Source organism: Phyllostomus discolor, chromosome 9 (genome assembly GCF_004126475.2).
Source record: "Phyllostomus discolor isolate MPI-MPIP mPhyDis1 chromosome 9, mPhyDis1.pri.v3, whole genome shotgun sequence".
Lineage (NCBI taxonomy): Eukaryota > Metazoa > Chordata > Mammalia > Chiroptera > Phyllostomidae > Phyllostomus > Phyllostomus discolor.
In genome coordinates, this window is record NC_040911.2 from 89,401,707 (window position 1) to 89,467,303 (window position 65,597).

The window sequence follows — 65,597 nt, forward strand, 5'->3', positions numbered from 1 at the left end:
GAGGAGATGGTGCGGTGCACACACACTGTGCAGTACTGCTCAGCCATAAGGAAGGATGAAGTGCTGCCATCTGCAGCAACATGGATGGAGCCTGAGAATATCGTGCAAAGCAAAATCGGTCAGTCAGAAAAGCTAACAACCACATGATTTCATCCATATGTGGCTGTGAAACCGAAACTCACAGACACAGATAACAGTATGGTCGTTACCAGAGGGGGGTTGGGGGAGTAGTAAAGGGTAAAGGGGGCCAAATATATGGTGATGGAGGATGGTTTGACCTTGGGTGGTGGGCACACAATGTAATATACAGGTCCATGTGTCATAGAAATGCATCCTGGAGACCTGTGTGATCTTGTTAACCAATGCCTCCCCAATAAATGTATTATTTAAAAAAAGACTTTGACCCATGGTTCTCTCCAAATAACTAATTGACTAACTAACTAAAGCATTGAGCTAAGGAAGAGAGAGAGAGAAAGGAAGGCAGGCAGGCAGGCAGACATGTGAGGACCCCTTGGTGGGGCCTGGGCCCAGGGCCTCCCTATGTCGGTTCCAGGCAGCATCAGCATCAGCATCAGCATCAGCATCAGCATCAGCGATGCCCCTGGGAGCCCAGACTGCTCAGCTCCCTCCCTCAGACCCAGTCAAGCCTTTTTTGGTCAAACTCAGCTCGTGCCCAATCCTGGATCTCCTTCCAGAGCTAGTCCTGGGGCCCCTTCTGCCATGGAAACATATTAACAGTCAGGGTGATTAAGCCTTTTTTCTTACAATGAAGAAAGCAAAAGCAAACACCCCACCCACGCGACTGCCCCTGTGACCCCGCATTTGCAGGAAGGTTGCCCAAGTCCATGGGGAAAGGCGGAGACAAGACCAGCTGGGAACTGCCCCCACCTCCCCCGCCAGAGGGCGTGATGATGCATTGAGGGCTGGAGGGTGGAGAGGCCTCCTGCCCTGGACCCCCAGAGCAGAGCACCTCAGAGCAGATGGTTGAAATGGGGCCCCTGAAAGAGGCCAGGAGCACCCCAGAGTCACGCGATCATGAGCAGATTTCAGAGTGAAGGGATCCTTGAGAGCAGACTTGCTGAGATCCTGAGGGGGGATGTGCGAGAGACCAGCCTCCGCCAGATTAACCACAGCTTCCTGATCCGGCTTGCTCCAGACTTCCAGGGTCACCGGGTCACCTGACTGTATCTGACACTGTCCCCAGCAATGTGAGGAGAAACCAGGGCTCTGAGAAGGGGAGGGGCTTGCCTGGGGTCTGCCAGGAAACCAGGGGCCAAGCTGGGACTGGAACCCTGGGCCCTGCCTCCTTCCACTGAGGCAGCCTTAGGGTCCAGAATCCCTTGTTTAAATGGGTCTAATTATTAATCATAACGCCACCTCCCACTCACGGCATTTCATGGGCTTTGCATCTCTTCACCCAGCCACACCACCGGCACCCACGTTTTCCAGAGGAGGACGTGTGAGTGTACCAGGAGTGCATGGTTGAGCTGGGACGAGCCCCTAAGCCTGGCCCTCCCTCTCAGGTGCACATTTAGCAGGAGAAAAGTGGCCCTCCCTGAGGGTGCTGGGGCTGCTGGGGTATTCCCAGTCCCTACTCAGGGGCCCTGGCGCCTTTCTGTCCCAGGAGCCCTGGCCCATGTCCACAGGAGTTCCTTGGCCGCGTGGAAGCCCCATCTGGGCCCATCGGAGAGAGGCATTGCTTTCCCAGCATCCTGGCAGTTAGAGTTAGGGTACATTCTCCCCATTTAATAGATGGGCACACCGAGGCCCAGCGAGGAAACCAGGTTACCCCAACTCCCAGAGGAGATGAGGGTGGGGAGTACAAGCTGCAGCTGCACCCCGGCTGACGTACTGCCCACGCTCCTTGCGCAGGGGGGTGGGATGAGTAGTGGAGAAAGAGGAGTGAGCCAGCGCCTTTCCCCTGCAGACCTCAGCTGACCAGAAAGTCCCCGTGACTCATCCCCCATCCCCTGGGCCCTGAGGCTGCTCTGGCCTCAGCCCCCTCCCCAGCCTTGTTCCTCCACAGTGAGGAGGGCTCCAGACCTGCCCATCCCTTCCCCCCACACCAGGAAGACACTGTTCTCCAGTGAAAGGCACCAGCTGGGCAGGGTGACCATGGAATTTATTGCCCAAACCAAAACAGTTTGGGGACCTTTTAATACTCATGTGGGGACACTGGGCATTCGCCGAGACAGCCCATCACCAAATGGGGATGTCTGGTCACCCTACTGATTAAACAACAACCCTGTTGCTTAATTCAAGTTATCAGAGGCACAAGTGTCAGACACTGAGCCAGCAGCCACAGACCAAGGCCAAGGAGTTCTGGGGCAGTTGGACGAGTATTTTTGAGGACCCCCTCAAACCATGGGGCACCCCCAGGGATTCAAACCGATGCGTAGAGGTTCGGAGCACATACTCTGAAATGACACTACCTGGGTTCACATCCTGGTTCTACCTCCTATGGCTGTGTGAGCTCAGGCCTGTTACCTACCCTCTCTGACCCTCAGTTTTCTCATTCGTAAATCCTACTGACCCCCGTAGGACTACTGTGAGGATGAAATGCAGTAGCTCAGGCAAATCACCCACAACCATGCTGGCACAGAACACATGCTCAGTAAATAAGAGGTCACTGTTATTTTGTGTTCCTTTTGTTGTTATTAATTAATGATGCCACGTGCTGAGAGGGGCAGACCTGAAGACCTCACATACAGCCCTGCCCTCGGGTTGTACATAGGCCTGTGGGAATAAGGGCCAGGTTAAGGGAGTGAGTGCTGGGTTTGACGGAAGAGAGAGTCCACTGAAATTTGGCTTTTTATCTTTATGACCAACTTCCGTGTTCTCTTTGAGATGCCAAATACCAAATACTTTGCCCTCCAAAGTTCCTTTTGGGATCCTTGAGCTCATAATTCATCCGCCTAGTGTTTTGTCCCAGCTGCAAGGAACATGAGTCCCTAGAGCTTGCTGAAGCCTGAGAGGAGGAAACAGGGCGAGGCGGAGCGGTGCCCGGTGGAACCAATGGTGAGCAGGGCAGGCTGACCTGATGTGGGGGGCTGGGGCGGGGCGGATGCTGCCTCTGGGCCTCTTGAGTCTGGCTCTGCGCCCATCGGCTCCCGTCCTTCCCTACAGAGGACTACTTTTGTGCTTTCTACGGACTTTGCACTGGACTTTACACACGCTCAGCTCTAGAGCTGCCTAGCAACCCTGATTTTCAGACCCAAATCCTGAGAAAAGAATCTTACTGGTGCCCTGGGTCCATGTCCATGTCTTCATCCAACAGGCCTGCGGCATAGCATAAGCAGAGAAATGACGGGTGGGGGCCTTGGCCATTCACTCTTAGAGGAGGGAGAAGGCTTTCCAGGAGGAGGGCACACAGCGTGGGCAAAAGCTGAGAGGCGGGAAATCTGAGGCTTCGTGTGGCGAACCCTGAGTGGCTAAGTTGATGTCAGCCCTCCCGTGGCTGCTTCAGGGGTGGCTCCCGAAGCCACGCCCCTGCCACGATGGCCAGGGGTGCAGGGGTAGCCCACAAGGGGAGGCGCAAGCGAATCAGAAGAACCCGAGCGCAGACCCCTTTTCTCTCCCAGCCCAGGCGTGAGTGTCTGCGCCTAGGAGGGGCTGGGGGCAGGGGAGCAGGGAGGATGAAATCAAGAAATAACAGCCTCTACGGGAGCGATAATGACATTTTAACTTGAAAATTGCAGGAAGACCGGGCTGTGGAGGCCTATGCAAATTTCCATGCAGATGAGATGTAAATGAGCCCGCCTGCTCTCGCCGGGCACACCTGGATGTGGCTCAGTGAGAAATCCTAACGGGCCCTGCAAGGCTGTGTGATTGATTATCAAAGCCAGCCGGGATGACAACTGCACGCCCCTCCTGGGAGCGGGGGAGAGATGCGTCTGTCTCCAGAGCACCCTCTGATGGGAGATCCCAAGGCACGGCTCTATCTAGTTCAGGAATGGCAAGTTTGGGGCACCTCTATTAGCTCCATCCTTGCTGGCTGCCAAGGCAGACATGATTAATCAATCAGAATTTTTTCTTACTGAGTCAAGCAGGTGCTCTAGGCAGTTTCTACATATCAATCAAAGTTGGCATTCATTCATTCATTCATCCATCCATCCATCCATCCATCCATCCATTCATCTAACGAATTTTGCTGAGTTTCTTCCCTGTGCCAAGGATGCATTGAACCGGCAGGTTCAATCCCTGCTCTTGAGAAACTTGCATTAGTAGGCCATATAAGCATTAAAGTGCCACAAAATGGCAACTGAGATCAATGCCATTGAAGTACGTGGTTTTTGTAAATGGGAACTTTGACTCATTCAGAGTGGCCAGGAAAGGCTGACCCGGTTACTGGTATCAGAAGGATAAGGAAGGAAAAGGGGGGAGGGGGAGAGGACATTCCCGGCCTTGAGACAATGAAGAGCTTGCAAGCAGGCATTGGCAGTGCTACGTCCAAATTCCCCGTGATAATTTTTTGTTTCTTTGTATCCGTTCTCTGGCTGAAAAAAAAAACTTTAATGGCAGAGTTCAGGTCCTACACAATTCACTCATTTAAAGCTTCCAGTTCAGTATTTTTTAAATGTATTCACAGATACTGGTAACCACCACAGTCACTTCTGACACATTTTCATGACCTGGGAAAGAAATTCTTTACCCTCGGGGTATACATACCCTCCCACCCCACACCCTCAGCTCCGAGCAACTGCTAACCTGCTTTCCGTCTCCACGGTTTGCCTGTCCTGGACATTTTATATGAATGAAATCATACAGTATGCAATCTGTCATGACTGGCTTCCCTCTCTTAGCCTAAAGTGTGCCTGGTTCATCCATGTCGTGTATGTATCAGGACTTTAAAAAAATGTTTTATTGTGGTAAAATATACATAATATAAAATTTTCCATTTTAACTCTTTTTTTTAAGATTGCTATTCTTTTTTTATTTTATTTTAAATATTTTATTTATTTACTTTTAGAGAAGAAAGGGAGAGAGATAAAGATAGATAGAGAGAAACATCAATGTGCGGTTGCTGGGGTTATGGCCAGCAACCCAGGCATGTACCCTGGCTGGGAATCGAACCTGGGACACTTTGGTTCCCAGCCCGAGCTCAATGCACTGAGCTATGCCAGCCAGGGCTGCATTTTAACTATTCTTAACTGTATAATTCAATGGCATTAATTGCACTCACAATGTGTAGCCATCCTCACTATTGCCTCACTTTTTCATCACCCCACAGAGGAACTGTCCCCACTGAACAACGATCCCCATTCTGCCCTCCTCCCAGGTCCTGAGAACCTCTGACCAGTTCTATGTCTCTGTGGATTTGCCTTCTGGATATTTCACATGACAGAATCTTGCACTACTGATGCCTTTAATCTGTCTTAATTCACTTAGCATCATGTGTTCAAGAATCATTCATAGCTGTAGCACGCATCAGAATGTCATTCCTTTTTGTGGAACATTACTCCATAAAAAGGACTAATATTACATAAAATAGATACTATTCTGTTTTATGTAAATACCACATTTAGTTATCCATTTATCTGCTTTTCATACCATTTTATTTATTTATTCATTTATTTACTTTTAGAGAGGGGGAAGGGAGGGAGAAAAAGAAGGAGAGAAACATCGATGTGGGAGAGAGACATCCATTGGTTGCCTTTTGCATGTCCTCACCTGGGGACCTGGCCCACAACCCAGGCATGTTCCCTCACTGGGAATCGAACTGGCAACCCTGCAGTTCACAGGTAGGTGCTCAGTCTGCTGAGCCACACCAGCCAGGGCTAGTCATCCATTCGTCTGCTGACAGACACTTGGGTTACTGCTACCTTGTAGCTATTGTGGATAACGCTTCTATGAGCGTTGGTACGCAATGCTCCCTGTTCGCACTTCTTTGGGGTTCCCTCTACGTCAACCTCAAACAGTTACACTTTTTTACATTCCCACCAACAATGTACAAGTGTTCTACCTTCTCTATGTCATTACCGACATCTGTTATCTTCTGCTTTTTTTGATTACAGCCACCCTCGTAGGTGGGAGGTGGTTTCTCACGGTGGTTTAATTTACATTTTCCTGATGAGTAATTACATGGAGCAGGTTTTCATGTGCTTGCTGGCCATTTGTATATCTTCTCTGGAGAAATGTCTATTCTCATTCTTTGCCATTTTTTAATAGGGTGTTTCTCTTTTTGTTGTTGCGTTGTAGGAGTTCCTTATATATTTTAGATGTTGAACCTTAATTGTGTATATGGTTTGCAAATACTGTCTTCCATCCTGTAGGCTGTCTTTTCACTTTCCTGATGAATGTCGTCTGAGGATCAACTGTTCTTCATGTTGATGAAGTTAATTGGTCAATTTGTACTCTGGTGGCTTGTGCTTTTGGTGTCACACTGCGTATTTTACATTTTGCAAAGGTCCCTCTGGTTTCCGTTGGGGGGACAGGATGGAGGGGCCCAGGTGGCTGCAGGAAGACCATCGAGGGTACTGTGGTCGCTGCCCAAGGGGAGTGGATGGAGGCTGGGAGGACATGGGGAAGGTGGAGGGGGAGAGAAATGCAGATTAGAGAGAGATGGGGTGGGGTGCGGGCGTCGGCTTAGAGGCTCAGGGGGAATTCGGGGAGAATTTGCAGGTTTCCGGCCTGGGCGCCGGGACGGATGGTTGGTGGACAGAGGGGGAGGCAGGACGAGGAGGGCAGGCTCGGGGTTCCGCGTGCACGAGGAACACCAGTTGGCCATCCCCGGTCTGGCCCACACTCTCCGTCTCACAGATGGGGAAAGCGAGGTCTCAGGAAGCACAGGGGCTCCCCGTGACCCAGATCACCCAACACACCCAGGGCTGAGGGCGGTGGCACTGCGGGAGCCTGGCCACTCAGCTGGAGCACTTACTCTCCATGGAGCCATGTGCTCTGGCCTCAGAGAGCTATTTTTCAGCTGAGAGAGGGTGGGGTTTCAGGCCAGATGAGTTTGTCCCGGGCTGGCAGCCAGGTCACAGCCCCCAGAGGACAGAACAGCTCTGTTTCCCGAGGGCAGCCTGTGCCTTGACCCCGGCCAGCTGCCCTGTCTGGGTCTGGTGTGGGCAGCTTGAGGGTAGAAGGGTGTGGGGTGCCCACCTCGGAGTGGCTGATGGGACAGAGGCTCCTCCCCTCTGCTGGGTTTAGCGTGAATTAGGTCCAGGTCCAGGTCCAGGTCCAGATTCTGAGGTTTCCTCTCTTCGAGCCCTTTCTTGCCACGTGACCTTGGGCGAGTCTCCTCCCTTCTCCAGTCTTCAGCCTTGTCATCTTTAAAACGAGGACATCCCGGACTATGACTTTTGTGCCTCTCAAAGCTGTAGTGAGTCCCAGGTGAGCAAATGGACGGACAAAAAAAAGTGCTTTGAAAACTGTAAAGTGCTTCAACTTCTATTTGGGTCCAGTCTTGCTTGTGCCCCACGCCACTGCCCAGTGGACTCCCAAGGCCACCCCTCTGGAGAACAAAAGAGGCCTGGTGTGGCGTTCGGGGACCCGGCGCTCCTATTAACCTGGCCCAGCAGGCTTGACCAACCCATTGGACAGAGGGGGAAACTGAGGCACAGCCATCTGCTCAGAGTCACCAGGTTATTAAGCCTGGATTCAAAGGCAGGGCTCTCTGAGTCCAAAGATGAGAAAGGTCCTTAATCTGTCCAATGTCCCCATCGAACAGATCGAGTCAGTTGAGAGCCAGGGAGGGGAAGCAACGTGCCTGCGACCACACAGGGGGTCGGCCACCAGGCAGAAGAAGCGGTACGGGAGGTCCCTGCCTCCCGGGCCGTGCTGCTCCCACCACCCTTGCCCACCAGCTTGGAGACTTACACGGGGGCTCCCATCGCAGTGGGATGTTCGCCGTCACTGGCAGGCTTGGGGTTCCTTGTCACCCCATCTTCTTCCTGCCAGAACAGGCTGCAGACTTTCTCAAAAATTCCATGGAACTTTCTAAAAAAATCCACAGGCGCTGCACCTCCGCATCCTCAGGGCAGCCTCTTCCGGCTGAGGCTTCGCTGACACAGAGCTGTGTTGACACTAGTGGGGAATCCTGGAGGCGGAGGCCACCCCCTGCCCCCACCGTGCGTAGGTTAGGGCAAAACTCAATAAATCAGGTCTCCGTGGCTTTCAAGCGACACCTGGGGATCCGCAGAACAAATGGGGATATCTACACGATTCGAAGAGGGACAGATTCTTTGGGAATTTATTGGTGGCCTCTGGGAAAAATTTCTTCCCTGATTTGCCAGGTAATGGAAGCAGAGGCTAGCTGGGCTGGTACCCAGTTATAATACTAGATACCATTTAATGATCACTTACTATGTTCCAGGCACCTTTCCAAGGGCTTTCCATGTATTAACTCCTTCACTACTTACAACAAGCCTCTGAGGTCTGATTATTCTCGTTTTCCGGCGAGGGAAGCAAGGCACAGAGAGGTAGCATAACTGGGCCAAGGAGTCACAGTGTGTGAGTGGTGGGAGCCCGCTCCATCCAACTCCAGAGCCAGGTGAGTGACCACTGGACCACACTGCCACGTGTGCTACAGGAGACTGGACATGCATGCTGCCCAGAGGACCGAGCCCAGGCCATCCAAGGCCCCTGGGTGCAGGGCGGTGGCCGGCACAGCAGGACTGCTGAGGGGACAAAGCTTACGGCCACCGCAGACCAGCACTCAGCCCAGGCTTGTCCAAGGGTGAGTTAGCGGCCTCCACACTGTCAGGTCCCAGCTCGGCCACTGGCTGTGGGTCCCTGCGCAAGGCACCGCCAAACCTCCCTGAGTCTCAGTCTGTTCCTTATTAAAACGGGGAAAAACCAGCGCTGGCTTCATGGGACTGTTGTGAGGAATTCAGTGAGTGCTGTGAAGCTGTTCAAGGGCTTGGCAGCAAGCTAGGCACAAAGACAATACAGATAAATGTCAGCTATTAGTGTTATTATTATTCATTACTTTTGTGATGATTCACTATGATGTTTCATTTTTGCACTCTCTCTCCCCCAGGGGATGCAGTGAGTAGACAAGTTGTTCTTTTTTGGAGACGGAGGGATGCACAAGATGGCTTTGGGAACCCCTCCCTCTCAAGGATTCTTGCATCACCCATCCCCCTCCTTGTCGTCCTCCCCCCGCCCCCCCCCCCCGCCCTCCCCCTGCTCATTCATGGCAGTAGCTATAGTCTCTCTGAAGTCAGTTTCCATCTTTGAACCCCAGGTGCCCTGGCTCCCTGCCTGTGGTCCCCACTGGCTGGATGCTGTTGCTATAGCAACAGCATTTTAAGAGCCTTTGGCCCCCCTCTGAGGCGACAGGCGTGGATGGAGATGGGCTGATCCAATGTCTCCTGCATTCCCAGACCTGTCTGGATGGAAGGCAGGAGAGAGAAATGTAAGAATCAGAGCTGGTTGGGGGTGGGGGGCTAGCTCAGCCCCCAGCCCCCCGAGTTTCCAGAGAGCAGCCCCCTCTGCCCTGTGTCACGTGGCAAAGAGCCCAGCAGTTGGCCACAAATGCAGATTCCAGCCTCTGATGGCCCCAAGGGTCTGATTTTAATGATCTGGGGCGGGATCCCCTAGCAAGCTGCCTTAGGTCCACTCTGCTACTGGTTCTGAGGCAGACAGGCCCCAAACCACACTGGACGACGAAATCTTGAGTCTTGGAAGATTCCAGAAGTCACTCTGGGCCCTGAGGTTTGTGTGGGTCTCCCTGCTGAGGAAGCTCCTGAGAAGCCCAGTGTGTCCTCCTGGGCCTGCTCCAGTCCTGCCCCCCTGCCCTTCCACGGCCTCCCGTGGGGGAGGACGTGTGCCCCACCCGCCTCCGCGCCAGGAAAATTCCAGGGCTGGGCTGCCGGAAGGCCCTGTTGGTCATGCCTCCTGGGACAGAGGCCGGCCCACGCTCCCTCAGGGCAACAATGCCACTCAGGGGAGGGCTGTGGGGGCGAGGGGCGGGGCTGGGGCTAGGGTAGTGAATGACCGTCTACTACTCCAGATCCGAGGTGTGAAGGCCTCTGCCCTTCGTCCCCAGTCCGCCAGCGCCACCTGCTGGAGGGGATCTTGCTCCTGCCCCTGTCCCCCCTCACCACCAGCAGAACCCGTGACTCTGGGCTAGGTGTGGGGGATGCCTAAAGAAAGGTGAAGCCTGGGGGTGGGGTGGGGGCTGAGAGTAGAGCCTGAGGAGACGTGGTGGGAGGGGAGAAGACAGAGAACTTTGGGGGTTGAGGGCTGTCTCTGGAGTGTGAGGACCAGACTGTGGGGAACCGTGAATCTGAGACGGGTGCGTGGCCCACGATGGGTGGGGTTGCCGAAGGGAGAGTAGAGACGCGGAGAGGCTCCCTTCTCCTCCCACTCCCCCTCCAGCCCCTGCCCTTCCCGGGACACTAACTGGTCTCCAGCAGGGGACTGGTTCTCTTTGCCCAAGGCCAATGGCACCAGGAATGGCATTCAGTTATTTGCTTGACAACACCCCCTTTATTCCTTTCCCAGACTCACCCCCTGCTCCTCCCCCAGTGGTTCCTGGGATTACTGTCGAATACACGTGCACTCGGACCCTTGTCTCGGGTCTGTTTCAATGGGGCTCTATGGCCAGAAGCCCCCCCCCCCCCAATCCCCTGCTCACAGTTCTGTCTGAGGGCAGTAATGCCCCTTGTGTCCCAAGGGGAAGCTTTGTACCCCTGAACCCCAGCTGGGCGTGTGGCCTGCTGAAGGCTGAGACCTCTGGACGGGTCTGTACTGGGGGGGAGGGAGCCAACCCCACACTTCCTGCACCCTGTCCTGACCGCCTGAGGGTCGTGTCTTCCCCGAGTTTCTTGGTGCCCGTTCTTGTGCCCTGAGCACAAGCCCTGCCCACGGAGTGCTCGGGGCACACATCCTGATGGGCTCGGTCCCTTTGCCCCAGCCCAGCACCCCCTGGAGCCTGGTGCAGCGGTGGGGGTTCCCAGCTAGAGCGAGGCAGGGGGGCTTGTCTGGGGTGAGTCCTCCAGAGACGTCTGTGAGTCTGTCCCCTCAGAGGAGGAGCTGCCGCCGGTGGCATGCAGGATCCCACTCTGCCTGGGAAGCCGCTGCCAGGAGAAGGGCAGGGCGAGAAAACGCTCAGGGCCAGGGTCCGGGGGCTTGTAGGGGCCCTTGCCTTCATCAGCCTCTCCGGCCTGGCCAGCATCCTGGGGCACAGGGCCTGCCTGGAGAGTTCTGTTCTGCCCCTCGCCGGGGGCCCAAGGAGGCCAACGGGATTTCGGCGAATGACCCAGGCCCAGGGAGTCCTGGGAGGGCAGGTCCTGCCTTCCCTTGGAAGTGGCTTTTCCGTTCACACCCTGGCCCTTGGCGGCTGTCCCCCATAGATCCAGGTGTGCCAGGTGGGCCGTGGGACCCAGCGGGCACGGGCAGTGGGCCAGGGCCTTCTTCAGGAGGGCCTGGATCTCCCCGTGTCTCGCCCGGGCCTCCTCCCACAGGCCGCGGCCCAGGCCTTCCCGGCTCAGGGAGGCCGCCTGCAGCCCCATGGCCGCGAGCTTCTCCGCAGGGAACTCGGACGACAGTCGCTGCAGGTAGCGGTGGAGGCGGCGCTGGTCCCCAGGGCTGGCCTTGTGGGCCTTGTCCAGCTTGAGCTGCGTCATCAGGTCCTGACAGTCCATGTGGAACCAGGTCATCTGGGAGACAGGAGGAGGAGGTGGGGTTCGAGCTAGGAGAGGCGCCCGGGCGCTCCGTGAGGACACGACGGACTGCATTAACAACTTGCCCCCAGCCTGTGAGGGCTGTGGTTTTCTCTGGGGATGGTGATGACAGTGGTTTCCCTCTCTTCCCCCAGGTATGCACACCTGCCACCGGGAAATGGCCCCCAGCATCCTGGGCACCTCGGGTGTGATCTAACACACCTGAGCCAGCAGGGCCTTCTGCCTAACTGGGGCTCACGTCTCCTGTGAAACGGGAGGCTGGACAAGATGATCACACAAAGTTTCTGAGAGCCGAATATTCGGATCCTCGGACTGCGGAACCCTGTCTGAGGAGCACTGAGGGCGGAGTCTGCCTCAGGTTCACTGAGCACCTGGGCTCCACGTGTCTCATGTCCGCTCACACTCAGCTGCACCAGCAGCCCATTTGACAGAGGAAGAAACCGAGGCTCAGGGGAGTGAAATCACGTGAGCAGGTCACACTTCAGGTCGGGGACGAGCTGGGATTTGAACTCAGAGAGCGTCTGCCAAGCATCTCCTTGTGCAGGAGAACCCGGCGCAGGCAGGGCCAGGCCCTTGTTGTCACCGGAGAGACCATCAGCCAGCTCAGGCCCCGCCGTCCCCTCACGCCAGCCCCTCCGCCCCGTGTTGGGGCTCTGCCTGTCCCCACTTCACCCCCAAAATGTCTGCAGGCTGCAAAGGAGCCAACACGTTCCTGGCGGCTTGTGAAAAACATAATCTTTCTCTCCATTAATTTAGAAGCCGACAGCGAGCTGTTAGGCTGTGGGGATTGGAGAACCATTTTCTCCGAAGAAACCATCTTTCCGTGGATTAAGGGAACTTGTCTTTAGATAAATGGCTTCATATTCGCGGGAGCACACGGAGCTCATGGCCGGGAAAGGGCCCCATAAATCTCCGTGAGCGGCGCGGTCGTGTTATTATTATTTAGTGCCGCGGCTGCTGCCTGCCCGCTCTGCACCCAGGGCTGGCCCCGCACTGGGCTGTCCCGTCTGCCTGTCTGTCTGGGACTCCATCTTTGAGGCTGAGCTGGACAGAGTTGGGTAACGCCTTGGAAGTCATCTTGCCCCAACAACCCTTGTTGTGCGGGTTAAAATTTGGGGCCAGAGAGGAGAGGGGGCTTGCCCGGGTCGGACAACGAGAGACGGCCGACCATAGTGGGGCTCAGGGTCAGGGTGGCCACTGCCCGTACGATTCCTGGTTCTGGGTCAGATCCACATCCCCATGTGCACCCATAGCCTCCCTCCCTCCCTCCCTCCAGCTGCCCCAGTGGGCTGGCCCCAGTGGGCTGGCCACAGTGTCCACCTAGCCCCTCTGGGCGCTGGCCTTGTGCCAAGCACTGCGGACAGGACCAGGACCCAGTCAGACCTGCTGCTGCCTCGGGGCTCACCTCACAGGTGACAGACAGGAGACAAGCAGGTGATGAAGCAGCAGGACACTTTCAGATCCCAGGGGCCCCGTGAAGCAATACCCACGGGGCGGTGGCAGAGCAAGGGGGGCTAGGTGGTCAGGAAGGGTCCCTGTGAGGAAGGGACATGCGAGCTGAGCACTGAAGAAAGACAAGAGGCCAGTCGGTTGCAGGGAAGAGATTCCCAGCTGAGGGAACAGCGAGTGCAAAGCCTCAGACCTGAGCAACTTTGGTTTCTCCAGGGAAGGTCAATAGGGCTGAAATCAGCTAAAACTGATGAGCAAGGGAGAAGCTTCTAGATACCCTTAATCCATGAGGCTACTAATAATAATACTAATATTGGTGTTAAAAATCATAATTCCAAATTTCAGCAAAGCCCAGGGTGGGGGTTACTTACATTTCATTCTCTCGGCAATTTAATTCTACCTGGTGAGTCTGGCCCTAGAGTCGAATCCCCTGGGTTGGAATCTCAGCTCTGCCACTTCCTGGCTGTGTGACCCTGGGTGAGTTCTTTGACCTCTCTGTGCTTCCTTATGCACCGAACGGGCATAATCCTAGTATCTGCCTCATAGGGTTAGTGTGCCAGGAGAACGAGGTGTAAAATGACTGGAACAAGGCACATAATCAGAACCACCGAAGCATTGGTTATTATTGTCATCGTCATCATCATCATCATCATCGACGAGGAGCGTCGGCCTAGAGCGGGGAGACTGTCTTTGAGGCCACACAACCCACGCGGCCGGCGGACGCTGCCTGGCTCTCTGACTTCTGTGCGGGTGGGAGTGGGGGAAGCCTTTGCTGTCAGGGCCCACGTCTGCCTCCCTTGCTCGCTCCCAGGGGACAGAGTGGCCTCCCAGCACCCCTGGCGTGAGTGACCGGAGTCCCTCCTACTGCCCTCTGAAGCATACCGAGTTTCCTGGCCCCGATGTCCCCTGCAGGATGGGCTGGCCTGACAGCTGGGAGGCTGGGGCCAGGCCCTTCTCATGCTCTGTCTTCAGGGGTGAGGGGCAGCTGAGGGCACTGGGTCTGGGCCAGAGATGTCGGGGTCTGGTTCCTGCTGGGTCACGGCTCTCCCAGGCTGCTCCCTTGGCCCCCTAGGCCTCAGTTTCCCCATCAGAAAATGAGAAGTTTAGGAGAGATTTAGGAGAGACGGGGGTGTTTAAGTAAAATCCTGCCTAACCGTCAGCCTTCTGGGGGACCTTGAGCCAGGCACTTTCCCCTTGGGGCCTCAGTGTGCTCGTCTGTAAAATGGAAACAACGCTGGCACCCCTCCCTCATACAGATACGGTGCAAATCCAACCGGGCAAGGTGTGTGAAGCGCTTATAGGAGGCTCTGCCACGGAGCACATGGCCGATACATAGGCCACCCTCATAATTATCATCTACTCTTCATCATCATCGAGCTGGCTCGGACATGGCCAGCTGGTCGCCATTCCCCACCTCCCTGCCCTCCTTTGGAGGAGGACATGGGGCACGTCACAGGGCATGAATGTGTCTGCATTCAAACTCCAGCTCTTCTTTTCTCCGGCTGTGTGGCCTCGGGCAAGGCCCTTCCCCTCTCTGGGCCTCAGTTTCCTCATCTGTAAAATGGTCTGATCGGCCTTGCCACATTGCATTGCCAAGAGATGATAGATGCAAAGAAATGGCGTTCCTCTTGCCTCCCACCCCCATACTCCGTGCTTGCCCCCCACCCCCACTCCACCACCGCAGCCCTCCCCTCTCCCTTACCCTCCTGGCCAGACTCCGGGTTCCTGGCTAGGACCGAGGCCTCTGTTCTGAGCATGCCACCCTCAGCCAACTGTCCCTCCTGGCCCCGCTCTCGCCACCTGTGCTGGCAAGGGGAGCCATGGGGAAGGGCACTACGATGGTGCCATGAGCTCGCTGTGTGACCTTGGCTCAGTGACAGCCCTTCTCTGATGCTGTTTCTCCAAACCTGAATCAAAGGGGCGAGCCAAGATCGAGGTTGCCTAGAGATCTGTGTGTGGAGAGAAGGCCTATGGCTTTGATTAAAATCTCAGAAATTGGCCCTGGCTTGTGTGGCTCAGTGGATTGAGCACTGGCCTGTGAACCAAAGGGTCACTGGTTCGATTCCCAGTCAGGACAGATGCCTGGGTTGTGGGCCAGGTCCCCAGGAGGGGGTGCGTGAGAGGCAACCACACATTAATGTTTTTCTCTCTTTCTCCCTCCCTTCCCCTCTGTCTAAAAATAAATTATAGTAAAAAAAATCTTAGAAATCCCAATGTTTAAGAAGCAGGCCATATCTGAGGGTCACCGGGAGGATGGCTGGTGTAGTGGGTCAAGCTGGGGTCAGGGATCAGCTGGACCTGGATTTAGGAGGGTGACTCAACCTCTCCAACTATCTTTACTTCCCTCTGGAAAATGGAAGTAATACTTTCCCCTACCCCCAGGACCGTGGAAGGAATCACGTGCAGAGCCCAGCGCTGTGTCTGGCCCGCTCCCTGCCTCCCAGCTGGCGGGGAGGGCTCACCTTCTTGCAGAAGCGGTGCAGCTGGAGCAGTGTCTCCAGGTCTGTGCGCTGCCGCTCGGCTGCCATGTAGAAGTGGGTCAGCTTGGCCTGGAAGGTCCGCTGCGTGGCGGCGAAGGCTGCCAGCTCTGGGAATTCTGTCCCGCCTGCCTCGCCGGCCCCTCCGGCGGCGGCTTCCACCTGCGCCGCCTGCTTGGACAGCTCCAGGCCTCGCCGGTACTGGGCCTGAGCGGGGAGGGAGAGGCGCCCGCTCAGCTCCCCTTAGCTGAGGCCTCCCCCAGTCAGAAGTCTCCCACTGCCCCGCTGCTGACTTATGAGACTTCCTGAGCCTCAGTTTCCTCATCTACACAACGGGGACCCACGCCTCTGCAGGGGCAGTGTATTTCACCTAGCTGGGCCCCTGCTTAGTGTCCTCTTCTTCTGGAAAACGTCCCCGACCCCAAAGTCTTATGTCCCCACTGTTTTCCCTTTCTGTCTGTTTTCCTCCTGTCTCCATCCCCCACTGTCCTGGGGAGAATCCTGAGGGATTCTGAGATAGGTTGTCTTTGGATTTGGTGGTCCCTGAAGACTTCCTGGAGGAGGCAGCGTCTAAGCTGAACCCATTATGATCCAAGCTGGCCTCCTCACTGTTTCCGGAAGTTTTCTTGTGCTTTCCCACCCCCACACCCTTGTCCTGGCCGGGCTGCCCCCTCCACCGCCCTCTCCCTGTGCTCCAGTCCTGCTCCTCAGACTTGGGGACGCACCGCAGCCTGCAGGAAGAAGTCCTCGAATTCGACGTGGGCTTTCTCCACTGTCTCCAAGCTTCCGTCCTTGGGGGTCAGCGCTTGCAGGCTCCGGCTTCCTTCCTGCTCCATCCAGTTGCTGACCTGGGACAGGGGAGGGAGGTTTGGACACGAGGGGCTGCTGGGGAGACGTCTCTTGGCCAGCTCCCCCGCCTCTCTGGAGGCTGAGGGCTCCTTGTCCCGAGCCTCTCAGTTGCTGGGCCTGCACTCACTGGCCTGGACGGGAACCCTCCGAGCTCTGGGAAGAAGAGACAGCTTTGGGGGGTGGGCGGGGGGCGATGTGCACTGTCATGGTCTTCAACTATTCAAAGGGGAGAGGACTTCCGAGTGGGACCCCAGAGGACACCTGGCCTGGCCAGCACCCTGCACAGAGCAGGGCACACATGTCTGAATGAAGTCATGGGGTGGCAAATTTCAGCTTACCCTAACCACTCAGTGTCACCCAATCATTAAAGGGGCTGCCTCAGGAGTAATGAGCTCCCCATCCCTGGGGGAGTGCAAACAGTGCTGGAGAAAAGGCTGCCTGCCGTTGAGGAAGGTACATGGGCCGGCTATGAGCTTACTGTGTGAACTGGGTGAGGCACTTGCCCTTTCTGGGCCTCAGTGTACTCAGTGGCAAAATGGGAGAGACATGAGGATTCAGTCGGGGACAGAGCAGGTAAAGTGGCTCTGGACCTCACAAGCAGAAGTTTCCTTATTCTGGGGCATCTTAAAGAATGTGTGTTCACTTACTCTATTGTTGCAAAGCCAGAGCAGCAGGCACTAACATTAGCCCCCATTTAACAGAGGGGGAAACTGAGGCACTGAGTAGTAAAGTAACTTGTCTAGGATCACACTGCCAGTAAGTGCCAGGCCAGGACTGGAACCCAGAGGGCACACTCTGCTCCACGGCCCCGAGCTCAAAGGGGTGCATTGTTTAAGCGCCTGAGGTCAGATAAAGTGGTGACAGATGTGGGCTCCAAGATCAGACCCCCCAGGTGCGTGACCACAGGCGGGTGACGGGGTGCCTCCCAGCATCGAGAAACATGCTAGCCCCTCCCCCACAGCAATGGTAAGTGGCAGCGTTAGAAAGCAATGATGCAGGCAAAGGCTCTGGACCAGGGCTTGGTATACAGCTGGTGGACAGTAAGTGCAGTTTTTGGGGTTAGGTCTTCACAATTAAGCTCTTGTTGAGAGTCACGTCATGTGCCACACCCCAGTGATGTCTGCCTAGCCCTCGAAGAACAGCCAGAGCCTCAGGTCCTTATACCAGAGCGAGTGCCCGGCTGCGGCAGGGCCTGGAGCAGGGCCTTCCCTGCGGAGGACGGCCAGGCAGCAGTCCCCACATCTCCCAGGCCAGCCTCCCCTTTCACCTGGTGGATGGCAGCTTCCAGGTGGCCCAGGCGGACTCGGAGCTCCAGCCTCCCCAGGAGGTGATTAGATGCGGTGACCAGGACATGCAGCTGCTCATCCAAGAGGCTATAGAGGGCAGTGGCTTCAGCCAGATGGCTCCTGGGAGGGAGAGGAAGGTGAGAGAAGGCCGAGATGCAGCTCCTCCCCAGCACTGCTGCCTGGCACAGGCCTGCCCCCACAACTCCCAGCGATCCCTGGGCCCTGACCTGGGTATTCTAGCTGCCAACTTGCTGTGTGATGGTGGGCAGGTCCCTAAGCTCTCTGGGTGGCAGAGAGCCTTGGTCTTCCAGGGGACTGGAAGGACCAGCAGACACAGCGGGACTTACCTAAGAAGGTATGAACTAAGCTGGACAGATCTGGGTTCAAATCCCAGCCCTGCTGCCTTCTTGTCCTGGGACCTTGTGCAAATTTCTCAGCTTTTCTGTGTCTCTGTTCTGTCATCTCTCCAAAGTGGAAATAACAGCACCCACTTCAGACTGCTCGCAAGGATTAAATCATCTAACGCCTTGGCTCTCAACCCTGGCTACACTTTAGAACCCGCCCTGAGAGCTTTAAAAGTCTCAATGCCCAGGCCCACGCCCAGCCAACTGAGTCAGGTCTGAGGGCAGCCTGGACACTCGTGCTTCCTAAACCTCCTCAGGACACGCTGGGGTGGGGGAGGGCCGCCAGGGCTGAGAGCCGGTCCTCTCGCACTGAAAACAACACGGGCTCGCTGGGCACTCAGGTCTGGCGGCGCTTGTTACTTCTATTGCAGTGATAGTGAGTAGCTGTAACACTCCCCCACCCCTGCCTCCATTTCGCAGATGGGAAAACTGAGGTCCAGAGAGAGCAAGGGACTCTCAGGCATGGCAGTTTGAACTGGAGCCCAGTCCGAGGCTTCTTCTGAGGATGGGTTTTTAAAACAGTCAAAGCCGGCAACGCATGAATGAAGGATCGTGGATGGGATCTAGAGGTGGTAACACTTAGGTAAAGGGAGGGATTGTGGGGCTTTCCTGACACCCCTTAAATCCCATCCTACCGTCCTCTGCCCTGGGTGGGGGCCAGGGAGGGAGTCTTGCTTCAGAAGGAAAAGGGAAAGAAGAGGGGGAAGGAAAGCCTGCTTGTCTGGAGGGAGTCCTGTGCTGGGCCTCCCCATCCAGCTGCCGCTCCCCACCAGTCACTTCCTTCCAGGTGAGAGGGCCCAGGGTGCGTGACCAGGATGGAAAATGCCAGCTTGCCTGACGGTGGGAGGGTGGGGAGGAAGGGCCGGTAAGGCGGGAGCTGCCAGGCCCATCAGCAGAACAAACACCCAGAGTGGATCACGTGGGACCACAGCGCCCCCTGGTGGAGAGTCCAGTGGCCAAATGGACTAGAGGGGCCTGGCGCCCAGCCAGTGAGGTGGGGACATTCTGGGAATCACAGAGCCAGCTGCACCAGGCCATGTGAGGAGCAGGGAGACAACTCCACACCCGGTACCAGGGCCCACTGCTGGCCCAGTGCTCATACCAGCATGACTCAGCCTGTGGGCACAGCACAGGGCACTGTGTTCAAGCTTCCGGGCCAGGCTGCCTGGGTTCAAGTCCTGGCCCCACCACATCCCAGCTGTGTGACCCCAGGGCAGGTCAACCTCTCTCTGAGCCTTGGCTCCTCCATTGTAAAAGGCGGATACGGCTAGGTGGGTGGTAGTGTCCTCACGGGCGGGAATTAAACAAGTTACTATTTGTAAAGCCCCTAAAACAAATGAAAGTCATCCTAAGTGCTGTTTCAGAGTTGGTTAAATAAATAAATTGTTGGAAGCTCATGCACACTTTGGAACTGTGTGCTCCAGCAGAGATAAAATATTTCCAATGGCTGCTTTAATGAACAATTTCCCCTCCCACCCCTACATTGAAGGAAATCGGTACTTTCCGGGAATATCTATTATTTACTCTGTGGCTCTGAGGTCTTCCTGGCCAGGCTCATCAGCTCAGTGTCTGGGTCAGAGAAGCACTTGGTCGGTGAGTGTGGCCAGAGTCAGGCAGGGCTGTCCCTCCACCCCAGCCTGAAGATGACCGGGGCTGAAGGAGGGCAGCAGAGAAGGGACACGACGTGGGCCCTGCAGATGCCCCCATCCTGGGCATCTGCAGGGCCCATCTTATGGGTCCCCAGCTCCAAACTCTAAGGAACAGCATGGGGTGGGGGAGGAAAAGACTGGGTGTCCGTACCTGACATCCGGGTTGAAGTCCAGCCTGCTGGCCTCCTGCCGCAGCCTGGCCAGGGTGGCTCCGCCGTCCCGCTGGAGGCCCAGCAGCCCTGGGTCCCTCAGCACGGCCTCCATCAGCTCCTTGGACTTGTTCAGACATCTGGAGGCCTCCTGCCAGTGTGGGAAGGTGGCCTGAGACCCAATCCCCACTCTCCCCCTACAACCTTCCAGGGCTCCCCACAGCCAGATCGTGTCCGGGTCCCCCAGTTTGGCATTCAAGAGCCTACAGAAGGTCCATCCTTTCTATATCTAAAACATTTCCTCAAGCCACTCCTCTCATCGCCATGGCAATCTCAGTGGTCCCAGTGCCCTCCTCCTCTCTAGCCGGGACACCCATCCTGGCCTCCTCACTGGTCTTCCTGCTATACTCTGGCTCCCCCTGCAGTCTGTTCTCTGCATGGCAGCAGGAAGGGTCCCAAAGTGCAAACTACCCTCTGCTTAAAACTCTCCAGTAGCTTCCCTGCCCACTCAGAAGGAATTCCCAACCCAGTTCCTCTTTAATACAGCCCCTGCTGTATCCAGAAGACCTTCTAGTTTTCTCCTCACCCTTCTCCCCCAGCTCATTCTGTTCCATGCTGGCCTCCATGCTGTTCCAGAACATACCAAGCATACTCCCACCTCAGGGCCATTGCACTTGCTGGCCCTTCCCCTCCCTGGAGCCCAGTCCCCCTCCTATTCCCATGCAGGCTCCTGCTCATGCTTCAGGCCTGAATTTAAGCACCGTCTCTTCAGTGAGCGGCATTTGGCACATTTCGTGGCATTTGGCACAATTTGTAACTACAGGTCCATTTCTTTGTTCACTTTTTAAAAAAATAACTTTTTAAAAAATATTTTATTTATTTTTGGAGAGGGAAGGGAGGGAGATATATATAGAGAGACATCAATGTGCAGTTGCTGGGGGCCATGGCCTGCAACCCGGGCATGTGCCCTGACTGGGAATCGAACCTGCAACGTTTTGGTTTGCAGCCCATGCTCAATCCACTGAGCTATGCCAGCCAGGGCTTCTTTGTTCACTTTTTAACAACAACCTCTACCACTGTACCACAAACCCCATGAGGGCAGGGACAAGTCGGCTTGCCCCAGGCTGGGTCCCTGGGTGCACGCAGTGAGTACCCGATAAACATTAGTCAAGTGAGTAAACGAAAAACAGGGGTGATCATGCCCACCTGACTGTCCCCCTCACTGAGCCCTTGGTCTGTGGAATTTGGGGTGTGGTGTGACTTTCCCACCCCATGCTCCTTGCTCACCTGTGCCCCTCCAGGGGGGTCACCCTTCTCAAACTCCTTGATGGACGCCTGTAGCAGGCAGGAGGCCCGGCGGAGGTCGGCCAGGAAAGGCTCCGCCTTCTGCGGAACAGAGACGGGAGAGGGGGTGTCAGCCTGGGCCAGTGCGGAGGGCGCCTTCCCCACCCAGAAGGACACAGCAGGGGCTTCGGGGGCGGGGTTCGTGGTTCTCAAGCTGCAGCTGCCTCAGAAGCACCTGGAGAGCTGGTTAACATCCACGCTGCTGAGCCCCACTCCTGTGTTTCTGACTTAGCTCCTCTGGGGCGGGGCTCGAGAATGTGAATTTGTACCAAGTTCCCAGGTGATGCTGACACTGCTGGACCAGGGACCCCACTTTGAGAACCACTGCTGCTGGGGATGAGAGAGGCAGAAGGAAGGCCTGAGCTATCCCCGGGCCAGTGGGGGTGCCTTGGGGGAGGGGAAGGGCGGGGAAGAAAGAGGAGAGGGGGAGGCATGACGCTGCAGCCCAGCTCCCTCCACCACTTACTCGCTGTGAGGCCTTGGGCAAGTTATTTAACCTCTTTGTGCTTCCGCTTCTTCCTCTGTAAAATGGGGTCACAGTAGCTCTGGCCTTACAGGCTGGCGTGAGGCCCAAAGAGTGTTAGTCTTCATCATTACCAGTTTTATATTCTGGGTCTCTAGGTAAGACTTCATTTAAAGGGAAGGTTTTAAAACAGAAATGTGGTTCGAGAGTCAGTGGATTGATTGGAGAAGGGGGCTGGGGCCCAGAGGACGAGAAGAGATTCTCAGTGCCCTTCGGTGCCACCTGAATTTTGAACGCACGGCCTATTTTTAAAACAGACGTGATTCTAAAAAGAAGAGAACCAGGCTGTAGACTGTTAGTACAGACCGGTGGTTCTCAGTGGGGGGTAGCGTTGCCCCCTAGGGCACATGGGCAATGTCCGGAGATGTTTTGGTGGTCCTGGTCAGAGTGGGCAGAGCCCAGAGGGGCTGCTAATCCTGCTACAACGCACAAGGCAGCTCCCGACAACGGCAAACGATCCAGCCCGACCTGTGGATGGTGCTGAGGAGGAGCAGCCCTGGTCGAGAGGAAGCCCCGGCAGGCCCTGGCGGCACGGTTTCCATGCGGTTTATGCTGATAATCCCGAGCACCATTGTGCGAGCCGCCCCACCCCTGGGTGCTCACCGGTTACCTTGGCTGTGAAACGCCCCCTCGAAGGGTGGCGGTGAGTGGTGAGGAGGGACGAGCACATGCAGGAAAGGAGCCCAGCGCTGGCAGTTTTCGAACGTCCCCTCTTACAAGAGGAGACATGCCTGCCGCCCCCACCAGACCCTGAGCTCCTGAGCTGTGTGGGTGCACGGAGCAGATGTCTGCATTTATTTTCCTTTCAGCTAACATCGACACAGCTCCCAGCACATGCCAGATACTCTTGTAAGCTCTTTACCCCCATTAACTCAACTACTGCTCACAACAGCCCCCTGAGGAGGTGCTATAAGTACACCCCCCTCCCATTTTATAGAGGAGGAAAAGGGCTCAGAGACGGTACATAACTTACCCAAGGTCACACAGCAGAGCTGGGATTGGAACCCAGGCGGTCAGACCCCAGAGCCTGAGCTCCCAATCACTCCTCTCTGCCCCTTCATTATAAACGTTTGCTGAGGGACTAGCTTTGAACCTGACAGTGTGGATGGATCTGTGGGGCAGGATGGCGAAGGGAGGAAGAGAAGGAGTGAGGAGGGCGCGGGGCCGAAGGCTGTGATGGCAGACACCTGGAAGAATTGCACCCACTCGCTGTGGCAGTAGGGGAAGGAGCCGTCCAGGGCTGTGGGCAGCTGGCTGGGGTCCACGTGGTGGCTGAGGGCCTTGAAGGAGGTCAGCACCTCTACCTGCAGACAAAGAAGCGAGTCAGGAGAACTGGGCACAGACAATTGACAAGTCCATGTCCAGACCTCAGCCTCAGCACCAGTCCACCTCCCACAGGTGAGTCTGGCCCTGGCCTCAGGAGTTGCTTTCTGGGCAACGGGTCTTCTCTGGGAATCCTGGGGAGTCCAAATGCGGAGCCAGACCCAGGCGAGGAATAGCAAAGAAACAGCGTCTGTACTGCCACTCCCCAGCCTGTGCCCAAGGCAGACATCACGAATCAATCACAGCACGTGCGCCCTCTGAGCTTGGCTCTTTCCCAGCCCAGCTCTCAGGCAATCACATAAACTGATTGAAGCGGGCCCTTGTCATGTAATTTCTTTATAATCCTTGTCCCATTCTCTGGTGTCCCATTCTCATGGTGTTGTTTCTCCCTTGAAGCTGTTGAGAAAGGTCACCAAATCCTAACAGTTTCCCCCCTAAGACATGGAGGAGGGGCTAGGTGACTGCCTCTCCTAGGCAGAGAATTTTGAGGTTTATGCTACAAACAGCTCCAGACACCTAAGCTTGGGACTGGGTGGATTTGTGGTTTGGGGGGACCCGCTAGTTATCCCTGGTACTCAAAGTGTGGTCCACAGACCAGCAAGTTCAGCATCACTGGGAGCATGTTAGAAATGCAGGGTCCCAGGCACCCTTGGAACTTGCACTTTGACAAGATCCCCTCATGACTCGTAAGCACCGTAAAGCTTGAAAAGCCTGTCTCTAGCTCACAGTGTGCCTCGTCCCTAACAGGGGGAAGAAGCCCTCTAAAATCACTCCCTGAAACCGGGCAGAGCACAGGGGTTCACACTTAGGATTGTTGCATAAGACACCAGTTCGAGGAAGCAGCCGACTCTTTCCTGCACAGTCCCAAGTCAGCGCTGCGTCTGAGCCAGAGATGCTGAGAGAAACTAGCGAGAGAAACACAGGAAGATCAGGAGGAAAAGGCCCCTCTGGCTCGGGCTTGCTCTGGGGCCTTGGGCCTCAGTTTCCCCTTCTGAAAAGAAAGGGGGGGCGGGGTTGGCTAGACGAAGCTTTTCACAAAGGTTTCATGCCATGTGTCGCTGTTGACCATGCTGCAGTGCCCACTGGGTGTTGCTGGGATTGCCAGAGAGAAGTCATTCTGTGACTCGGGGCAGGGCCGCAGGGTTGGGGCATCCGCGCCTTGCAATTACTGACCTTCGCTACATCGTTTCAGGGCCTCTCCTCACCTGGGACTTCTGCAGCTCATCACCCCAGCTCAGCAAAATCCCAACAACTCCTCCCTGCCCCGGCCGACACTGCCTGCCCCTCACCTGGATGTCAGGTAATGTCTCCAGCGGAAGAGCAGCCTCCTTCTCCCCCAGGAAGAGGATGGCATGGATGGAGGCTGGGTCCAGAGCCTGTAAGTAAAAATCATTTCAGAGTGTCTCTGCCCAGGCCTTCACTAAGCCACTGGGCCTCCCCACTAAGGTGCAAGCGACAGGGCTGGGGAGGGCGGCTCCCCGAGGTTGGGGTGGTGTGGTAGGGGTGGGGGGTGAGCCATTGGACATCAAGAGAGCAGCGAGCCCAAGCTGTGTTGCAAACGTCCTAAATGACCTGCCCCCTCTGGGCCTCAGTTTCCCCATCTGTACCATGAGGAGGAGGAGACCAGACCGTGAGGTAAGCATAAGCCAAACTTCCAGTTCCTCTGCTGCGAGTTCCAGCTGGTTAGGAATCTCTTCCCACCCCCAGTCTCAATTCCTGAGGCTCATGTGACCTAGGTCTAAGCCAATCAGCGTGTTGCGTTCCCCTGGTTACAGAGATTGGATGATGGATGGACACCTCAGCCAAGAGGGGTTAAGGAGACACAAAGAAACTTTTGCTGAAACTTCTGGGGGGAAAAATCTCTCACTCCTTCCTACTAGACTTGATTGAAAGGCCATGTGAATTTGGAGCTGTTGGGAACCAGAATGCCACCAAGACAGGGGCCTGGGTGAAAGGGCACCCTCCCAGGAGAACAGGGGCAGAAATGGAGCGAGAAGAACCAGATCTCGGTGACAATATTTGAGCCCTCGAATCAAGCCGTACCTGCAGTTGGATATAACCCCTGGACTGTGGAGTCAGTCACATGAACCAGTGAGCCTTTCTCTTTAAGCCCGTTTCAGCTGGGGCTTCTGCTCGCTGCAACTAGGCGTCCCTGCCTGGGGGCCTGGACCCAGCCCTGAGCCCCCTGGGCTCCGTGAATATCAGTGGCCCCTGGTTCTTGCTAGGCTGATGCTGCCCATCTCCCACTCACCTGGGTGGCCTTCAGGGCCTTGACCAGAGCAGGATGTAACGGTTGCTTCCTGGCATCAATCAGGACTGCCAGTCCCTTGGTTTTATCTTCTGGCCTGCGGGTGGTAAGCAGAACTGGCAGTGTTGCTGCATAAGCCAGGCCCTCTAGGGGAAAGGAGCTAGTGGGAGGTGCGGGAAACTGGCCGCTAGAAGCCTTGATTAACTAGTGGACTCTTCATCCTGCAAGACCAAGATCCAGTGTCCCTCCCTCCAGGAAGCCCTCCCTGATTCTTCTCCAGAGTCTATTGCTCTCTCTTCAGTGCTCCCACTGTACCTCACACAGCTCTCTCTTACACCCTAATAATCAGGATACAGCTGCAGTGGGTAAGTCATCCAGCATTCACCCACTCCTTTTGGGTGTGCAGGACTCTCATTGGTTGAAGAATCCAACTTCCTCCATATGACCATGCCCCTCACCCCGCCCCCCACCACAAGGGCTAGTTTCTGATTGGTTGAGGCCGGGATCTAATTTCTATAGCCAATGATTGGTTTAGATAGGGGCCCTGCTGACATATTTCTGGTCAATGAGACATGAGAAGTTTGTTGGGGGACTCCTGGGAAGGAAGTCTCTCCTTTAAAAAGTTCTTACAAAGAGCTGTAAGGCAGACACATTGAATGATACATTTCTTTATCAGATAAGACATTTTGAATTGGAATTTGTTACTTGCAGCCAAAACACCCTAACTGGCTCACATCGCACTCTTCAGCGATCACCTTAGATTTCTCACACTGGCCAACTGTCAGAACTTGTTAAAATACTGACCCTTCACACCTACCCACCCCCCACTGCCACCCCCAGACATCTGGCCGTAAGGGATGGGGCCAGGGAGTCTGTGGGCTTCCAGGAGCCCTTGGCCATTCTGACAGTCAGGCAGGCTGGGACCATACACCCACTGCCTTCACGCCCGACAGCGAGCCAGCTCACAGACAAGGCCAGAGGCGGCCGGCGTGGGGTAGGGCTGCGGCACTGCCGACGTGTCTGGCCACCGGCACCAGGTGTTTCATTTCACTGGAGTCCATTCCCCTCTGTAACTGGGGATGGTACCAGTTTCCGCCTCCTGGGACTGGACCGACGGACTCATTACTGGAAAGCACTCAGTGACCACGCAGAGTAGAAGGGACGCAAGTGTCTGCTATTATTATTATTATTATTGTTATTATCCTCTGAGGGGAAACTGAGGCACAGAGCGGCGACGGGGCAATGAGAAGGGGCTCTTGGAGCTGACAGCAGGGCTCTGCTTGCCCCCTACCTCATGTATGGGGCTGGCTATGCCCCTGCTGGGAGAGCAGTGTGTCCTGGGCTCCGGGCTGAGAGGTTGGAGGGATGGAGCGGCTGGCCAGCCCCGCCTCTTACCTGGGGACAGTGCACAGGTAGCAAAGCAGCTTGGTGACTTCTGAGGCCCTGCACCATGGAGCCTCCCAGGCCCCCTGGGTGGCTGACAGCAGAAGCAGGGGCCGCCCCACCCTGTCCCGACCACCTGGAGGAGAGAGGACACACATGCTCGGTGAGAATTTTGGTGCAAGATCAGGCCTTTGCCCACCCGGGTCCTTCTGCCTGAAATGCCCTTTCTCCCCACCCTCACCCTCCCTGTTAACTCTGAGCTCTGATTCATCCGTCAAGACCCCATTCAAAAGCCGCTTCCTCAGAGAAGCCATCCCTGACTTCCTCCTCTGTGCAGAGGCAGCCGCGCTCTCCTCTGGACTCCCTCCGTCCTGCGCGCCGTGCGAGGTAAAGCTCGAGGAATGGGCTCTGGGGACACACAGACACTGTCCTCCCATGGCCCCGTGTGGCCCCGTGGTCACAAGGGGTTTTCTACACTGAGTTGTAATAACTGGCTGAATGTTCTCCGCCACTCGACTTCCTGTGAGCAGAGAACACATCTGACTTGTTTCCTGCTGAGTCCGCAGCACTGAGCTCGGGGCCTGGGGCACAGCAGGTGTTCGATAAGTATTCATTGCAACGGTGAATGAATATTAAGCATAAATGATAATGCCCCCTGTGTCGGGTGCTGTTAATACCTCACCCAGACCCCCTCATCAGGCCAGTACACCCATCCCCTGCAGCCATAGGCATTGGCTGTAAATGGCTCACAGATGCCCTCTTCTCTGAAGAATTGCTCTCGGCTGAGCCGGATCTTGGGCTCACCCTGCATCCCAACCCAGGGTCAGCCTGGGCTGTGGCCAACAGACCCAGGCACCATAAGGCAGAACTAGATCTGTGGGATCAAGCCACACCCCTGCTTAGCTCCTCCCCGACCCTGCCCTGCTTCCCTCACCTGCCTTCTCCTGAGAGCAACCTCCAATCAAATAAATCGCTGTCACAAGGATCCCTGTCTCTAGCTCAGTTTCTAGGGAACCCAACCTAAGATATTCATCTTGCCTTCCTCGCTGAAGGTAGAATGTACATACAAAGGTATGCATGTTTTTGGATGGTTTGATGGATGGGTGGGTGAGTGGGTAGGTGGATGAATGGATGGATGGATGAATGGGTGGATGAATGGACATTGGATGGGTGGGTGGGTGAGTGGGTAGGTGGATGAATGGATGGATGGATGGATGAATGGACATTGGATGGATAGATGGATGAGTGGGTGGGTGAGTGGGTAGGTGGATGGATGGATGGATGGATGAATGGATGGATGAATGGACATTGGATGGGTAGATGGATGGGTGGGTGGGTGGGTGAGTGGGTAGGTGGGTGAATGGATGGATGGATGGATGAATGGACATTGGATGGGTAGATGGATGGGTGGGTGGGTGAGTGGGTAGGTGGATGGATGGATGGATGGATGTTTGGATGGATACCTAGAATTTGCTTTTATATAGACTAGGTTTACAGTTGCAAGTACATGAAACAGAGTCTGTTCTTGTATTATTAATTAACTACTGTATTATTTTGCATATGAACAACTGTAACCTAGAATACTTCTGCCCAATCCTGTATAATCCGACTTGTTCCTTGGAAAAACGAGAAACCTAAGTGTCAGGAAGGCTCGGTCCTGAACACAAGCATCCAGAACTTTCCCTGTCTCCTCCCACACTCACCAGCTTCTGAGAATGCTCAGGGGCCCCACCCCCACCTCAGGTTCCCTGCCCCTCCACCTGCCCCTATAACCCCGAGGACCTGGCAGGCACGCTATCCTGGAGTGGACCATCTCCAGGCTCAGAGCCCCAATCCCGAGCTCGGGCCCTGGCGGCTCCTCCTCCACAGTGGGGCCTCTCTCTGGAGGACCTGTAGAAGCTTCTGGGAAATCAGCCCTTTCCCCAGTCAGTGGGCCTGAGTCAGCGGCTGGGCCAGATGTTTTGGTCTGAGTTGTTCCAGCTGGAAAAAGCAACAACAAAGGGTGTTAAGCAGAAGATGAATTTTTCGGGGCTGGGGGCCGGGGAATGTCCTTCTGACTAATAATAATAATAGCGTACAACTACTGATCTCCGACTGCATGCCAGGCATTGTGCTAAGGTCCGTACTTCTGGCGTCTCTCTGAACCTCAGAACCACTCTGTGAGGCTGGGGAGGCCTCCATTGCTCAGAGAGGGAGACCTGAACTTGGAGAGGTTAAGTCCTTGACCAAGGTCACCCAGCCAGTGTGTGGTGAACCTGGGCTGTGGACTCAAGCCACCGTGACACAGTCACAGCGCCTTGCTCAGTTCCAGAGCCAAACAATGTTAAGCCTCTGGACATGCCACTCCGTGCTCTGAACTCACTCTCCGTGCTGAGCGTGAGCAGCCCAGATGGGTCTTTGTCCCAGACAGCCTGCACCACCCTGTCGCTTGACCCCACCCAGAGAACAGCTCCCCCATCCAGCCGAGCAAGCGGGCACCTTACCTTTCCCCGAGCACTTGGCCTGGCTGGGCTTGTGAGAGTAGAGTGAACACAGGACCTTCCAGGGCCCGTCATGCTGGAGCAAGGCTTTCTCTGGGGGTGCGGGGGCTTGCCTCTGCCCCTTCAAGAATGAGAACTTGAGGCCAAGAGTGGGGGATCTGGAAGAGGGGGTGCTTCGACCCGGACCAGTCACGGGCTTGGGAGATCTCCGGTTTCCCTGTTTGGTCCTCTCTCCCGCTTTGGTTTCAAGGGCCGGAGCCGCAGGAGGAGAAGCTGGGCACAGCCGGGGAGAGGAGGTCTGTTTTGGTCCAGGCCTGGGCGGGACCACATTCTCTGCATTTCCCAGAGGTTCCCCTGTCTTGGAGGCAGCTGGCTCTTCTGAGACACCTGTCCTGAGGCCAGCGGCACAGTGCAGTGGATTCTCAAGGGTGTCGAGGTAGGGCTCTGGGGGCTGGTGTTCTGAGCTGTGGGAGGGGGCTTTATGGTTGACCTTCCTCCTCAAGCCCAAAACACCGGACTCCTCCTCCGTGCCCGCTGGCTTTGCACAAGCACATTTCCCCAGGGAAGGCCCCCCACTGGCCCCCGGGAGAGGCAGCACCCTTTGAGAGAAAGGGATTTCTTTAGTCCCAGGCAGACCCTCCAGTGCCCCGACAGGACACCCATGGGACGCGTCCACCTCCTCACTCAGAGACTCTCCTCTGCTCTCTTGGGAAAAGCCCAGGAGAGCCACATAATCTCCCTCTAAGTCCTGGCTGGCCACATCGTCCACCCTGAAGGCCACCTCCCCAGGCCTGGCTTGCTCCACCTTGATGAGTCCTGGGTATTTAATCCCACATGCCCTGCCCTTATCCTTGGCCAAGCTCTGGCCAGGAAGCACCTGGCTTCCCGGGGACCTGGCCTGGTGCAGCCCTTGTGGGCTGCTCAAATCGAGCGCCTCCAGTTGAAGGGACCCACAGGCCGGGGAGAGGACAGTTGCTGCTTGGGGTTTGTCATCCACAAACTCCGGGCTGGTTATCTTGGCCCAGGGCAGAGGGCTGATCCCCTGCTCTGAAGCTACCAGGCAGTTGTGCAGCGGACTTCCCTCAAAGTCACTGTTGAAGGCCTCCAGCCACTCTTGGGTGAAAAGTGTCGGGTAGGATGACACGGGAACAGGCTTCGTGTCCACTGTGCGGAGGTCCAAGGTGAGGCACTTGACCCTGATGCAGACGGACTGCTCCTCCTGGGGCTCCACCTGAAGGTAGAAGTCGCCCTGGCGCAGCAAGAGGGGGTTGAGGGGGGCCAGGTGGACCACGACCTTGTCCTGCAGGCACAGCGGCCAGCCCTGGTGCAGGAAGAGGCAGTGTGAGTAGGGGGCCTGCGGAGAGACGGGGAGGGTGTCAGAGAGTCCGAAAGCCCCACCGGGGGGTCCGCTCCCTCCCGGCTCCAAGAAGGAACGGTGAACAGGCCAGGGCTCAGGTGAGGAAGAGAGGTGCCCAGGCCCCTCTGTCAGGGGCCTGCACATCTCACAGCCCAGAGAGTGAGCACCTCGGCCACACTCCACCTTTGGTGTCCCTTGCCTCACCCTGGTCCCGGCCCTGACCTTAAACACACTTGCTGGCCCGCTGGCCCGCTGGCCCAAGGGGGGCGAGCTCGAGTTCCAGGCGCTGGTTAGCAAGCACCTTTCCCAGGAGGATCGTTCTGCTGACACATGCTCCATTCTCCTCCCTGTCTGTCCGTCCAGACTCCCCTCACCCCGGCTCCAGCCTGAGCCCTCCACTTTGGGGGGACATGGGTCCCACAGTCTGGGTGGCAGATGCCTGCAAATCGCTCAGCTCCTTTGAGCTTCCTTATTTTCTATCTGCAAATGGGAATGATGACACGGATTTGCGTTGTTGGGCTGGTACGAGAAGTACGGGCAATGGCATGCACCTTGATATGACACCTGTGTGTAAAAGACGTGGGTTCTATAAACACTAATTCCTTTGACAACACTTACTCTGTGGAAAAGTGTGGGGACTTTCGACTGAAAAAATAAACAGGCCATTTACTGCTTTTACATCATTCCCTAACTTCTGAGCAGAGAAGTTACAAAGTGAAGTATAAACAAGCCTGAGGGAAAGTCAGGGACTCTGACCTTGAATTCGGTTCTGGGCTTGAATGCATATTATTTGTGTGTTTGTTTGTTTATTAATTGTTTATTTGCCATTAGTGGTAACAACATAGCAGGAGAAGCAAAATATTTAAAAAATTGTTTTAACGGTACATGCCAGCAAATTCTGGGTACAAGTAGACACAGCAAGTCACCCCGGAGCAGGCCTGAACCCCGTGATGGGACCCAGTGATCCGGCTTAGCCAGCCCCTTCAGAGGGCTGCGCGGGACCAGTGTTCAACAGCGACGCCATGTGGCCACAACAGAAAGAACACTCCGCCGGACTGACAACAGGTTATTCTCCACCTGGCTTTTGGAAGTCTGATTCCTGTAGATGGAGTAAATCCTGGATAATCTTGGGTAATTTGGATGTGTTTGTGGGAGGCACTGCTTCCTGCTAATTAAGCAGGTGTCTCCTGGAATTATTAGTTGGGGAAATAATGAGATTTGACCGTACTTCTACCCCAACTTGATAAACTAGTTCATATCAGTTACACTGTAGACCTGGCTGTCCAGCCTGGATAAGAACTTGGGGTTTCCGTGGCCCTGAAACCATACAGTTAACTCCACCCTACCACTTACCCACTTCTTGGAGGTGACACTAATGCACCTATAATTACAATGAAAGCAAAGTTGCCTATAATTAAAAATAAAGAAACGGGAAGGTTGCGACCCTTGTCCCTGGGAGAGATGGGGAAGGGGAAGGTGCAAATGCAGTTTTAATGGCCAAACAAAGGAACTGGGCGGCTGTGGAGCGTGTCGGGGAGAAGAAGGAGGCTGAGGGCGGATGTGCGTGAAATCACGCAGTGTGGATACGTGGAGTTTGGCTGCAAATGTTTCACAGGGGCTTCCTTCCGTAGAATGACAACGCATGCGCGTGGAGCTACTTCTACATGCCAGGCACTGTGCTAAGCATGTTAAATGAATGATCTCGGTTTCCTTCCAGTTCCAACCATCTCTAATGCTGGCGCTTAAGCCTGGACTTTTAGCTGCCACAGTGCATTTCTTTCTACCACTGAAATGATGCACATGGTCCGCATCCTTGCATTTTGCTGTGATATGTCATGTCCCTGACAGGCATCGGCAATTCAGGAAAGACTGGTGGGGCCTAAGACCCTCTCAGTGATTCTTGAGGCTGGGTGGCAGGAGGATGGGCATTAATTATTACAGCATGGCAGGGCACAGGTGGCAACCCGGTGAAGGGTGTGGGCAAGTTCCAGCAGGGGGTATCTGAGGATTGGGTCTCCAAAGGCCTCTCCCTACCCTTTTCTTGAAACAATCTCTGCCCTCTGACCACAGAAGTAAGCATGTGACCCGAGGCTGGCCAATCCTGGTACCCTACTCCTCTGGCTGCTGTGATTGGCCCAGGGATGGGCATAGGACCCAAGCCTGCCCAGTCAGGATCCTTCCTTGCAGTGTTTCTATCTGCAGCTGATGGGGAAGAGTTATTAGCTTCCTCTTCAGAGTAGGATTTGATCCCAGAACTGCCTTGGGCTCCACCTTGTGGGAACACGTAGCCCGTAAGCATGATGCTGGCAAGCAAGGACAGACAGAGACAGAGACACACAGGATCCTTAAGGGAAAGTGAATAAATTTGGGCCTGAGGCCAGACCACCCTGTCCCCTTCCGAGTAAGGACCCACCATTTACAGTTAATGAGTCTTGCCTAAAACACTTTTATTTTCACTTTGCGTCAGAAGACACCCCCCTGAGGTCTGGGTTTGAAGGGGTCTGGGAAGAAAGGCCTCAAGGGCACCGGGGAACGTCTGGAACATTCTCTAGCCCGGTGATGCCCACAGTGCCAGCCCCAGGGCAGGCTCCTGGAGCCAGGGAGCCCACAAGGACGCCCCTCATCCAGGCCTTCCTCCCCGTTAGTGAATGTGCAGATGTGAAAGACTCTTCCTAGTTGTCAGAGAGTAAAGGGCCGCGTGACCTTCCCACTCCATGTGGAGGGCATCCCTTCCGACTTACACAGGCTGCTTCACGCACTTGCTCGCACAGGCGCTTGGCCGGGATCAGGAAATCCAGGAGGAAGCTCAGCCCATCGCCCTGGAAGTCAGAGTCCAGGAGACGGAACACCTGCCCCAGGACAGTGGGCGCTGTGGCCTCGAAAGGCGGGTAGAGGCCTGCCAGGGCGTTCTGAATGGCTGTGTCCAGGGATGCGGGGTCCTGTGGGGGACAGGAGAAGAGGGTGAAAAGTGACAGTAGCAGTAATAACAAGGGTGGTGGCCACGTCCCATGACCTTCCAGGCCCCATGTGATCAAGGCTCTGCTAACTCTCTGACCTCCTCTCCTGCTCCTTCCCCTCGCTCACCTCTTCCAACCACATTGGCTTTCTCTCCTGTTCCTTCAACACCCAGACACAATCCCACCGCAGGGCCTTTGCACTGGCTGTTCCTTCTGCCTACAATACTCTTCCTCAAGACATCAGCATTCCCTCACTTCCTGCAGGTCATGGCTCAAATGCCATTCTCTGGTCCAAGGTGGAGAGGAAAATGAAGGGAAGCATCCAGGTCAGGGCTAGAGGGCAAGGGGAGGTCAGCATCCCCGAATCCCACCACCTGGTTGACCTGTAGACCTGCAGCTACCAGTGATGCTGATCTTAGATCAGACAAGCCCCAGTCAGCATGAAGTGTCTGGGTGACAATGAGCGGTGGCTGTTTTCACCACTGAGTTTTGGGGCGGTTTGTTACACAGCAACAACTGACTGATACAAATCAATATAAGTGGTCTGTGAGCTCCAGACTCATCTAGCCAGCTGCTTTCTGGATACTTCCCCCAGACGCCTATCAGACACAGGCCACCAACAGATCAGACCCAAGCCAGTACCTCCCTAACCCTACTTTCCCCCCCACGTCCCTATGTCAGTCATGGCCCCACCATCCAGTCGGCTGCTAGGCCAAGAAATCTGCTCCTAATGCCGCCCACTCCTCCCGCCTCCCCTGCCCACAAACAACCCCCAGCCATGTGCTATGCAGTCTTCTTTCCTGCAACAGCTCACGGACATACTCGCTCTGCTCTGTGCTGTCCCCTGCCCCCTCCTGACCCAGGTCCCCACATCTGTCCCACTGAATTGCCTCCTCATTGGCTTCCGACCTCTGGCCAGCCTCACTTCCAGCCGTTCTCCCCCAGCACCCCAGAGTAACCTTTCCCAAATGCAGACCCGACCCCCTCCGTCTCCTGCCCCAAACCTGAAAGGCTCCCCAACCCACTGCCTTCAGAAAGCGCCAGCCTCCAGGTCCCCAGGCCCCCCGTGGCCTCACCACTGTGCAGCTCTGCGGTCTCACCCCAGCCCTGCTGCCTCTCTCGTGCTTCTGCCACAACGACACGCTCATTCTCTCAGTCGGTCAGCTCTGGGCCTTTGCACAAGCCGCTCCTTCCCCCAGGATGCCTTCCACTTTCATACCCTCTCCATCTGGCCGGCTCCTTCTCATTCTTCAGGATTCAGGCCAGCCCTCATCGCTTCCCCGAGATGTCCTCTGACCTCCCTCTCCCCACCTCCCTGGGCCACGTGTCCCCTTTTCTGGGCTTCCGAGGTGTCCCTGTCATAGCGGCTTCCACACTGATTGTTGTCTTCCCCAGTGGACCCCAGGCTCCCCGAGGACAGGAATGGCAAGCAGAATAACGGTCCCCAAAGATACCCATCCCCTAATCCCTGGAACCTGAGAACGCGTTACTTTACATCGCAAAGAGGAATCAATGTTGCAGATGAAATAAAGGTTGATGATCAGCTGGCCTGAAATAAGGAGGTTATCCTGGATTATCCAGGCGAACTCCGTCACAAGGGCCCTGAAAAGTGCAAGAAGGTGCAGACAACGCAAGAGTGGGTGGGGAATGCGGCTGTGGAAGGAGGATCTGAGCGTTGAGAAGCCCCTGGCATTGAAAATGGAGGAAGAGCCAAGGCATGTGGTCGGCTCTCAGAGGCTGGAAAACAAGCAAACACTCTCTCCTGGGGTCTCCGGGAAAGAATGCAGCCTGCCAACACCTTGACATGAGCCCGGCGAGGCCCGGGTTGGACGTGTGCTGCATGGAACTGCAAGGTAATTGATTCACGCGGCTTTAAGTTGCTGGGCTTGTGATCTTCGGCAGCAACAGAAACGGACACGGCAGGCACTGGCCCTGTTCCTCTAGGGTCTTCAGTCCCTGGCACAGAATAGGCGCTCAGCAAATGCTGTGGAAAATTGAACAAAATGTGCCTGTCTCAACCACAGCTTTTCCATCTGTAACACAGGCAAGCGGGTCAAGGTCAGAGGTTTCCATTCTGATACAATAACAGAACCTATAGTTATGATTTTTAACTTGTAGGAAGGGTCCTGGAGGCCATTCTGGTTGGCCCAGACTGGCTGCGGGCTCTGAGTCCACCAATCCCTGAGGAATGTCAGGGAAGAGGAGAATAAATAAGAACCCTCATTTACATAATGGAGGCCCCTGGAGACAGGGGAATAAGACGAAGCCCTGGAGGAGGAGGGAGGTGGCATTTCTCAACCCCAGCAAGATTCTAATGCCAGGAAGCTACAGAACAGGGGGTGTGAGCCCAGGGCACTTAGACAAACGCCAGTGTCCCCGCGGTGTCTTTAGCACCGAAACAGTGCTGGGTACAGGGCGGCCCCCAGGCCTGCTTGTGGAATGCTTGGATGGATGCCCACAGCCCCCTCTGAAGGAGAGAGGGGCTGGCACTGTCGCGGTGGCAGGCTCAGTGGGGACGGCGTACCAGAGGCCCCCGGTGTCGAGAGAGAGCGCTGCCCCGGAGGGCCTCGTTTCAATTCACACAGAGGTGGGGGAGGGTCTTCACTTCGTTAGACCACTTGGCTCATCTGGCCTGGTCCCCTCTTTCAATGCCTCCCCCCAGCAAGGCTAGACCCCAGAGTTATTTAGCCCCCGCCCATGCAGTCCCAACGATAGCAGTGGTAGCAGGGAGTCAGAGGACCGTGTCTGGCACCCGCGAACACAGACACGCTGCGTCAGTTCAGACACGCCGAGTCAGTTTGACTGGCAGCCCTCCCCGGCCACGCCCCCTCCCCACTCCGCCCAGCTTTCCCTGGGGCAGCGGTCCCCTGGGCTCCCGTTCACTGTGCCCCCTCGGTTGGGTGCCTCCCTTCTCTGGGCCTCTTTCTTCGTGGGCACGTGGACGTGGCCTCAGTTTGTTTCATTTTGTTTTGGGAAATTTAGCCATTCGCTGCCCCCTTCATGAATTTTAGCATATCTTAGCATCATCTGTACCATTAGCACTTGCTGTTTTTCTCCAAGTCCACTCAGCTTTTTAAAGACTTAGATAATTGCACTTTAAAGGGAGACTCTCTGTCACCATACCGGTTGTGAGAACGCAGCCCGATTGCCCAAGTTCAAGTTCTGTCTCTGCCACTGACTAATTATGTGACGTGGCAAATTACTTAATGCTTGTCTGCCTCAGTTTCCTCATTGATAATACTAGAGGTTATAATCGTACCTGCCTTAAAGAGTTCAGGGAGATTCAGTGATACAATAAACGTAAATTATCTGCATGGGGCTACCATTTAATAAGCTCTCATTAAGCAAGAGCCTTCACCGCTATTTTTGTGTTCATATTATAGTTACTATTATATCACCACTTTAAACTGAAAAATCAATACCAACTGGCATAAATAGAACGAAGCTCCAAAAATAAGCCAGTGATGCATTGGGTGGTTTTCATACTATTTTATTTATATAAGTATATTTACATTTATTATTATCATAGCTATAGTATATATCATATAATTATATATTTATATATTTATATAAATAAGATAATAAAACTAAATAATAAATATCCATTCCTCACATAAAATATTTAATTTTACTGCTCTACTTCTATAAAAATAAACTATTTTTTAATAGAAAAAGTAAGCAATGAATGTAAATACTGCTAGTAAGTTCTAGAGACAGCGGGTCACCTCCTAAAGGCTAAACGAGTTTTCTCCCTTTCTTCTAGAAAAAATATTGCCCTGAATGCACCAGAAGGTGTTCAAGGCACCTCGCCATGAAGGCAGCCTCCTCCCCGGGCCTAGAAAACCAGAGGAGAGTTCAGAAGGGACCGACCCTCTCTCGCCACTCGATTCCATGTCATCTAGCTCCAGTCTGGGGCACCCTGTGCCCCGGCTGCAGCCTGCATCCCAGTCTCGGGGAGCAGGGAGCTAAGTCCCCTCTCCCTCGGGGGGCTGCAGCTCCCCCACCTGCAAATGGGGTTCCAGTCCCTGTCCTGTCTTGCTCAGAGGTGCACCTGCAGACACGAGGAGAGGACCGACGCAGGAGATCTTGGGAGAAGCAAAAGGTGTTGCTGTTATTGTTATTAATTATTTTTTTACCCATCCTGTCAGACAAAGCTCAAGTCCCAGCCTGTGTGTAGAGACACCGTCCCCCTCTTGGCCCCTTCTGCTCACTGTCACCGCAAGAAGAACAACAGTTTCCAGAACTGTCACTCCAAGAAGAACAACAGTTTCCAGAACTGTCACTCCAAGAACAACGGTCTCCAGACGCCCAGGGTGCCCCAGGCCCTCCACGCCTACTCACTGGCTTGGCCACCCAAGGATCTCAGGGGCTGAAGCAGGCACATCCCACTCTGCAGATAAAGAAACTGAGGCTGATTTTGCCCAAGTTCCCTGAGAGAAGACAGAGCCAGAATCCAACCCGAGTCTGGATCTGCCCTCTCCTCCGGTCCCTTTGTGCTTGGTCTGTCTTGCGGCCACCAGCGGCCACCAGCCTTGGCGGGGGTTCTGTCTCGTGCCGTTTCAAGTGGGGCCTAAAAAAGCTGTTTACCTCTCACAGACTGAGGCTCGCTCGCAGGCCGGGACGCCCTTGGCTTGCACAGATCGGCTCAACTGCCGGCACACGGTAACCATTGAAGGGGCAGCCAGGAACAAGAAAGAGTGTTCCAAGTTAACAGGACTCCGAGCTCTTGGCCAGAGCACTACCTGCTACAGGCCTGAACCCCGGGGGCTCATAAGCTGTCCAAGCGTTGGGGGGAAGCGCCGTGGAGGGGGCCAGGCGGCTGCAGGAAGGAAAGCTGGCGACTCTCCATTTACAATCAACCTGGCAGCCCAGCCCGGGACCACAGGAACCCAAACACCGCCGGCCAGACGTGGGCCCCTCAAAATGATTTCCATGAAACTTAATCGACGCCTTTCCATTCCTTCTCGGTGAGCACAGCCCGGCTGGGCCTTTAACTGCTCCTCGGCAGGAGCCCAGGCGGGGGACAGTGTGAGAGCTGGGAAGGAAGACGAGAGACACGCAGAGCCAGTGTGCAGCCTGGGCCCTTCCCCTGCACCCCAGGGCCTGCGAAGGAGCCCCCCCTCCCCCCGGAGACCAACGGAACCCAGCCCGCAGAGCCGGCACCTCCTACGATGCTCATGGACCTTCGGGACCGATGTGGGGACCTTGTGTGGTGCCACACAGAGGACACAGAGCAGTAGCGGTCCCCAGCAGTTCCCTCTGGGCACGGGACGAGAGAAGAGTAAGGTTTTGTGTACTTCCTTCTCCGTGTCTTTGTAACGAGCCGCCGTTATTACTGTAATCCTGAGTATCACCTTATGTAGCACAACAGACAAATACGGTGTGCACAGGTGGGCACATTTTCACCTGTGTCAGACGTACCTCCTGTGACTACTCCCCGGATCCACATTCAGGGTTCCCGCTGCCCCAGAAAGAGGCCCCTCCCAGACAGCCTCCCCCTCCCCTCGACCCCCAGAGTAACTACCGTTCTGACTATTGGCGTTTTTTAAAAGAGAAATCCCCACACCAACTGCTCTCCACCGTGGAAGACCGTGTGTGAGCCAAGAGACCATCAAAGAGTGTTGTTAACTGGGGTTCCCCCCGAGGGCTGTGAGGGGCAGGGGCCTCGAAAGGCACGTTTTCATTTTCTTCGTAACTTCGCTGGATTTTCCAAACACTCTGTAACCAGCTTGCAGAGCTTTTACAATCAAGGGGGCGGGGGAATAAAAGTGTGATTGTGTGTGTGTAATGCTGGTTCTCTCTTTAAATGGCCTCACCAGATGTGGTTAGTCGGGTCTCCTGAGACGTGGGCTGAACTTTCCTTAAAGGTCTAGATTTATCATCGGCTCCAACAGGCCAAATTCCAGTATCACCTGGCATCCGCACCTCCTCGCTGGGGAAGAGGGGGGCCTGAGAACCCCAAGGTCGGCAGTGCGTTAGGGCCGCCCTCAGCCCCTGTCCCCACCATGGCCGCAGTGCCTGGGGAAACTGGGGTGGCGTCCTTGACCCGCTGGGCGACACTGGCATGGCGTCGGTTTCCCCTCGTGCAAAACGGGGGCATTGGGTTTCCCCATCCCCCAGGGCCCTTCCAGCAAAGCCATTCTAGAGTTCAAGGTGTAATTTGGCCCAGGGAGAGTCTACACCAGCAGGGGCCTGGAAGACAAAGGGAGCCAGGTGGGAGAAAACAGCCTCCCCCCCTCCCCCCCGCCCCCCGGCCCCGCTGGCACCTGGCAGTCACCCTCGGGCCCGGGAGGCAACAGGGAGCCATGGGGCCTGGAGCAAATGCCTTGTCTCAACAGCTCGAGATGAGTGTTGCCTTCTAGGACCGCTGTTACTTCAGTAAAACCTCCCAATTTTTTTCAAAGTTGGCCAAAGCGAACCTGTCTGCGAGCCACACACAGTCAGTCCTCAGGAGGGACCAGGCTGCGGCCACCAGCCTCAGCTACCTGGAACAGTCCTCTTCAACTTGTCCAGGCTGGAGACTCCACAGCCAGCATTCCGTCGCTCCGACCGCCAGAAAGCTCTTGCCCACGTCCAACTAAAACTTCTCCTGCTTCCAATCCTTATTTTTGTGTGGGTGGAGGTATGAGTGAGAATTGGCTCTTTATTTAAAAAAAAAAAACCTTTCAGAAACTGGAAAAAACATTCCAGTTGCTGCGAACTGAGAAGCAAGCGGGTATTCAAGCCCAGCTCTGTCACGCATCACTGGTGTAACCTCGAGCAGGTCACTGTCCCTCTCCGAGCCTGAGTTCTGTGTTTGTTCCTCTCGCTCCTGCCCCTCTGCCCCCCCACCCCCCACCCAGGGTTCCCCGTGTCTCACCCAGACTGCGTGCTAATAACAATCACAACCGCAGAGCTGCTTCTGACCGAGCAAGACTTCTATGTCAAGGCTTACGCTAAACACTTTCCATATGTTGTGTGATTTCATCTTCCCAGCCAGTCTCCTGAATGGGTGTTTTTATCCTCGTTTTACAGGTCAAGAAACTGAGCCCAAGGTGCTACTGTCAGTAAGTGGTGGAGCTGGGGTGTGAACCTGTGCAGCTACCTATCAGTTCTGCTGCCTCTTCCCCAGGCCCCCAGGCTCCCCCTGGGCCACCACAGTGGCCTCTGGGGCCCTCCATTGCTCAGCCACCCTGAGTGGCTCCCCATCGCCGTAGCAACTCAGCCTGGCCATGGCGGCCCATCAGCCTACCCTCCTTCTTCCTCTAACACACTGGACACTCCAGCCGGGCGCTGCCCAGCCACCCACACGCTGCACCGCTGAGTTCCCCCTGCTACTCACAGATCCGCGCCTGCTGTTTACTTACTGTTGTTTATTATTTACTTCACATTTAACTTTCTGTCAATTCGTTTTCAACTCAGACAAACGCATTTGTGTTTACTATCATGTGTGTTCTGCTTAGACTATCTCCTAACACGCTGTAAAATAAGATGAGAAGCTGTACAATACAAAACGTTCTTCTAAGGGCCTGCTGAAGTCTCGCCTCCGAGGTGTCATGCCGCGTGAAGTAAGTCAGACAGAGAAAGACAAATACCGTATGATTTCACTTAAGAACAAGCGAAACAGCTCTGCGCCAGAGAACAAAATAAACAAACAAACAAAATAGGAACCGACTCCTCGATGCAGAGAACACGGTGCTGGCTGCCAGATGGGAAGGGGGCGGGGTGGGGAAGGTGAAGGGATGAAGAGGTGCAGATCGGTAGTTACAGAGCAGTCCCGGGGATGGAACGCACGGCGGCGTAGGGAACGCAGTCGGTAATACTGTGATAACTGCGTGCGGGCCCAGGCGGGCACTGGGGATACCGAGCGGAACACTTTGTCAAGTACACGACTGACTGTCTAACCACGACGCTGTACACCTGAAACAAATACAAAGTAATCTTGAACGCAAACTATAATGGGAAAATAAAGTAAATGGCATGCAGAAAATAAGCAATACAATAATGTCTACCTTCCGAGGACCCCTGGTGGAGGCCCCACCTTGGAAGGCACTGTGTCGCCCCCCGATCAGGTGAGCTCCCTCCCACACTTTAGAGCCCTGTTCCACCTGCATCTCTTCTCTTCTCATGACACCTGGGCTTCCAGGCAAAGGGATGGACACCTGCTGCCCATCACACAGCCCAGAATTGTCAGTGGGTGGCTTACCGCCCAAGGCTTACACAGCTCTCCCTCAGGTCCTTACACAGGGCCTGGCACACAGCAGGCACTCTCAGGGGCCTGCCACGGAGCAGGTATAACACTTTGGCAGTGTTGCGTGAACTGCATTGGGTCCAACCAGTTTCTCTCAAAGTGTGGGAGAGGATCACAGGTGGCCCGCGATTTGGGGAGGACATGAACTCCACGTGAAACCACAGTAAAGAAGTTTTCCCCATTCTTTTCTGGTCCTCTTGATGACACTAAAGAGAAGGCCTCAGTTCATTGACAGTGCGTCTCAAACACCTCTCAACACTTGGTCATTACTCCTGTCAGCGCAAAGAGAGCAGTGTTCGGGGTTGGAGTCGTGCACAGCCAACCTCGCCCAGCCAGGACTTGATAACATGGATTGGCCCCGGTTGTATATATTTTCACATATTACTTTCTGTTGGTGACAAGCAATACTGATTTTACGTGGTCATGATATAAAATTCCGTTTAAATATATGTTTACATTGATAAAGTTTATGAACCTAAAAATATGAAGTAAGTAATAAGTAGTAGAATTTATTATTTCTTATATCCAGTAAGCGGATGTGCAAAAATTGTTCTGATGATACTGAAATTACAGAAATCATGGACTGGGTACACCCTAAGACCCTTCATCATAAGAGACTCCGATGCAGGGCTGCCTCAGAACACTAGAGAGCCATTAATTCAATCATCCCCCCAAAATAACACCTGTGGCAGGTTCTTGAAGGAGAGATATGTGGCTAGAGTGACAGTCAGAAAACCGGGAGAGGCTTTCCTAAGGAGGTGACATTTGGTTAGAGATGCACAGGACAATTAGAATGCATTAGGGGAAAGGGCTCCACCCAGCAGCACAGCATGTGCAAAGGCCCTGTGGCAGGAGGAGACATGGGACATCAGAGCCTCTGAACCAAGGTCAGAGGGTCTGGAGTACAAGAGGGTCTGGAGTACAGAGGTGAGGCCGAGGGGTGGGCAAGGGACACCCCTTAATACTCAAAGACAACGGTAGGAGGGAAATCTGTCCATCCCTCCCATTCAGCAAAGAGTTGCTTATTCTTTGAGAGGGCCACCCAGCGCCTGACCCCTGATCTCAGGGCCTAGGGCTCAGCAAGGAGTTTCTGGATTCTCAAAATAATAGCTAAGCTAGGTCCAAAACCAGGCAAGGTGTGGCAAACCCCTTGACAACTGAGTGCAGGTTTGGAATTCATGCTGTTCTCGCTCTGACACCCTGGTAGGGTAACCTCGGCAGCCACTCAAGCTCCCAGACCCTCAGGTCCCCGTCTGTGAAGTGGGAATACCAGCGGGCACACTCAGAGTTGGTGGGAGTTATACCAGCTCCCGCAGGTGAATTGCCTGGGGCAGGGTCTCGCAGTGGTGCGAGGTGAACAACATCGGGTCACCATGATTACTGTCAAAGGCTCTAACAGCCACAGGCGCGTGCACCTGCCCTGCTGGGGTGCGAATTTAGGAGCCTGGTGTGCAGTACACCTGTGGTGTGTATGCGGGTGTGTGTCCATGTTTTAGCAGTGTGGGAGGGCAGGTGGACAAGGCTTGCGTGTGTGAGAGGGCACGTGTGCTCAGCCGTGGGAATCAGTAGGATTCCCATGCTTTGTGTGTGTATGTGTGTGTGTGTGTGTGTGTGTATACACTCCTCTGGACAGAATTCTTCCGTGTGTGGACATGCACAGAGTGAAAACCCACACAAGTTCAACCTGGAAGATCAAGTCACAGGGTTAAACCCTGGCCTGTCTTCGAGGCCCTTTTCCCAGTCCCCACCACTCCCGTGGATCTGTGTGAGTCTGCGTGGGGCCCCTGCGCCCATCTGGAGCTGGGCCCGGATCCTCTTAAAACAGAGTCTCTTTCATTCTTATACACACACACACTCACACACACACACACACACACACACACGTGCGCCTGACCAAACCTTGAGGTTCCAGCCCAGGAAGTCGAGGTAGGTGGGTGTTGCCTCCCCCTCCCCCTCCCCCTCCCCTAGGCCTACCTCTCACCCAGTTTCCATGGGAGCACCTCAGCTCAGGGCAATGTGCATATCTGACTTTCCTGCCATAAGTCTAAACCAGCAAAACCACCCCAAATTTGGGTGAGCAACTTCCTCCTCTCTGCTCCTCACCCTTCACCCTCCTTGCCCTGCACTGCCTGACGGCTCTAGGATGGGGAGGCGGGGGCTTTAACCCCCATCCCCATCTGAGCCCTGTGTGGGGACAGGGGGCAAACTTGAGCTCAGCCACACGTCTAAATGCAACACCACTCCAAGTCTGGCCCAAGGCTCCAGAGCTAGGATTCCAGCTCCGATCTGGGCCGTAGGACGGGGCAATGTCGAAGTTTACAAGTCTTACTCATCCACTTTGCAGATGGAGCGACGGAGGCCCGGAATGCAGAGGGGCGTCGCCCAGAGATGGGCCTCTGCACCTCCCCACTGCCCCACCCCTCCTGGTGGGGGCGCAGGCAGTTCCGCACAGAGCCCTGGCGAGGCACTGAGGGCTGTCTCAGCATAAAAGTCGCGGTCTGCGCTCCACACCCCCTCTAGGCTCCCTCCAAAAGAAGACAGAGGGAGGTGGTCCAGGCTTTGGCAGGCGTTACCATGGTTACGGGCTACAAGCCGCAGCGGCAGGTCCTCTCTGGCGCCGGGTCAGTTCTTCTGCGGGTCCGTCTGTCCCGTGCAGCCCCTTCCCCAGCTTAGCACTGAAGCGGGCTGGCCTGGAGCGCCGACCCCAGCCTCATCTCCGAGGGGAGGCTGGAGAGACAGACAAACAGGGGGAGGAGGTGCCCGAGAGACGGGCGAAACTGAGACAGTGAGAGACAAGGCAAGAGACGCGGCGGCGCGGCCGGGCCACCAACTAGGGGCGGCCGCAGGGGCGGGGCGGGGCGGGGGCTACCCGAGGCCCCGCCCGTGTCTGCGCGCCGCTCCCCCGCGTGGGCCGGGTGGCGCGACAGCGGCCTTGTGTGCGCCGCGCCTCGTCCCCCGCCCCGAACGCCGCGCGGGTGATGAGAACCAGGCGCCCCCCTCCCGGCTCCAGGCCTCGCCGGCTGCCAAGGGGAGCTGGAGCCGGCCCTGCGGCCTCGTCCTACCCGCCCCTCCTCTTCTCACGGAGCTCTCAGCTCCGCCTCGCAGCGCCGCCTGCCCCAACAGCCCCCACTTGCAGAAGCCTCTTTCCAGTGGACGGTTTGGGACAGTCACAAACCGTCTTGAGCCTTAGTCTCCGCATCTGTAAAATGGGGTTGATGACAATATGGTGATGATGAAGGCAATGCCAGCCTCTTAGATTCAGTGGTGAGGTGTGAGTGTCTTGTGTCTCCTAGATAATGACCCCCTTTGTGACCCTGACCCAGCCATTGTTCCCAGTGTTGGAGGGAGACTAGAAACCAGATGACCTCTGATTGGGTGACTGTGGGATCCATCCATTCATTTATCAAACTTGGTGCCAAGCCCGGACCAGAACAAGTCCAAGTCTCTGCCCTCAGATCCTGTACAATCTTTTGGGACAGATGGGTGAGAAAACTTACAGAAAGAAAAAAAAAATAACTAAATGTGGTAACTGTTAAGGAAACAGAAAAATGTGGACTTTGGAAACTGTGAGGAGGTTGACTTAGGGCTGGTGGTCTCAGCAGGGCAGCGAATCCTAGATTGGGAAGAGGGAAAGGAAAGGGGTGAAGGGTGGGGGAGGAGTGTGTGGGGAGAAACAGAGTTCTAGGCAGAAGGTGCAGCGTGCGCAAAGGCCCTGAGGTAGTATTAAGCTTGAAGAAACTGGGAGAAAGCAAAGAACTGGAAAAGGAGGAGTGCAGTGGCGAGGGTCTAAATTTGAAACCCAAGGCTTTTTACTCAAAGCCCGTCTTCCACTGCACACGGGCCAATCAGTCTTTTAGCAGAGAGAACCTGAGCTAAGAGCCAGTCTGCCTTGCTGTGCAACTTTTAACAAGTCCCTTCATCCCCCTGGACCTCCGTGTGCCCATTGTTAATTTGGGACTAATAATCCCATCAGTTCGCTATGCCGCACAGCCCAGAGGATCCCTCCGTTCTATTTACTAAGCAATCCCATGAACCTTCTCCGGCCTGCAGGTTCGGGTATTACTATTCCAGACATGAGTTTGGGAGGAAACAGACTTGCTGATTGATGTCAGGTGCGGAATTCCACTGAGAGCTTGGGGGGGGGGCGGTAGCTCGGAGGTTATGAAGCCGCAGCTTTGCAGTGAGACAGAGCTGACATGACAGCTAGTGTTCTGGGTCTGCAGGCGGCAGAGAGTGAGTCTGAGATAGCGAAGCAGGTAAACAGTGGACTGGGCGGGCATCTGCTGCTCACAGAGTCCACGAGAAGGCTGGGGGTCTGTTCTCCGGACAGCACAGGAGCAGGCAACACGCCCCAGGGGTCTCCTCGGCAGGAATGAATTGTAAACCCCTCACGACTGACGGAATTACATGTAGACAGACAGACACACCAAGGTAGAACTTTCTAGGTGTCAAGTACATCTCTAAGTGTATAAATTATGAGTTAAATTCTACTGTTGTCCTCGTTCACGGGTGAAGACACTGAGGCACAAGGACGTTACGCAGCTCGCCCGGTGCCTGCCAGGTGGTAGACTGCAGCATGGGGAACTGGACAAGGCGCTCCATTTCCAGAAAATAGGTCATTAACCCCTTCCTGTTCCACCTGAATGAATCTCAAGCCTTTTGTCACTCTTTGCTAGATTCAAAGACTTTAAAAGAAAGATTCAAATTGGGTCATGTGCCCAAGGTCCCCTTGCACTAAACATTTCAGAACTAGTTGGTCACCTGAAAGGAAATTAGACTGCATAAGAAGAGTGGGATGCCCTGGCTGGTGTGGCTCAGTTGGTTGGAGCATCATCCCATGCACCGAAAGGTTATGGGTTCAGTTCTTGGTCAGGGCACATACCTAGGTTGCAGGTTTGATCTCCCGGTAGGGATATGTATCAGAAGCAACTAATCAATGTTTCTCTCTCACATCGTGTTTCTCTCTCCCCTCCACCCCCTGCTTCCTCTCTCTAAAATCAATAAATGTCCTTTTGGCTTTTGGCTGAGAGGAGGTGCAGATACAACTTTCTTCAGTCGTCCCGAATCTGGGTTCATCCAATACCAGCCGCCTCCACCGAACCGCTGAAGTTTGACCCCAACGGGATCAGTCATGCACCTGAGGTGCATTGGTGGGAAGTCGGTGCCACATCTAGCCTGGTCCCCAAGATCGGCCCCCTGGGCCTGTCTCCAAAAACAGTTGGTGATGACTTCGCCCTAGCAACCAGGGACTGGAAGGGTCTGAGGACGACAGTGAAACTGACCATGCAGGACAGACGGGCCCAGACGGAGGCAGTGCCTTCCGCCTTCCGCCCTGATCATCAAAGCCCTCAAAGAACCTCCACGAGACAAACAGAAGCAAGAAGGCAGTAGGCACGGTGGAAATGCCACTTCTGATGGGATTATCGACATTGCCCGACAGATGTGGCACCGCTCTTTAGCCAGAGAGCTCTCTGGAGCCATTAAAGAGGTCCTGGGGACGGCCCAGTCTGTGGGCTGCAGAGTCCAGGCTGCCCCCTCAGGACATCACGGATGACATCGGCAGTGGGGCAGGCGAGTGCCGGCTAGCTAAGAACCACAAAGGGGAATATTTCAATTAAAGATCATTTGACGACCAAAAAATGAATGAATGAATGAATGAATGAACAAATTGTATCCTCAGGTGAGGATTTAAAAAAAAGAAGAAAGGTGGGAATGGACAGGAAGTGGTCATTACAGTCGGCCCCTTGGGCCTCCCAACATCCCTTGCACCTTTATTCCCATGCCTGTTCTTCCAAAGCATTCTCTGCTGACACAGTACGGCTCCACGTGCACCCACAAGTGTACACACACACACACACACACACACATGCACATTCCCTTGTATGACTTGGTCCCATACTGCGTGTGAAGGTTCACCTCTCAGAGTCTCGGGTATTCATCCTCGGTAAGACACAGAGCACAATATTTACTTCCTCACAGGACTGCGGCGGGGGCTGAATAAGTTCAAGGAGGTGAGGTGCTCTGCCCTGTGTCGGACACATGGTGGAATTAACATAACAACATGTAAAACGGCGTTGTTTGTGTGAGTAGCCAACGGTTGTGAAATCAGCCTCCAAACACACAGGTTTGAGTGTGGGGTTGGACGCCACTCCGGGACTTTCCAGAGGACTTTCCAAGGCGTATTCAGGGATTTATTTCCTCTCTCTTTGGTAAATGAGTAACGGAATCACGCTCCAGTGGCTGCGCTAGATCTGGGAAAGAGCAAACCCCCTCACTGGCCTTGCCCATGGTGGAGTGGAGAACTCCGGCAAGTGGTGTGGGAGTGGGCTCTGGGGCCAGCTTGCTGGGTAGTTGGGCCTAGGTCCCTCCCCTCTTGGGGCCACAGTTTCCTCAGCATAAAATGAATATTATAATCCTCATGACACTTTTGCGAGAATCCAATGAACTAATTCATTGAAAGGGCCTATCGGATGTCCCCAGAACAACAGTTCTGATATTGACTCTGACATTCTGTCACTCCGACGTGCCCGGGGCCAGGCACTGGGGCATCGCACCGGGGAACAGCCTCACTGGGGGAGGGGGCACCAGGGTTGCCTACTTTAAACAGAATGTCTCGGGATTCAGACTTCATTCATTCATTCGATAAATATTGATTTGTTCTTACTATGAAGGTAGCGAATCCTTGGCACATGCGTATGCTCAGCCCTCTCCTACTCACGGCAGGTATCATGCACGAATGTGGAATTGCCTGCTGGACGCAGGCAAGTCCCTGACTGCCTGCCCACTGCCTGCCCACTGCCTGCTGGGAGAGGGACAGCGGCCTCGGAATCCTCCTCAACACAGAACCCAGGCATCTGTGTCCGACTGGCCGGAAGAGGTTCCACGCCTACTCCCGGACTGCCTGGAACGGGGACAAGCTCCTCATCGGAACCAGAGAGAGGGACCAGTGAAAACACAGGTTAAGTCAACGCACGCCTTTTTCATTGCCTACTTCATAAACACAGGAAAGAAAAAGGTCGGGAAAGACATGCTTTTATCTCTTAATGACCTTCTCTTCTTGCAGAGGAAAACGGAATATTGAAATGAGCTTCCTGATGCCAGATGTGGCAATGGGAGTGGAGGAGACCTGGGTGCACACCCCCTCTCCTGGGGTGCCCAAATCTGGTGGCAGGCCTGGAGAGATGGAAACAACCTGCGAGAACAGGACCCCTTAGAGTCCCTGAGACTTAAAACTTGCCTCATCCAACTGTCCTAAGTTACAGCAGGGAGGTCCGCCCAGGGAGGGGTGACTCACACCGTGTCATACCGCCCAGCCAGGACAACGACTTCGTGGTAGAGGAACTCAGTGTACAGGGGCTTTCGTTCAAGTCCCTGCCTGCCCACTAACTCCCTGGAAGATCAGGGGTTTGTCTCAATTCTCTGAACTTCAGTCTTCTCGCCTGCACAATAAAATCAGTTATCTCTGCTTTGCTCCCTCCCCTGCCTTCTGTGAGGCAATAGCCATGAGAATTTGTCATGTCTTGAAAGAGACAGGAGTCATGAGATGCGTTTATTGATTGCCCACTCTATTCCAGGGACAGTGTCCTGGGTGCCGGGGAGCATGGCAGACAGGCCCTGCCCTCGTATAGCTCAGAGTGTAGTAAGGGATCGGATCCTTATAGCAAATGCATCGTGTACAAGGTGTACGGTTGTTAAAGGGGAAAAGCACTTATTGAAGGAACCCGGTAGATCCTAAGCATCTGGGAAGGCTGCTCTGAAGGCTTAAGCTGAGATCTGAAGAGAGGAAGAAGTTAGGGAAGAACATTACGGTCAGAGGAAACAGCATGTGCAAAAGCCCTGTGGTAGGGGAGCAGGTTGGAGGCACCAAAGAGGCAGAGGGAGAGGGACACGGAGCTGGGAAGAGGTGGGAGAGGCGGGCTAGGCTCTGCAGATCACATAGAGCTTGGATTTTCTCCTTAGAGCCATGAAAAGCCATGGAGGAAATTAAGGAGGGAGCAATGTAATCACTAGAGGAACTGAAACATTCCCTGAGCTGCTGGGTGGAGGGGACCGTGCAAGTGGGCTTCAAGGAGGCCCTCCAGCAAGGGAGCTGCGGTGGAGGGTGGGAGAACAGTCTAGCTCCAAGGACAATGACAACCAAGGCCAAGGCCCTGGGGGGCTGGAGGGCCCAAGACAGGGGCTGCTGAGGGCTGTCCAACTCCCCACAGTCTACCCCTTAGCACCCACCCCTCTGGGGCCTGCAGCCCTGGGGTTTGTCTGTCCCCCCAGTTCAGCCCTTTCTTGTTCTTGTGGGACAAGCTTCATCAATGGCTCATCTAGCACTTGGGTTTCTTGCCCCGCTGTCTCCCCGCAAACCCCCACCCCACCTCTCCTCTTCCCTCTACCTGGAGCTCCTCAGGGCCTGCGGACCTTGCCCCTCGCCATCTGGGGCGGCAGCCAAGAGCCCTGGCAGCATCGGGGGAATGTTTAAGCAGGAAGGAGCTGGGACTCTGCCAGCCTCAGGCACCACACATGCTTTCCTGCCTCTGTGATTTTGCTCATCCCTCCCTCTGCCAGGAGACCCCTCTCTGCAGGTCCTGCTCATCCTCCCAGGACCACCTTCTCTGGGAGGCCCTGCATGGCACGCCTGGATTTGCCTGTGTGTGTGTGTTTTTTAAGAGATTTTATGTATTTATTTTTAAAGAGAGGGGAAGGGCGGGAGAAAAAGAAGGAGACATTGATCGGTTGTTTCTGGCATGTGTCCTGACTGGGGGCCAGACCCGCGCAACCCAGGCGTGAGCCTTGACCAGGAATCGAACTGGCAACTCTTTGCTTTGGAGGACAATACCCAACCAACTGAGCCACTCGGGCCAGGGCTGCAGCTGGTCTTTTCATTCATTCCCTCAGGAGCTCACCTTGTGGGGAAGAAGATGGGGGCGTGCAGTGACAGAGCTGTGGGCACCAATGTGGTCGGGGCCTGGAGAGAAAGCTGGTAACAGACCCCAGAGCAGGGGTCGGAGGAGGTGGGGTCAGAGGAGGTTTTCCAGAGGAGGGGACACCTGCTCCTGGGCTGGGAAGGTGGACTAGAAGCTCACCGAAGGGAGAAAGATGGCCAAGGACACAGCGTGTGATTGCAAGTCATCTCTGTCATGTGTGACAGCGGCCTCGTGCACTGGTGCATGAATAAAGGAATGCTTGGGGACAACACTGAGACATCCAGTGTGGCTGCATCCGAGTTTGCAAACTGGTAGTGTATGGGTCACACACGGCGGGTTTAAAATAAAACGGAATTGGTTGTTAACATCTAACAATACAGAGGCTTCACATACACTTCTGGTGCCGGGCAGCAGCCTCTCCTCTCATCCAGGCCCGTGGTATCCAGCTCACCAGAGTCCGCACCTGGTTCAGTTCCTGGACATTTCAGTTTGCGCCTGTTCTAGGTGATTTGTTCAAGGCTCTGGACCAGGAGCTGCTCACAGGGCCAGGCACACAGCAGGCGCTCATAAAAGTTTGTTAACTAGGTGGATGAAGAGTGTGGGGATACTGAAACATGTCCACAAATTTAGAGACTCACCTTCAAAGAATTGAATGCGGAGGAAGTGACACCGTGAGACTTTTGAGACTGGGTCATAAAAGACACGTGGCTCCTGCCTTGCTGTCTCTTGGACCTCTTGCTGTGGGGGAAACAGCCACCATGTTGTTAGGGCACTCGTGGAAATACCCGTGTGGCAAGGAACTGAGGCTTCCTGCCAACTTCAGCCACGTGGGCAGCCTCCTTGGAAGGGGGCCCTCCAGCCGGGCAAGCCTTCAGATGGCTGCCCGTGCCCAGCTGACAACTTGACTGCAAACTCTTGAGAGACCCTGACCTAGAACCAGCCAGCTAAGCTGCTTCCCAGACTTGATCCCCAGACACACTGGGAAATGATTATTGTTGTTTCAGACGTTGAGCTGGAGACAATTTGTTATGCATTGATAGAAAACTAACAGGGATGGATGGATGGATGGATAGACAGGTGGATGTAGGGTGTTAGGGAGGGAGGGAGATTCTATTGGGAAAGTGAATGGGGGTCAGATTCCAACTGAGTTTGTCGTCCTGAAGAGCTGGTAGGGGTTTGTCATCTGAGAGCACCGTGCTCCTCTCTAAGTTTCAGGCGGGTCACTCAGGCAGCCAGGTAGGGGAGGATGGAGTTGATGAGCCGTAAGGCTGAGAGGTCAGCGAGAATGTGGGTCAGCCACCCTGGGAGACGGGGTGCCCTGCACCTTCAAATCCAGCTTCTTCCAGCAGCAGTCCCCCCAGGCCCCTGCGCCCCATGCCCTGGCTCCACCCGCCATCCTGAAGCCCCGGCAGCCAGCCCTTGGAACTGTGGGGGAGGTCAAGACCTCAGCATTTCTCAGAGGCCAAGTCCTGCTCCCCTCTCAGAGTCTTCTTTGTGCAAAAGAAGCTGTTGCTTCCTCAGCTGGGGGCTGGGGGTGTGGCTCAGCATCAGCGGAATTCAGAAACCTAAGCTGTGGGGGGCAGGGCAGAAAGTGAGGAGCTGTGACTCTCTGTGAAGACCCCACTGGCCCCCAGGCATGATGGGGGGCCACAAACACCAGCCACCCACTGGGGTGGATCAACCCTGCGCTGGTCTACTGGGATTGCTGGAAATGATCCACGGCATGTTCTGGGGAACCGAGTATGAGAAGTCTTAATGCAAATCCCATGGTACTGAAATGCCATTTCTCATCCACCGAACTGGCAAAGGTCCAAAAGCTTGGCGACAGGTGGTGAGGCTCTAGGCAAACAGGCGCTCTCATGTGCCTTCAGTGGGAATGTCCGTCGGTCGCAGAGAAGCCTTGTAGGAGGGAATCTGGTCATCTCCACCAGAATAACAAATGCTGTGCCCTCTCACCCAGATGTTCACTTCTGGGCCTTAACCCAAAGGTTTAACTCCACAGGGACATGCATACAGTCACTCAACGAGGTGTTATTTGTGATAGCAAAGTGTTGGAATGCCCAAGTGTCCGTCCACAGGTAACTGGACGAATGAGCTATGCAACCAACACGAGGGAAAGTTACGCAGCCGTAGGTACAGGGAGGAAGATCCCCACAGACCTGTATGGAATGACCCACAGCATGTATTGTTAAGCAAAAAAACAAAACAGAAGCTAAGTATAAAGGACTATATATAGAATGCTACATTTTATGTAACAAAAATTTTTTAACTTTTATGTATTTACCCACATACTTATTTAATTACACAATAGAAATCCAGGAAGTATAAATGGCAAACTTACTGAAAATCAGCCCCCATAAGGAGTTAGTGGGAATGCAAAGGAGAAGAGATGGAAGTGAGATTTTCCTGAATATATTTTTATACAGTTTTGACCCTTTAATCATTGTAAACATTTTACATTTTCAAAACCAAAATTAAATGAAAAGATGAAAACCTAAGCTCTAAACGTGAAAACAAAGAGAAAAAAATGAGCTTCACTGTATGTCAAATTAATAAGTACCGGAGACAGTATGGACTCGTGTTTAGTGTAAGGTAGGTACAGATGTAGATACGTAGGTAGGTTGATAGATACATAGAAATATTTATAGAGATGTGTGTGTATACAGAGGTTAGTATACGCACATATATTTCCTTGTTCTGTCTGATGAGAAGGCTCAGAAGCAATGACACGCCGGTAGCAATGAGCGTGCCTACCACACAAGTCTTGGCTTCTCATGCCATTCTCCGGTGAAAGAAGCAGGGCTTTTGGGAGAAGTGGCCGATTCTAGGGCTGGAGCAGGGGATGCACAGGGCGAGCCCGGAGCGCCTTAGAGCACCGGAAAGACAGGAAGTGTTAAAAGAAACGCACGAAGCCCACGATGACAGAAAGGGAACACAGGAACCAACCAAGAGGGCTTCTGATAACCAAATTTGGAACAATTCAAACAAGAAAATGGAGTGCTATGCTGATATAGATAAAGAAGTGGGAGAGAAGAGGGAGCCTGCCATGCGGAAGAATTCCAAATAATTTATGTAGGGTCTTCGCCCTCAACGAGATGGGGTGTCACTCCCCAGTCCTAAAGTGTGGTCACACATGGTGACGTCCTTCCAAAGAGCACAGTGTGAAAAGCAGGGGAAGTGAGTAAGGTTGCGGTGGAGAACCTGCCAAACACTATGCCTGCCAGGTGGCCAAGGTCAATGTCAACAGCGATAGGTCCTGTTGATAGCGTATGTCCTTGATATGCTGTGCGAGAATGGGATAATTCTCCATACCTGCCTTGCAGAGGTGCCCAGAGAGGGCAATGGTCTTCTCCACAGCCACATGGCCTGTCCATGGCAGATTCGGGATTCAAACTCACTGTTCTTTCTGACCAGGGATCGGCTCCTAAATCCCAGAGTGCCAGGAGTGGCAGGCATTGGACAGGCCCGTTTATGGCACCATCAGGATCGCCACTGTAGGGACAGCCCTTTCACAGAGAAGGTAAGGGGGGCTCAGGGGGCTGGTGGAATTTCCCTGCCATACCAGAGCTGTACTGCAAAACATAGGAAGTGGGGCTCCCCAAGCCATCACCCCCACAAGGGTCGCATCTTAACCTCATTCACCCCCAGTCAGTTTCTGGGATTCTCAGCACTGACGCGTCTTCTTACTCATGGGGACAGCACCTTTCCACCATGCACCCACGTCAGGGCCTCCGGGGGCCACCCAAGAACACCCGGAGTCTCTTCCTGGGGTCAGAAGTCCTCAGCAGTGAGAAAAAATGGGGCAGATGGTGTTGTGGCGACGGCAACAGGATGGGGGCCAAGGTCATGCTGCGGCCTCTCCCGCCAGCCGGCTGAGGACTTAGTCCCTGATGAAAGAGCCAAACTGTGCTCTGCAGCTGTGCTTGTTTTCCTCCCCCTTTCAGTCTGCAGTCCTGACGGGGGAGGGTGGCGGCCGCCTTCTTCCAGCCTGCGCCTCCCGGCCCCCAGGACTGTCTTCCAGGGGCCGTCAAGTGCCGGCTTCTCCCTCTGGTTTCTTGTCAAAGCAGACTCTCGGGCCTGCAGAGTGAGAAGGGGCCTCAGAAGCCATGGTGTCCAGCAGGTGCCACATCGGCGAGACCCATGGGGGTGCGTGACACACAGAGGTGCCCTCCTTTTCCAGGACCAGAACTCCCCAGGGCTAGGACCAGAAATTGTATTTTTAATAAACACAGCTGGTTAGGGAGACACCTGGTTACACAGACTGAGAAAACTGGGGTCTAGAGAGGGAGGAGCATGAGTTTGCTCAGGGTCACAGAGCAAGTTTTATGGCTAGACCCAAGCCAATTCATTCATTCATTAATTCATTCATTCATAAAATCATTCACTCAGCACTGATTATACCAGGCTCTGTGCTAAAGATGTACCAGAGAAGGTTTGAACACAAGATGTACACAATAAGCCAGCAAGAAAACAGCAAACAGATTCTTCAAAAGCCCACTGATAAGGACTGCAACTGAGACATCCAAGATTCTGCAGGAGCCCAGGGAAGGGCACTTAACTGAGGCAAAGAGGCAGTGATCAGGGAAGGCTGCCTGGAGGAGGTGATAACTCACATGGAATGTTGAAGGAACCATAGAAAATATCTATGCAAAGGAGGAAGGGTCCTCCAGGGAGATGGATCAGCATGAGCAAAGGCTTGGAGGTGAGAAGCAGCATGGTGTGTGGGCGGCCAAAGCAGTTCAAGGTTGCTGGGGGACAAAATGTTCACTCACTGATTATGTGCGGTGAGTGCTTACTGTGTGCCGGACCCTATTCAGGCTCTGGGTCTGGGCACAGCAAACAAAGCACACAAAGCCTCTGCCCTCATGACCTTACACGACAGTGAAAAGGAGAGAAAAACACAAACTATAAGCAAATAAATGCATAACATGTGTGAGGTGATCAGTGCTAAGGAAAAATATAAAGCAGGGTAAGGGGCAAGGGGTTCTTATCTCATGAAGGGCAGCCAGGGAAGGCCTTTTGGAGAAAATGGCCATTAGTGGAGGCCTGAAGGAAACAGGAGGGCAAGTTGTGGAGAATCTGAGTGGAGCAGTGCAAGTGTCCTGGGGCAGGAGTTCCGGGAGGCTGGAGATCCATTGGCTGGGGCCAATTCAAGGAGGAACTCCTGGGACATGCTGAGAATTTTCCTTTCTTCTTCTTTTTGTAAAGGGTAAGAAGCCAGCAAAAGATTTCAGCATGGGAGGGAGCATGGTCACATTTAGATTGCAAAGTCCCTTCTGACTGTGCGTGGAGAATGGAACAGAAGACCCCAGGAAGACCAGTGCGGAGAGATGGCGGCCTGGACCCCGTGGGAGGGCGCATGGGGGCGAGGAGGAGAAAAGAAAGGCTGCACTGACTCTCCAGGACGCCAGATCCGCTGGGCTCCATTGGCTTCTGTTGTTGGGGGAGGTGGTGCCCCGGACAGGACGGCATCAGGTTACTGGTGGGAGGAAGGGCCATTTCTTGGACTGAGGCATTTCAGGACAGGCGCGACTGAGGAAAAGATACATTTAGCTTTCACCTCCTGCGCCCGAGGCTCCCGTGGGACATCCCTGTCCAGGGAGATGCTGATCTGGGCTCTGGAGAGACATGAGCTGGGGAGGGGAGTTTGGGAGCTGGCGTCATAATGGGGGGCTAAGGAGAGACTGGACCTATTGGTCATTAGAGAGGGTTCGTGACATTGAGCAGGAAGGGAAGGGGACCCAGGACAGAAGCTCAGAAAGCCTGTGGGCTTAAGGGGTCGAGTAGAAGCCCACAAGGGAACCAGAGAGAGTTGTCGGGAAAGGCCACCCACCTACACAAGCATCTCATGTCCGTTTCCTAGAACCTCTCTGGGAGGATGTGCTTTTCACTGTTTATCCCTTTGAACCCCTTACATGTTTCCCTATTCTAATAAATACATTAAAAAAAAAATGATCACCAGGTGACCAAAGGAGGGTCCATTGAGTTCGGAAAGAAGTTCTTTCATTTCTTCTAACAGCAAATGTTTTTATGGAGTTCCTACTGTGCGCCAGGCATTGTTCTTGGCACCGAAGCAGTGGGCTGAGCGAGGTTCCTGCTGTCTTCAGCTGGATTATTCTGCTGGGGCTGCCATAACAAAATACCACAGCCTGGGCGGCCTCAACAACAGACATTCATTTTCTCACAGCTCTGGAGGCTGGAAGTCTGAGATCAGGGTGTCGGGAGGGTTGGTTCCCCCTGAGGGCTGTTCCAGGCATCGCTGCTCGGCTTGCGAACGGCCAGGTTCGTGTTCACACAGCCCCCTCTCCGTGTACATTTGTCCAAATTTTCCCCTTTTTATAACAGTGCCAGTCATATTGGATTAGGGTCCATGCAAATGGACACATTTTAATTCGATGACCTCTGCAAAGACCCTGTCTCCAAATAAGGTCACATTCTGAGGTGCTGGCGGTTAGGACTTCAACATAGGAGTTTCTGGGGAGCACAATTCAGATCGTAATGCCCACCTTACAATCTAGTGAGGGCGACAGATGATAAGGAAATAAGTATGTAGCATCTCAGGAGGTGAAGGGCGCTATGGGGGGTGGGAATGGCAGGACAAGGGGAAGGTGTTGTGCTTACCTATGGGGTGGAAGGTTCCAGAGTTGAGTGGGGAGGACAGGAAATGGGAGTCTGGAGCAGGGAAACAAATGCTTCTTTGAAGAGGTTTGGCTGAGGAGGGGAGGGAGGACTTAGCTGGAAGGAGGCCTGAAATCAGAGGGAAGGATTTTATGATGGAGAATGTTGGGAGCTGGGACGACTCCAAAACGTTCAGAAAGGAGGAGGGCTGGGACGCCTCTGGCAGCTGAGGGGAAGGGAGGGAGGGCAGAGGCAGGTGCACACGGTGAGTGCTGGGAGGAAGTGGGAAGGAGGAGACCCGCTGAGAGGGGGGTGCAGGGGCTGGAAGAGCAGGAAGAGGGAGAAGGCTGAGAAACCCGGGGAGCTTGAGGGCGGGGCTGCCCGGTCACCCTCCCAATCCCCAGCAGCCCTGCAGCCTCTGTCCTCACCGTTTCCTCCCCTCTCCCCCAGGACCCTCCTGTGAGGTCGAGGGGACGCTCCCTCCCATCTGCCGACCGCTCTGATCAATGCGCCCTGTGTTCTCTCTGGCCCCCCCTCCCCAAGCCTCCCCGCCCCCCATCACAGGGACCGCATGGCCACGGTCAAGGCAATCCCCATCTGGACGAAGGGAAGTTCTGCCTCCACATCCCTGCCAATATTTAAAGTTCTTAAGAAGCTGTGTTTTGTCTTCACATCCATGGGACCCGGCCCCCGCTTTTGAAAATCGGCCAGTGACGCCCCGCTGCTCAGAAAACAGAACCCAAACACTTCAGCACGGCCCCCGAGACCCTGCGTGGTCTAGCTTCTGTAGCGCTTAAAATTGTTTTATTTTGAAATAATTTTAGGCTTGCATAAAGATTGCGAAAATAGCATAAAGATTTCCGATATACCCCTCACTGGGTTCCCCTAATGTTAACATCATGTATAACCACAGTACATTTATCAAAACTAGGGAATTAACATCAGTCCAATGATGTGTTACCTTCAGAGTAAGCAAAAATGATTATGGATTTCTTTCATTTTCGTTGTGGTATATGCTACAGATATGAAGACATACACATACAGTTTGAAGAATAATGTAAATGCCCTTGAACTCATCGGTAAGTTTAAGGAATAGAACATGGCTGTTGCCTTGGTACCGCTGTGCACCTCTCCCTGATCAGATCCCCCCCTTCAGTGATTGTACCCACAGATTTTAGTTTATGGAGGTGGCTGAGCGAAGACTAGGAAAGCCTAATGCCATTGACAGGAGGATTTACTACTTACATTTTCCAACGGAAGGGGGCGCACCACGTCACTTAGGGCCACATGGGAAAGACTGTGGTGGGGAGACCAGGGCAGAGGGGACCACTTTGGCATGCGTTTAATGGGGTTTCCATGAGAAAGGCCCGTCAGGGCAGGGCAAACAGTTGAGGATTGGCTAGTCTGAGTAATTCCAGGGGGTTTGGACTGCAGTGGAGGTTTCCAGCCCTGAGCAGAAATACTGCCGTGGCGTGTGAGTTAGATAAACGGAGGCCTCCCTGGTTTGATTATAAAACGCATGCTCTTGGCCGAACCCTCTGCCGTCACTAAGGATCTACCCTTCTCTGTGTCCGTCAGAGCGCAGCATCTTCGGCTTTACTGAAGGTCATGGGGAACTGGTTTTGAAATTTGCACGCTCCCCGGCTCCCTTTAGACCCTCACCATCCTCTGCTGTGGCCTGACCTTCACACCGTTGCCAATCCAGGGGACCTGTAATGATATTTGATAGAGTCTCACTCTACTTCTCTGACTGCTAGTGAAATGTTATGTCTGCTCTCATGTTTATGAATCATCTCTGCTTCTTGCAGGAAGTTTTTGTTTGTGTTTTTGTACATTTTTATTGTGTTCTTTCTTAAAGATTTTATCTATCTATCTATCTATTTATTTATTTATTTTAGAGAGAGGGGAAGGGAGGGAGGAAGGAAGGGAGAGAAACATCGATGTGAGAGAGAGACATGGATTGGTAGCCTCTCGTAGGAGTCCCAACTGGGGACTGAACCCACGACCCAGGCACGTGGCCTGACCAGAAATCAAACGGATGAGCTTTCCCTTTGCAGGGTGACGCCCAACCAACCGAGCCACACCGGTCAGGGCTCGACTGCGTTTTTTACGTGTCTCATCTTATTGCTTCATAGGCAGTTTTCTATATTATGCAGTCTGTGGTTTCATTGTTATGACATTCCAAAAACGGCACCTTTGTAAGAAAAGGAAAACATCAGAGATTGTTCGGGGTTGGGATGGTAGGAGGAGCTGACCACACAGGGGTACAGGGGAAGCCTGGTGGGTGAAGGAACTGTTCTGTGGTGATCACCCGGCTACGGGTTTGTCAAACTCAGAAACACTAGGAAGGGTGCCGTTTCCTGTCTGCACATGATACCCCAATGAAAAATGCAAACTGTAAAAGCTGCTGTGCATAATGCATTTGCAAATTAAAATAAACCAATGGTGGAAAGCTATGGAAACATAGTCTGTAAGAACATTTCAGGGCATGAAAAAACATCCACTGAGTCATCCAATGAATATCCGTGTTGTACTACAGGTGAGGTTCCCACTTACCTGTGCATCTGCTAGAAAGACAAACTGATAGATAAATACCGGAAGTGGTGTCCACGCGTCTCTCGAGAGTGGAGGAGTTGCAGCTGATTTTTATTTTCTTTTGCACCTGTGTTTGCTAATTCTCCCACACTTTGTCCTGACTCCTTGGAGCCGCCGGAGTCTGGGCCTGACTCAGGGGGCTGGGAAGAGGCAGCCGAGCCACAGCTGGGAAAACAGCAGCCCCCAGATGAACCCTGAGCCTCGTCCTGTCCATGTTTATTTTCCTCCCTGAGCGGACAAGGCAGGGGACTGGGACATGGGACAGAAAATCAGACTTGGAAGCCCCCTCCTGTTGCCACCAGGCAGCCTGGCCATCTCAGAGCCAGGCCCCCCCGACCCCCTCCCCCCGACCCCGCTTCACCCCTGCCCCACTGCCTGGGCTCCTGTAGTTGCATGTAAGGTCAAAGAGGGTGGACTCTGGTGCTCAAACAGACTGACTCCCGATTAATCACGTATCGGCTGTGTGTCTCTAAGCCAGTTACTCGAGCTCTCTGTGCCTCCACATCCTCCTCTGTAGCAGGGGGATAAAGACAGTGCCTACCTCATCGAGATGTTGTATGTGTGTGCATATGAGTGTGTGCCCATGTGCTAAGAGCCTGGCAATCATCCAAGTGCTCAGTAAATGTAGGAGGACTGTTGTGAAAATCCAGCTGAAAGATACATGAGCAGACTGGTCCCATCTCAGGGCAGATGGCAGTCACAGGGTCAAACTCCTGACATCCTCAAAATAATTTTTAAATGACTCTAATTCTTCACTCGTGATTTAGTGGACCCTGAAGGGAATAGGCAGTTTATAGAAGTGCTTCCTAATATTTCCCTCTCTTCAGGTGGCTGCTTCCCTCACCACTGTTACTATCATCTCTCTGCGGGCAGGGGTTCTCCTCCAAACTGCAACAAGTGTTTACTGAGCACCTACTATGTGCCAGGAGCTGTTCTGGGTACTCAGGATAGGTCAAGGGACAAACCAGATAAGAAGCTCCATGGTCCACATGTAGATATAGAGCCAGCCCCCAGAGCTAGCCCCGGACCCTTGGTCTTTTCCCCTTTCCCTCTTTCTTCCTGCTCCCCTTCTTCCTCATTCTGCCACCCAGAACCCAGGAAAACCCTGCTGCCCCCTCCTCAGAGGGCAGAGTGGAGAAAGAGGCTGAGTTGGTAAAGCCAGACTCTAGCAGGCAGGGCTTGAGCAGAGCCTGGGCATTCCAGGCATCAACAGCCATGTTCCATTACAAGTGGGGAGCGCCAGCCCCAGCCTGGCACACAGTAGGAGCTCAGCAATGGCGGCCTCATTTTACAGTGGTCCCCTCGTCCCCAGTTGGATTGGCAGCAACTGCCAGGCACAGGGCCCCACTGTGGTCACTCCTTGGGGGGTGCGCAACACAGGGTAAGGCTCACAGTAGGCTCTTGGTGGCCCTCTAGGATGCCCCGTGACCTGACCTCTTTCAGAGTCCAGCGATGTGCTGGGGAGTCATGTGGTGGTGGGAGCGCTCACCAGCCCAGCCAGGGCTTTTGAGGGGGTTTGTATGGGTCCCAGCGCTTCATCCCTTTTGAGGTCCCACCTGGCCAGTCTCCCTACATGTTAGTCCTCCAGGCGCCTCTGTGAGCTCCTGGGGACAGGCAGTGGGTGTGGTGGCAGGAGGCGCGGGTTGGGATTTGTCCTCCGTTCCACCCCTTAGTAGCTGTGACGTCTGCAGCCTCCTTGACCCTCAGAGTCTCTATCTGCAAAAGTACAAATGTCCACCCCCTCCTTGGCGGGGACGATGAGGTGGGAAGTGGCATGTGGGAGTGTCGTGTAAATGCCTGCTTGCCCCTTACTCCAGAAAAGCAGCCTCCACCTTCAGACATCAGACCCCAGGACACTGCCTCTTGCGGTTCTTTTCGCTGTGGCCCCTCGGTCCCTGCCCAAGTACACCACACAGACACTTACGGGGCTTGTGCTGGTCAGGGTTCCTAACTGCAAGCAACAGAAAACAACTGTGGCTGATTTGAGCAGAAAAGGAATTCATGGAAAGAATGAAACTCCGACTTACAGACCCACTGGAAGTCCTCCAGGCCTCTGCGCTGAAGGCAGAGCGAACTTTATTGAAATGAAGTGGGGGGCACAGGTAGCATTGTGCTTTGCATGGGCTCAGTGCTCCATAAATGTTATCTAATAATAACAGAAGCACGTTTCTCATGAGACACCTCAGCTCAACATCCTTAACGGCTCCACCTGTGACCAGGGAGGACCTGGCCTCGGAGCTGTCTGTGGACCCTCAAGACCAGGGTGGGGATGGAGGCTCTGAATTTTTTCCAAGGGTCTGCAAACCCCGCAGTCAGGAAGCACTGTCTGGAGGCCATCACACACCCCTACGTGGGAGAAACAGCACTCTCACCCCCACCTGCTTCTCTGCGGTCCAGGCTGTCCTTCCCCCTCCCGCAGGAATCTGGAATTGCTACTCTGATTGGCTGCATTCTAGGACATGGATTGGCCCTTGGTTTTCCAGTGGGCGGGAGACTCTGTGCTGCGGGACCACACACCCGGGTGCCCTTGTTCTGGTCTTGAAATTGTGCCATGTGACCAGGAAGCTAAGCCTAAACCCTCTACCCCTTTCAACCTCGTCAGTGTAAGAAACGTCCAAACCTGTAAGGATTTCATGAGTTTATCTGAGCCGAACTGATAACAACTGCCGGGAAGGAAAATCTCAACGGACTGAGAAAATGCTCCAGAAAATGGCAGTTTTATCACATATTTTATGCATCAGAATCAAAGAGGCAGATGTAAGGGTGTTCCATGAAATCCACCGGTGACAGATTAGGGAGGTGGGAGAAAGCAAATGGGGGGGAGGGGGACCTCTGGGATAGGATGAAAAGTAAAACAAATAGACACACACTTCTTTTACACGGGCAAGTTAGGGCAGTTAACAGTTAACAGGTCACACGATAGTCCTAACAATGAGGAGATCCGTGGTCTCTGCTCTGGTGCTGCAGTTGAGCTTGGAGGGGCCTGAAAAAAAATAAAATTACTTTGATATTCCAAAGGTATGTCATCAGGTACCTTATTATAGATTTAAATAAAAGAGAAAGGACAGGCTCAGTTAAGACAAAGGTTGGCCTTTGTCAAGAAAAAAAGTTACTCTGATATTCCAAAGGTATGTTATCATAGACGCAAAAAAAAAATGTGCTTTGATAGTGGTACCTCAGTACCCATTGTTAATTTGTTCCAGAACTCGTGGCGAGTGCGGAAACCAGCAAGTCCCGAACAATGAAGCGTTTTCTCTCGTCAGGACTCACACAAGTTCCGCAGAGTGCGATGAGCCCTGAGCAAGTGCCCAGTGCTGAAACATTTTTGTCTCATCAAAATGCAATAAATACGGGGTTCAATGAGTTCTGAAGCCGACGAAGACCACAGTATGATGGTATTTCAAAAGTATGTTATTGTGGATGCCAAAAAATCTACTTTGATATCACTTTCATATCCCAAAGGTATGTTACCAGGTATGCTATTATAGATGGGAGGGGGAAAAAAAGCAAAAACCAGGTTCAGTTAAGGCAAAGGTTGACCTTTGTTAGGGAAAAATACCAACCTAGGACAGAACTACCCACCATGAACAACTTTTAGTTAGAAAGTTTTAATTTCAGGCCACCCCAAGTGGTGACTTTAGGTCTCTGAGTTTGTAAGGCTGCCGCACAGGCCTCCCCTGAGCTTGTCAGGTTTAGTGTGTGGCCCCTTTCTCGTGCACACCCTCCACCCCACGGGAGTCTGCTACGGGCTGGGAGGGGAAGGCAGGGGCGGGAAGAGGCAGGTCCCAAGCCTGCCGGGCTTCTGCCCAGCCTCAGCCATTGGCCACCGGCCCAGGCGGCCATGAATCAGCACTTTGTTTCTGAGCCTGACAGTCTCCAGGCTCAGGTCCCCAGGTGCAGTGGGGACCAGGGGGCAGGGAACTGGCAAGGCAAGTTTCAGGGGCATTTAGAGGTCCCTCGGCCAAACACTATCAAATGTGACCACACACGCCTCAGGCTCTGTGCATTCCAAATGGCTGTAAACCCGGAGCTAGGAAAATGAAGATTCATTTAAAAGAGCTGTTAAATTTGCAGTGGCTTTTTTCTCAACCTACTGGTTGCAAACCTAACTGTTACATGGGAAGACCTCCCTACTTGGAAAACTTAGGGGGTCACTGGCCCCCAAGAACAAGACCATTGACCCCATGACCCCATGGCCCAGCCCCACCATCTCTCCCCTTGCAATCCCACACTGAAGCCCCTGGGAATTCTCACCCACTGTGACTTTGCTTGAGTTGTTTCCTCGACCGGCCTGCCCTTCCCCCACCTTTGGCTCAGGGGATGTGTTTCTCCCGGAGCCCTGGCGTTCCATAGTCATCTCCATCATGTAACCCCACGGGAAGTGCCCCCTTCCTCATTCTGGAGCCCTCAACATCCCTTTGGAGACCACAACATCTCTGTTGTGTGGCCTTGCACAAGGCCCTTTACTTTGCTGAGCCTCAGTGTTCTCATCTGTGAAATGGACCCAATGAGACCAACTTTCTGAGATGGATGTTTAAAACAGAATGCTAGCCAACGGTTGGACTTGCTTTCTGGAGTGGTTTAAGCCCTTCGGAGATGGGACTGCTGTTATGGATGAGGACCCTGAAGCTCAGAGAGGAGTGAAGCTTCATCCAAGTTCACAGAGCCATGCAGAGGCGAGCCAGGGCTCAAAGCCAGGCCATTCCTCATGGACCTCCCTCTAGTCTAGGTCTGTCTGTGTCCCCAGACTGGGCAGGGCCAGGCAGGGAGCAGTTTGCTCTTTACCAGCAACAGTTCCCTTTGGGGCCACCCCTCGGTCCCCTGAAGCAGGCCCAGCACACACACCTATTTCCCAACGTGACTGAGGGGAAATGGCTCTGAGTTCGGGAGGCCCTTGGACATTTGGCAAGTCCCTGTTGCCTTATACTTCCTGTGGCCCTCCCTGGGCCTGGCTGGAGGAGGCCCAGCCCGCTAGAGCCAAAGCCTAACACAGGCCAAGCTCTTCAGTTTCTAACGAGAAAGGAGAAGCGAGAGCAACGCTCTCGCTCTCCCGCTCTCCCCCCTGGCCACACCCACCCCACCCCCAGCAACTTTCTTTCCATTCTCCTTTCCCTCAGCCTTCAGCTCTCCCCGGATGCTGTCCTTCCTGCAAAGCCTGTGCCTCCAGTCTCAGAAGCAGACCTCCCTTATCAGCTCTGAGGCACAGAGGGGGGCTGCCCTCCCAACCCTGCTCACCCCCCAGGGCCAAGGTCAATTCTTGCCTCTTCTGGAAGCCTGCGGGGGGGGGGGGGGGGGGGTTGTGAAGTTGGGCTGAGCTTGTCCTTCTCAGGCTCCAAACGTTTATTGCCTGGAATATATGCTCTGGGTTCTGACCCTTCTCTCGTGTATTCACTATTAAATATATCACGTGATCTACTCTGGGACTGCAATAATAATAATAATAATAATGCCTTAAGGAAGCTCTTCTCCTACCTCCGGGCCCAGGGAACCCAAAGGGGCCTTTTTATGAGACAAGGCCCTGGGGACAGAGACTTTTAGCACGGCAAGGCAGGAGAGACGCCCTCTCAAGAGGTTATCTCCACGGTGCAAAATGTCTGATTGGCATTTAGATGCTACATCTTGAGGCCGGGTCTCTTGAGGACCCACTCCTCTGCTCCCTGCCACCCCCAGCACCCACCTCGAGGCCCTCCTCCTCCTGCCTCCCCCGTCTGGGACACTGACACTGGAAGCC

At 54.3% G+C, this 65,597-nt stretch overlaps 1 protein-coding gene and 1 pseudogene across 1 annotated transcript; one reads left to right on the plus strand and one right to left on the minus strand.

The window, feature by feature from the left end:
• Positions 1–10,161: 10,161 nt before the first annotated feature.
• KIAA1755 (KIAA1755 ortholog) lies at positions 10,162–44,622 on the minus strand. The gene is made up of 14 exons (XM_028524367.2): positions 44,312–44,622; positions 33,293–33,490; positions 29,198–30,548; positions 28,497–28,694; positions 26,727–26,850; positions 25,335–25,428; positions 24,373–24,459; positions 22,948–23,064; positions 21,181–21,279; positions 19,896–20,044; positions 17,673–17,811; positions 16,282–16,404; positions 15,542–15,763; positions 10,162–11,606 (listed from the first exon to the last, which is right to left on the minus strand). Exons 1-14 carry the CDS (start codon positions 44,312–44,314, stop codon positions 10,905–10,907), a joined length of 3,606 nt encoding a protein of 1,201 aa, XP_028380168.1. The 5' UTR covers positions 44,315–44,622; the 3' UTR covers positions 10,162–10,904.
• A 2,181-nt stretch (positions 44,623–46,803) lies between these two features.
• LOC114506118 lies at positions 46,804–47,356 on the plus strand (annotated as a pseudogene).
• Positions 47,357–65,597: the final 18,241 nt, after the last annotated feature.

Coding starts and splice junctions, on each gene's coding strand:
- KIAA1755 (XM_028524367.2), bottom strand. Junction 30,549..33,292: donor AAGTGCGTGAAGCAGCCTGT/GTAAGTCGGAAG, acceptor GTCTCTCCGCAG/GCCCCCTACTCACACTGCCT. Junction 20,045..21,180: donor ACCCCCCTGGAGGGGCACAG/GTGAGCAAGGAG, acceptor CCACACTGGCAG/GAGGCCTCCAGATGTCTGAA.